This window comes from Enoplosus armatus, chromosome 5 (genome assembly GCF_043641665.1).
Source record: "Enoplosus armatus isolate fEnoArm2 chromosome 5, fEnoArm2.hap1, whole genome shotgun sequence".
Taxonomy (NCBI): Eukaryota; Metazoa; Chordata; class Actinopteri; order Centrarchiformes; family Enoplosidae; genus Enoplosus; species Enoplosus armatus.
Genome location: NC_092184.1, coordinates 4,194,646 through 4,250,917, shown reverse-complemented (window position 1 = coordinate 4,250,917; position 56,272 = coordinate 4,194,646). Strand labels below are relative to the sequence as shown.

Here is a 56,272-nt window from a genome sequence, read left to right as displayed (position 1 = left end):
CGCACAGGTCGAGATCTTTCTGTAAACTAAGTCACGTGCTTACATGTAAACGTGCAGGCTACCTGTGTGTCCCAGCTATAAGTATATAAAATACATTCATGCATTTCTTCCGTTCCCCCTGATAGTGCTCACGCTTCACAGGGTGAGATTGTCCCATCACAGGGTCCTCCTAGTGGTCCCCAGGTGGCCATCAAGGATATGGTTCTCCACACTCCTCAGCCTGTTGGACGGGGATCCTTGCTGGGGATCCTCCCAGTAAGGATGGATCTCCTGTCCCGGCTGGACGGGATTGGCCACTCCTAACTGGCCTTGAGCCTTCAATTTGTGAGACAGAATTCCACAAGGACGGTTGGGCTGTGTTTTTGTCACGGTGCAGGGACAGGGGGGTTAGACCCAGTCTCAAGGAAGAGGGACAGGCACTGTCTAAACACTGGCTCTCCCACCGGGTTGTTGAGACAATCAAACAGGTAGACCTGCCACCTCAGATGTAATCTGTCATTCTACCAGGGGGGTGGCCACATCCTGGGCGGCAACGAAGGGGGTGCCACTGTCGGAGATCTGTGCGGTTGTGTCTTGGACAGCACCTTCTCAAGGTTTTATCGCCTCAAAGTTGCTTCTGGATCCACGCTAGCGTCAGCCAGTCTACCACTGGCGGCTGCAGTTGACCAGTAGGTGAGTCCCTCTTAAATGAATCGGAGAGGCCGAGTGTAGGCTGCCACGTGATATTTATATCTGGGACACACAGGAAGCCTACACGTCACGCATGTGACCTTGTTTACATAAAGATGTCGACCTGCCACTGGCAGTCATCCACTTTATATTAAAGTGACAAGCTGTCAGAGGAGTCAAGTGCAGTACTTCCCTCTAAAAATGTAGTAGAGTAGAACTACTGTTGAATCAATACTCAAGTAAAGTACAAATACCTCAAAACTGTACTTAATGCAGTACTTTAGTAAATGTTACATTCCACCGCTGTTGATGGATTAAAACACGGGGACTCCAGGGCACAGACCCAGGGGCCCAAGGGGTCAGGAGGCCACTAAGCCAGAGCCTCTTTATGAAGGGACTATTAAACATTTCTCTCAGAAAAGTCAACGCACTCAGTCAGAAGTAGGGATGTTGAAATCTAGCATTCTTTCTACTATTTTCTGGTGAAGCTGGATTTACTTAACTTCTACAGGGTTTGACTTTCGAGAAGGAGCTGGATGACCTTTTGACAGTAATCTAGGCCAGGTTCTTTTTCTCTTTACCTTATTCATTGACCTCATTATCATGTTGCAATATTCTGTTTTATTGTTGCCTGTGCTTGTGCATTGAAATAGAAATATATTCTAAAAATGAGTAGTGATCACCGCATCATGTTTTTATCCTGATACCAGTCCTTTAATATTATATATCTTCTCACCCAACGTCTGACCAAACTGATCTGTCCAATCATCCAATATTTATTTCATCATATACATTTTTTTGGGTTTATTTTTTCCCAACATAACACAACCTATATTCAAATGAATAACAAAATGACGGACAGAGGGATAATTCATCTTTAAGAAATACAACCTGCATCCAATGTGTCCTATAAAACAGTCAAAAGGCATTTCTGCTTCCTATTTACGTGACATCAGACAGTAAATTAGCGTCAACGTGTCCCTTAATCCAGACTATTATACCCCAAAGTGTTATTAAGGCTATTAACTTTGAAACGTAGAATACAAAAGTTTCATTAGTTACACACACACAGCTGAACAGGAACGAAGAAATGAAGCACAAACTCACCAGTTTGTGTTTACTTTTCAAATTTATTTTTCAAATCTTTAGTATCTTATCTTTTAGTGTGTTGGCATAATTATACATTGGTGTGGTGCATACAGTAAGTCAGGACTGATAACAGGAGTGCATCTGTAAATCAATATAGAAACGTAGGATTTGGTTTGAATAAAGCTTATACACAAAGAGGGAGGAGACCTTCAGGTGCTGCAGGGAAACGTTTAGAAATGGCTCGACAACCGTCATCAGCCAAGAACCAGACTCTGTCAAGGAGGTATTTCTCTTAGAATTCCACACAAATCTGTCGTATTGCTATCCAACAAGGCACGTGAACAAGTTTGCGTCAACAAACAATACTAAAAGCTTTTTCTTCCCCAAATGTTTCACGACATCAAACCTCACTTGGCTTGAATCTCTCATTTATAACACAGAACACAAACTGTACATATAGATCTCCCTCCTTGAAAAAACAACTAGATAACATTCAGAACTGACATCATAATATCATAGAAATCATACAACACAGAATCACTATAAATCGACAGTCGGGTCTTTGGCTAGTATATTTTAAGTGCAGTCGCACAGTCCTGCCTCGGCATATTGCACCCGCCTCGCCACCCAGAGCCGTGCAGAGAAAAGGTTCTGTCATTGAGCGAGGTCTGCGGAAAAAAAACACACAAAAGCAATCTTGGAAACATTTTGGAGCTCCTCTCAAAAGTTTTCAATAACGCAACTTTTTCAGGATCAGTCTTTGGTCAGAGTTAGGGTGAGACAGAGATGTTGTTGTTTTTTTGGTCTATAGGAGGCACTTAACCTGAACTGGTGTAATATCTTGAAGGGTGTATAAATATTTTATTGGTGTCATGAGGTTAAGTTATGGTTTTTAGGGTCACACGACAAATTAGATAATTCTCTACCCTGAAAAGGGCCAAATTCTGGACAGAATTCTGGTTATAATTTGCTTATAGTTTCTGGCACTAAAGGAATAGTTCAACATTTTGGGAAACGCACTAATGTGCTTCTTTTTTTTGGCAGAGAGTTACATGAGAAGATTGATACGACTTTCACATCTGTGCGTTCAATATGAAGCTGAAGCCAGGAGATGGTTAGCTTAGCTTAGCTTAACATAAAGACTGGACAGAGGTGGAAAAGTATAGCCTGGCTCTGTGTAGGTGGATTTTTTTTTTTAACCTTTGGACAGAGCCAAGCTAGCTGTTTCCCCCTAAACTAAGCTAGCCGTCCGCTGGCTGTAGCTTCATATTCAGCATACAGACAAGAGACTGGTATCAATCTTGTCATGTAACTCTCAGTAAGAAAGTGATTACGCTTCCCAACATGTAAACATCTCCCACTTAAACATCTAGACAATACATGGCTTCAATCTCAAAACCGCCTGGCCTTCACGTGCATTTATCTAAGTGGAAGTACACCAAAAATGGAGATATACATTGAATTAAAAAAAAAAAAAAAAAGTATTGGTCAAACCCTGGTCAGGTGTAGCCATCAGACCACAGTCTGACAGAAGCTCCAGTTTACTATGACAGACGACGGGCAGGTCAGGGAGGAGGGCCGGAGAGGCAAAGCAGAGAGGAGAGGTGGAAGAATGGAGGAAATGTAGCCAGAGAGAGAGAGAGATGCTGGGGCCATCGACCGAGTCAGAGCATGTGATGTGCTTCTGAACAAGGGAAGACTGCTGTACAGGTCAGAGGACGGCGGGTTTCTATCTACACTTAACTCGACTCGTTCTTGTGCTGAGTGTCATGGTTTTCAGGTATCACTACACAGCTAAATTAGTCAAGGGGAAAGGCACAAGCGCCCGGGGGTCAAGACAAACGACTGCTGCCTTCTGTCGTCTTTCTGTTCACCTTTCTCTTGCCTTTTCTCACATACTTTGTTCCTTTCTGCAGCATTTACACACTGTATGCCGTTTATTTATTGGAGTGAATCCCTCATGACAAGCTTCCTTCTTATTCCGACACAGCACAAACAGATTTTAAAAAATATATATATATTCAGTAGTACATCCAACTATTTATTCTGTTTTAGTGAGCCACTCTGACACCAACCAGCCCTTTTTGTGCCAAAGCACCACCATTTGATCTAAAAGTGGTTCTTCCTCATCCCCGAACCTCTCAGCAGCTGTCCTACATACTTGTTCAACACACCTTCACGCTTCGATAACAAGCCATCCGCCCCAGTTAGAAAAGTCATGTCAGCGAGACCATCAGGCCGGTAAGTCAGGCAGAAAAAGTAAACAGGAAAGAAAGAGGCAACAGGCAACCCTGATTTTCAACAACAATCCCCTTCTTCTCATTGTTGTCTCTTACTCTGACTCTTCCCTCATTGTTTTCTTGTTCCCAAAATAAAGCACAATAAACACACATGGTACAAGAAAAATGCACCAAAATATTTGTTATTCCTTGGCCTCATATATAAAATCAGAATATTCAAACAGCAACAGTATTAATCCCAAAAATATAATATATAAACATAAATATATCAATTAGTTTTGCTGGATTTTTATTTATTTATTTATTTTAATTGGAAGCACATGTCACCCGTGTAGTGACAGCTGGCATCTGATTGGCTTAGGCAGAGCGGGGTCTGCGGTCGTGTGATTGGAGGATGGGAGAGGTGAGGAGGACGTAGGTCCGGGCGTGTCGTCAGAGAGGCCATCATCTGGAGTTCAGCCTGGGAGCCGTCTGGAAAACATCCAGAGGAGGAAAAACATCACGGCGGAGGTCGACACAGTGACTTCTATTCTTCGGACCGAAGCAGGAAGTAACCCCACAACAACAAGAACTTCAGTAAAAAAAGATGTGTGAAATATCACAACACTGATGTCTCGACTGATAAGGGCCTTTTATTAGAGCTAGTTAATAATTTGTATTGTTTTGTATCAGACGTCTGCCTCCACAAATAGTCCCAGTGTGGTGTAGGAGGATTTTACAGTCCTTGAAAACTGTAAAATAAAACAACTTGCTAAAAACACCTAACTCAGCTTAGGGTAGAATTCTTTAAGTAGTTTTGTTGACAAAATTGTCAAATTGAAAGATATTAAAGCTGCAGTCATATTTGTTTTAGTCACTTGGGGGCAGTGCTGTGACAAACTGTAATCACAACATTAAAAGGCCCTGAAAACGGATTTCCTCAATCAGCGGTGAAGTTTTCAGTGTGTTCAACGTCTAATAAATAATTACTAACAACGTTTTTTTACTTTCATCGTTGCACATTTACTAATGAATATTTAATATTATAGAATAATATTTGACTGTGTTTTAAGGGGCTTTAACATGTTGGCAAAAAAGCCATCAGCATTCATCTGGAGTCGTGTTTGTGCCCACCCAACAAAAGAAGCTGTTTTTGGTCTCAGCCAACTCCTGAGGGAAATATCTGGCTCTTTAGCTGCTAAATGCTCCACTGTGGTCAGCAGCTAGTTGCTAACTTTGTCGGTCTAAAGTGGGTTCATCAAAGCAATTTCCCTGAAAACAGCTGGCAGCAGCTGCTGGAAACAAGGCTGTGCAGAACTGAGGGGAACTGCAGCCGGGTGATAATCCTACGTAGATTTGTCACCATTAGCTCCGCGTTTCATCATTTCACGTTGTCATTTGACCCATCGTAAAAATATTGATTACTTTAAATAGTATTGCAATGTATCAACTATTGGATGCTACCTTAGAACATCCGCATTCATGTGTATAACTATGTAACTTGATGAAGGTCTGCATTAAACAGCATCCTGTGTGCTGTTCTGTCAGTTAGGTATTTGCTATTCCATTTGGAAGGACTTTGCCATCTGACTGAACGAGACTGAGGAAGATTGAGCAGACTCACCACAGACAGGTGTCCGTTCTTAGCCTTGGCGACCAGCAGTTCAGATCCGGGCGTGAAGTCTATGATCCCCTCTTTCCCCTGACCCACTGTAAACTTTATACTGGAGGAGGAACAGAGGGACAGTTAGACAGCTCTTCCTGCCTTTTACCACGTCCTACCTGCAGATGCTTGAGTGTGTAGGAGTCGAGATATATTTTGAACAAGTGTTATACTGCTGTTAGCATTATGTAAGTACAAACACACAGAATAACAGGATGAGGCTTTACTTAAAGTGCACAGTGTCACTGTAATAACTAACAAGCCAAGTGCACGTTCAAGGTGTTTCTGCTTCCCACCTGCCCTGGTTGATGTTGATGCTGTTTATTTTGTCGGCACAGATCCCAATCTTGGTCAAGGTCTCAATCACGTGGTCACTCTGCAGGACCACATCTCCCTGGGAAGAAGCCATCGAACAGATACTCAGATTTACAGTTATACAAAGCTACATGAGGTCTTTTCTTGTTCCCGTGTAATGATTCTTTTATAATCCGTCTTTGGTTTCACCTTCTGTTTGTTGTCATCACTGGGCACGTGCAGAACAAACAAGCCGTCACTGAGAGAGCTGACTGAGATACCTGCAGGGGAGGGGCAGTTTTAATAATGAACCAAATGCTGAAACAACCCCCTTTTTGCAAATGATGACCGGCAGTTGACCTCTGACCTTTCAGAGCTCCGTAGTCGATGCGCTGCTTGAGTTTGGCCTCCTCTACGATAAAGGCACTGTTGGCAGTGAGGAGCAGCTGGCGGGGCCGAGCCTTGTAGCCTTTTCTGTCGTACTTGGTGACTGGCACTGCGTACTGGGAACAGAGGGACGGCGGTCAGAACACCCGGTGAATACACTTACAGACAGCTTGTAACTTTTGTTTTTGCTCGACTTACCTTCATCTTCTCACTGCCCAGAGTCTGCAGCACCTTGGGGTTAATGTCCTCACCATCTGAACGAGAGGAGACATGCTGGTAAAATCTTTTTAGCCTGTCGAAGTTTCACAAATTTGTTGCGTAGTGGGAAAAGTGTCTTACTGAGTCTGGTGCTGACAAACAGCTTGGGCACGCTCTGTGGGTAGTTGTCCTTCTTGTCCTTGAAGATCTCACTGGCCATCATCTTCTGCTCCATCTACTCAAACAGATTAGATGACAGTGACGCAAACGAACAAGAAACCTGACAGTCGGATTACAAAGAGCGTGTCTTGTCTCGCTGTTCTTGGTGACGGGACAATATTCACCTGGTGTTTCCACTCTGGACTGATCTTCTTGCAGTAGCTCCACACCATGTTCTGCATGCACAGCTGACGCAAATGCTCCGATGCCTAAAGACAGACACAATACACATTAGCTCTGCTGGCAGTGGTGTCATATATATGTGGAGTTCAACTATGATAGTGAGTATCGGTACCAAATATCAGGTCTGATCCATAACGGTCTCAAAGGGTCTTAAGCTTCAACAACACATCCTCTATTTTTGACTGTCCTCACAGAAGAATGTGATGTGACCTATTACTGTTCCGACATTCAAGTCAAGTGCACTATGACGTTGACCTACGTGTGTGTGTGTGTGTGTGTGTGTGTGTGTGTGTGTGTGTGTGTGTGTGTGTGTGTGCGTGCTGTAACCCCACCTCAGTGAGAGCAGCTGGAGGTGTCGGCCAGCTCTTGTCCAGGACGTTCTTGGGCAGGTTCCTGCGCAGCGTCATGAGGAAGGAGTAGCGCACATAATCCAGGAAATACTCGTTCTCTGGACAGCGCTCCCTGTGGCGGTAGATGAACCCTTTGATGAACCTGAGGATGGGATAGAATTTTTTTAAAAAAAAGATGTAAAAAAGGGTTTTACAAAATCTGCACATATTATGCTCATTTGAAAATCCCACGTTAGCACACATTTTCTTTCTGAGGAAGGTTTATTTATCACACAGTGAGTGTGTTGTGCCATCTGCTGGTCTGGTCCTGTATGGTCTGTACCTGCGGATAGTATCAGCAGCCTGTCGCCTGCGCTGGGCCCTCCTCCTGGCCAGGATCCCTCTCCACCACGCCTGGATGGCAATAGCTGCAAGGTACATTACAAACATAATCACAAACAAATACATTTCAACGTACAAAGAAGTCGATGAGGCTGTGAAACAGACTCTAAAATTCTAAATGATCCCACTGAAGTTTCCTCACCTGAGGTTCTGAGTTTTTGGTACTTGGACTTCTGGCTGTAGCCTCTCCATCCTGCCTGCAGCTTGGTGGCTGTGGGGAAAAGAGAAAGGAGACAAATGGTTTGAGTCTGTGGAGATGCTGAAAATATTAGGCACAAACCATCAGCTGCTTCAGAGGCTCTCACCGAGACTGTGTTTCCTGGTCTCTAGAGCTTCCTCAGTGGCAAACAAGGTCTTTGGAAAACGGATGAAGATTTTGGACCTAAAGGGTTGAGTTTAAAGTAAAACATGCATTGAATCAAATACATTGCATACAACATTACATTACTTGTAGTGCTTTACAAAGATGGTTTACTGCAGTTCAGAGTCAAGAAAAAGTTACAAACATCATAAAAGGGCAAAGAAGGGAAAAATAAGTTTGAACATGTAAAAAAATGCATGTTTAAAAAGAACAACTTCTTAAGCTTGCACTTAGTGATCTGAGAAAACGATTTGACTGACTCATATGAAAGTGTACATTTTATCTGCGTTGCTGACCTGCCCAGTTTGTACTCCTCAGGCTTGTATCCCAGGTGTTTGACCAGTGTGGCCACTCCATCGGCCAGTTTCCCCTGCCAGTTAGGCCATGTGTCTGGACACAGGGATTTATACCTGAACAGACACAAAACACTGGTTCAGGTATGAAGCTTACAGGTTAGAAGCACATATTTAAGGCAAAAGACCTGGGTTTAAATCCCCACCACTTCTACAGCTCAGTGATCTGTACCGGCATCACACAAGGAAGGAATAGAAGGCCTCAGTGTTAGCGCCGAAACTATAATAATAATAATAATAATAATGATGATAATGAAATGATTGTTCTCTTTTCTTTTTGATTTACAGTTTAGGAATAAAGCTGACACTCTTATTCAGGGCAATGAATGTGTTAGTAGGGGATCAGTGTCTTGCTCAGGTCATTTTGACAGAACACATCCTGGGACTGATCCTGAACCCTTCCCATTGTATAAAGACAGGAAACCAAGACCTGCTGCACCTGGAGGAATAATACTACTGGTGCAATGTGTTAATATATGCCCAAATCAGTAGTTCTTTGAGAGCGCTTCAGCTACCTGTGAGTCAAATAAGTTACACCTGAACCCTTTACTCTGGATGTCTTCTCATGTGCCGCTTGGCTCTGTGTGTCTAATCTGGACCACTTGACTGAATTGAGAGAATCATATTGGTTGAGTACTAGAAGACAATAAAATGACACATATAATTGAATCTCTGATCACCTCTGTAGGAAGACCTCGTAGCGCCGTCTGTAAGCAAAACCGGCTCTCCTCACCCTCAGATTCTCCATCAGCCCCAGGTACTTGACCTGGTGACGGATCAGCACCTCGTCAAATCGAACTGGGAGAGGAGGAGAGGGGGGGAGAAAGTGGGAGAGGGAGACGGAGAGCAGGGTCAAATCAGTCTGAGCAAAATGTAAAGTCTGTTGGACAAAATGAACCAGAGAAAACCAGTAAATGCTAAACAACAGAAGTAGGAGTGACAAAGGACAGAGAAACAGTGTGAGACTAACAAAAGGCCAACTGTGGAGGGAAACAAAGGCCGGCCTCGATATACTGACGACCACACGGAGCGTAACACTGCGGCCACTCACGCAGCTGAGCACAAACTGTTTTGGTTGGAATTAGCGAAAGCACAGGATCAACGTGATGTTTTTGGGAAAATATTAGCTTGTTGACGCTGCTAAGCAGCTTCAACTGTGTTGACAAGAACTGTTACATAAAACTGGGCTTCAACCACTGAAAACCATTAGTGTGTGGAAGCAAATCATAGCCATAATAATTCGAATCAAATGAGTATGTCATTTCACCTTGTGCAATCTCAAAGACGTCAGTGAGAGAATGCTGAATATTGTTCAAAAAATGACAATCATTCAACGAAATTCAGGCACCAAATTCCCAGATCAGGGCTACGAAGGACGGCCTGATGGAATCACTGAGACCTCTGTGCTACTATGTTATGAGTCAGCTGTGTGTTGAATACAAGAGGAAGTAATGTATCTCTGGTAGCCTGGATGTTTGAATGTGGTGCTCTGAATCTCACCAATCCACTTTATGACTTGACCTGAATTTCTCTTAATCACGATTTGACTAATTGAATTAAGGCAACACGAATCGTTTTTTGAATGACACTTGAACTGGAAATCACCTTCTGGGAATTTCAAACAACATAAATGCAGCTTTTCAAAGTCAAACATTTTAATGCTATAAATTCAGTGATATTAAAATTTCAACTTTAAGTATTCGGCAGTGATTAGAATTCTTGTTAGCGCACACATTTTTCTTCATTGTGGAAACAACGATAACAAAAGCTACTGGCTTCAGAGGGTACTGAAGAGTACTGAGGAGACACTTTGATAATCCAGAATGGAATCACGAGGAACAATTTCATCTGGGATGTAATGCACACACTAGTTGTCAAATAACTGAATGGTTTTTGGTTTCTGAATTGAGGTGTTTTGTGGTCTGATTCAGCCTGATAGCTCGATATCTGAAAGGATACTCTAAGCATTTCTGCATTCCTACCGTGTACCATACTCAGCAAAAAACAAGACTTGACTTCATACCTGATTGCTTGGAGTCATTGGGCTTGATGCAGCGGACGTACGACGGCTCCTTCGACATGAGGATCTCCATGAGTTTCGCCAGACTTGCTTTGAACTGGGTGGCCGCCTGGAGGGGCAGACACAGACAGACAGACAGACGACGGACGAAAGCTGGTTAGGACGGGATGAAGAGGTGAGGGTGAGAGAGGAACCGAAGGAGAAGACTTAACAGAAGGGAGAAACCGAAGAGGAGAAGAGTGTGTGTGTGTACGCAAAATCGAAGCCCGCAGACAGAGACGGTGACCTAAGAAGAGCTACGCATGCAGAGGGTTGGCTGATGTGACTGGCAGTCCGGTACAGACTGAACACTGGGCCCAGTGTGGAGGACTGGGACTCCAGCTTGCCTGTGTGTGTGTGTGTGTGTGTGTGTGTGTGTGTGTGTGTGTGTGTGTGTGTGAGAAGGGCATACAAGTGTCAGGGCATTCCTCAGTGAGTGGGAGGCCGCAGAGAATCCCCATCAGACTGCCCACTCAACAACCGGAGAGAGGAAACACACCACTGTTTGTTTTGCTGTGGGAAAGTATGTTGGGATGTATGAGAGTATGATCTGTAAGAGTGTGGAAGAGAACACCTCAGGACACAAAGAGGGAATACATGCGCGCACACACACACACACACACACACACACACACACACACAAACAAACAAACAAGGTATCTCACCGTTTCTGGGCGCTTCTTGTCACTCAGCTCCTCCCTGTCGAAACACTGCGTCAGGATCTTGTTCTCTGACATACACATGACCTGCAAACATACACAAAAGACCTTTTTTAACCTTTGGATGGGGAAAACACTGTGCAACGTTCCACAAATGTATCACGTTATCAAAGTGAAATACAGTTTGCTGCTTTGTCTTGTAATCCAAATCTGCTGTTGATTTTAAACGCAGTCTCACCTCTTTTAAGTTCCTGAAGAGCAGGTCGTTGTTCTTGTCCAAAAACCCTGAATGAGACAAATGAGAATGAGAACTTGATTTTTGATACATTAAGCGCCCGGAGAGGAGTGTGCACTAAGTCCCTCCATTCTTACTTACTGTTGCTGCGCTTGCTGAGCTTTCTGTTCTCGCACAGCACTTTTACAGTTTACTACGATAAAAGCCGCAGATTTACCACCAAAAATTCGTGGTCATTTTTGAAACAATGTCACCTCGAGCCGGCCATTGTTGATTTTGTCTGCTGAAATGAAAGTTCCCGCTACCAGACTTTAGCAGCTGCGGCTAGATAGCTAATTAAGCTGACATGAGCTGGATGAGTTGGTTGAAAAGCGCCGCCTCGGGCTGACTTTTTAATGTTTCCAGTTGACATGTGAACTTGTAAAGTCTTAAATAAGCACTTGACGGCTACTGAAGATTGAGGCTAAAGCTAACATGTCCCAGGAAAAAAGTCAGCAGTGGATGATCCATGTAGATCATGTCCAGAGGACAGGGACACTCTGATATAGAAGCATCCAGGACAGGAAAATACTCCACACAGTGGATGTGCTAGTCTGAAACTCAGAGCAGCAGACGGGTGAGTATACCGTGACTACGTTGTTGTACTGATGAAATTAGAGCTAGAAAATGTAGTCCAGGTAACTCTCACCAGGTCTTTATTAGCAGCCAGCCTCTATTTGTTTGTCTACTTGTTGTTTGTCTCATTTACTTGAGAACTTACAGTAACTCCCTTCACATTGTGACAAAAGTTTAAAATCAGGTTGTTTTGGTTTGAAGACGTGTTATATTTAACAAATGGTATTGGTACCTCCATGCCCAATCCACCACAACACCTAACATCCAAGGACTTGAGGTCACACTGGCCTTGTTTACAGCAGTGCACACACACACACACACACACACACACACACACACACACACACACCGTTGACATTGTAGTTGACCTCTCCAGCGTAGTGCAGCAGTCTGAATTCGTCACGGGCCATTACCTTCCGGGTCTTTGCATCAGCCAGCTTGTGACTGCAGAGAAGACACACACACACACACACACACACACACACACACACACACACACACACACACACACACACACACACACACACACACACAGCATGGATATATCAGTACATGGACTGGACACATATTCAATAGTTCAGAGTCTGGTACCACAAGCCAGTCAATAGCCAGACTTTAAAGTATTGTAACACCAAACTGCTTTGGGTATATTTGTGGTGTTGCAGTAGTTGTAGAAGACAAAAACAGGAATCAAACTAACGTGACAAAGTGTGGGTGTCCTCCCACAGTGTCCTCCAGCTTCTCTAAGAAGGTGAAGTCACTGGCGTCTCCAGGTCTCAGACACTCCTCATCCTGTGATGGGAAGACAGAAAGAGCAGCAATCAGTCATTGCTAGTCTATGTCCCCATATCATTTACATTAACATTAGGAGTTTGCACGAATGGCTATTAGTACTACCATCAAATCAATTCATTCATTACCTATTATACAGATGATACCAGTTTTTGCTTCTGAGTGACTGATGATAAGCCTCCAGGATTATTTCCTAAAATGTTGACCTATTCCTTTAATGTGTCACCTTATCTTGCCACATATCTTTGGTTGTTTTCTTGTCAGGATGAATTTAATAAGTCAGCTTTCTTTTGAGATCAAATTCTTAGTTTCTTAAGCTATGAGACCTCTGTAGCAGAGACAGAGCGCAGCGTGTCTCCTCACCAGAATGGAGATGATGCCTTTGAACTTCTCCTCCACCAGGTCACAGATGATCTTGTTGTTGAAGTACTGCACTGGCTCCCACTGCAAAGACACAAGCACTGTTTCGGTTAGAGATCATGAGAAAATAAACCCTGTCATGGATATTAACTGGCCTTGCCTGGCATAAATGAACATAATTACATTGTTTTTTCAAGAGTGTTTCTCTCACTGTATGAACTTAAAAAATGTATAGCACATACATTTTTCTAGAATTTATCAGTCTAAACCTGATACAATTAAAACTATTCTGAACTATTTAATGACCGTAAAGTCAATCATCTGCAGAATCCCAGGAATCCTGGCACAGCGACACGCTGCTCACCCACTTGCATGTGGACACACACATGAACACAGAGCTCCACGGGGGCCGAGTGCAGCAGCGTTAGGTTATGCTAGCACTAACAGCCACATCATTTCCACAGAGATGACAGAGAGCGCGGCCCACGGCCCTGATGTCAGATGATAATGGGCTCTTTGAGAGGTGCGTCCAAGTTTCTCCCACAACCTGCTCTCTGACCAGTGCATTTAGATTAGACTGAACAGAAGAGGCCCTTGTTCCAAAGAAGCAAAACAATATAAATGCAAGGAATATAAATGGAGCAATGACAAAAGGGAGCAACTGAGGAGAATATTCAAGAGAGAGATCTGGAATTAGATATCATCTTCTAATGCAAACCTCTTTTGACATGTCATTTCCTTAAGAGGTATCATTTAAGATTTTAAATGTGAATAAATAAGATACATAACTAACAATAACAGGGTTAAAGGCGTCATTTCTAATGGGGCAGCTTCTTCTAAAAAACATGTGCACTTACTGTAAATCACTTCACAAGCCTGTTAGTGCAACCAAGTGAAACAGCAGAGGGATAAATTAAATTACCAATTTCACATTGAAAAACACAACTGCAACAGCGATCACATTAGGAGCTCTTTGCAAAGCCTAAGCCCCGGCTGAGGGAGGAGAAATGGGGCGATAATGGATGGTGAAAACAAAATGTCAAAACCGCATGATAGAGCGCTGGAGAAGGTGGGACCAAAGGAAAACAACACATATACCCATATACAGAGTCCAGGTGTAAATGCAGTTAAGGTGCATTAACATCTGGACTAAACAACGGACACTGAGGGAGAGAAGAAAGCGATGTCTGACCGTGATGCCTTCAGCCTCGTACTCCTCCTGCTCTGACTTGAGGGTGAGCTCAATGAAGAGCTGCTGCAGCTTCTCGTTACAGTAGTTGATGCAGAACTGCTCGAAGCTGCAACACACAGCGACAAACACAATGCACAGGGTCATAAGCATGTTGTTGGTGGGTGACTGAGGGGCTGGTGACGGATGTTTAACTAAAGCCTCATTTTAATCTTACCATAATTCATACCACATATAAACATGGGGTACATAAACACTGTGTAGGTTCAGCTTGGAGGCTACATATTGACCTTATAGAAATTCTTACTGGGAAACTCTCAGCTGCCTGTCAGCATATGGAGTTCACTCAGGTTGCTTGGTAACCAACTGAGCAAACTCCAGCAGCCGATGAAGACCACGAGATGCAGCTGAAAGCTCCCGGAAAATTCCAGGCACCTTGTGCAAAGATTATTTCTTTTTGATCAAACTGCCTGAGTTAGTTTTCAGTATTTTTTGTTTTGTTCCATTACTTGAAGTTAAATAAGAAACAGTACAGTTGAGTTGGATGTCTGTTCTAAACTGCAGTCCGCTTTTAAAGAGGTGAGGTTTAAATTCAGCACGAACAAAAAGCATTAATACTGTACCTGTTGTTCTGGAAGACCTCGAAACCATAGATGTCCAGGAGGCCAATGACAGAGTAATTCTTGTAGGAGTCATCCTGTTAGAGAAACAGAACAAAACTCATCTTGGTATCTATTTGAAAGGAAAAACACATTAAGCCTTAAAATAAACCTTCTACTAAATAATCATGGTCAAGAAAGTGTGTAATAACTAACACAGTCATGACACCCAAAACAAGAATAAGATATTATTGATGTTATAATAATAATAATGGGTAATGTCCACAAGGTGGCGCCGTGCTGTAATAGATTGAAGGGGAGACACCAACATGCTCTGCACTACAGTGTTGGATAATCTCTGGATTTAGCTTGTGAGTGATTTCATGACAGTAACATAAGATGAAGTCAAAATGTATCCAACATTTAAATTTAGTGAAAACTATGTAGTCATACCAAGGGGTCACTGCAGTGACTACGTGTGTGTGTGTGTGTGTGTGTGTGTATGTGTGTGTGTGTACCATGTATGCCAACGAAGCGTTGATCTTGTTGACCAGCCAGGTGAAGGTGCGTCCATAGACTGCTTTGGACAAAGCATCCCGAGCTGATGACGCTTGCTCTAGGTTCAGCGGGCTCATCAACTGATGAAACACACACACACACACACACACACACACACACACACACACACACACACACACACACACACACACACACACACACACACACAGGCAGGAAGGAGAGAGGCCGAGTAGAGGCAGGCAAAGACAGACAATAAGAGTTAGAAAGGGTTCAGCAGGGACAGTTAGACAAGTTACAATATAATTACATTGGACCAGACCAGACATTACACAGACAGGAAAGCTTTGTATACAAACGCTTATCACACACTCGCACTACAATGAGAGTGTGTATCCAAACCTACCTCCTCTCCCTTGGCAATTATCTTCTTGTGTGTGAGTGCCTCCGTCAGCACTGCCCCATTCACTCCTAACAACTGGAAAAGCACAACAACTTTAGCACGCATTACAGTCACTCCAATGACATAGAAATGATCCGCAGTCCTGTAAACAGACAGACGTCACGCTGCTCAGCAGCAGTGACATCCTGGGGATGGTATCTGTTGATTATGTCTAATGACGTATAATTGGAAAATTGGGGCAGGAAGCAATGGGGGATGTTTTCCAAAGTATGATCCACATTTCTAAAGCAGACTATTCAAATGGATCTTAGTCTTCCCCATCATTTGTAGGATATATGGATATATGAATTCGCTTATTCGTGGTCATAGAATTTCAAACTCAAGTCCAAGCCATGTATTTATCAAGCGTCTTAGAGTATGAAATCAGTCCTAACTTGCCAAAAGTGAAAGCTTCATAAATAACTTCCAGTGCTCTTCTTAAGAGGAATTCTGAGATACTTGATAAATGCAGGCCCAGGCTCCCCCTGGCCTGTTTGGAGTGTTTATGAAACTGCTTGGTGCAGCATCTTACCCTGGCCAGGTACTTTATCTGTGTGTCAGAAGTGATGCAGGCATTGCCTTCTTCCCCGCCGTACTGCACATTCCCCAGGTGGAGCACGCTGGCGATTATGTTCAACAACTCCTACACAGAGAAAACACATGGAGGGAGGGGAAGGAGAGATAAGGACAAGAAAGAACAATATGGGTAGAAAAATAAGGAGGTGGAGAGCGGGGACAGAGAAGGGCACTCAGGAGGAGGGAGAGAACAAAGGTAAAGACATGAGAGGCTGCGGCACGATAAGATTATACAGATCTGAAGTTACTGCCGAGGCTATCTTTATGGCAGATAAGGGTGGCTTTGATAAAATTGGGTTACGAATCGAACAGGATAGGAATGTAGCAACATGCTCACCAAGTATCCCAGAGCTGCACACGCTCACACCTGCTCTTCACTCTACGAGCAGTGTGAGATCTAAAAAAGCTCTGGCAGCAAGCCCAGACTCATGAACATCAACCAAGACTCCCACGCTGAGCACAAATAAGTTCTCACCATATAATAACAGCCACACACACACAACTCTGTCTAAGAAACACTTTCAAATACGAACATCCACAGTGCAAGTCTGAAACAGAAACAGCCTCAGCCCCCTCAGGCACATGGACCACTTCACTGTTCATCGTAAAACTGTATTAATACACATAGTGGGAGTCGTGATGTCTATCATGGGTTGTTTTTTTTTAAGAATTTAGTAGTTATCAAACTACTGAAAATGCAAAGTATTCCGTGCAACATGTATAAGCTTCATACAGTCCTTAGAAATGTGGAGTAAAGGGCTCATAGCTTCCACCTGCTCTGTTTACTTCAGGAAAATAGAGAGTTTCCTCCTGCTGCACTACTTTGGGTGACATAAACAAACATGTCAGTCATGATTTACACAGTTTGGACTTGGTCCTTACCTCCACCTCGTCCTCGTTGAAGCCAATCACAGTCAAGGCTTTCCTCACCACCTTCCAATCACTGCGATCGTTGATGGAGCTCACTTTGGGACAGTTACCCTATGGAAAACACACACACACACACACACAAAAAATTATGAACAGACTACATATTTAAAATCTACTTCAGCTTTTTATTTCCTCGTAAAGTTCGGAGCATGCCCAGTAAATAGGTGCATGTGAAGTAAACACCTATTTATACGTGATGTAAACACCTTTTTCAACAAACACACACGAGGTGTTTTTGCTCAGTAGCTGTTGGTGTGTGTGTGTTCATTGAGGGGAGGGTTCAGCTAGTGCCTTAAGCCAGATTTGCCCCCTGAGGAAAGCTCCTCTCGCTGCACTGAGAGTCCCTGACTGAGAGCCTATTAACCAGAACTCCCACTGGGACACACACACACACACACACACACACACACACACACACACACACACACACACACACACACACACACACACACACACACACACACACACACACACGGTACAGACCAATGACTTATGACAGGATAGAGAGAGAGCAAGAGCGAGTAGGAGAAAGACATACTCCAACTTCTCTGCAGATGGTTACAGATGGCTTATATTCATCTGAGGGTTTCGCTCCAGGGCCAAAGGCGTGGAGAATGACTCCATATTCTATGAAGTGGCATTGTTGCAGGTTTACCCATCAACATTTACTTCCCTGGGCAATTAAGATATTCTATCCAAAATTTAAACCAGGAATCGGAAAAGACAGAAACACAAAACCCTGCACTGATGCACTTCAGTACAGCCTCACAAAGCTGCTAGCATGACTCTTAGCATTGTTGCCAATTTTAGACTGCATTTCACGAGGGCAAAGTTCTTGTAGGGCTGCTGTTGTTTAGAGAACATTAGAAAAGTTTGGCTTACTTTGAGTGGTGTGCTTTTATCTATCTCAGCTTTCTTTGGCTGGATGTATCAAGTGGTGCTGCCAAAATACACACCTGCACATTTTCAGCAGCAGTGCAATCAATATATCAGCTGTGGCTGCTGCTGCTGCTGCTGCTGCTGCTGATGCTGATGCTGCTGATGCTGAGGGCTATTATCACATAAATGCAGCTAATAAATACTGACGCTGAATGCACTACATACTCACATTGACCAGGTGCTCTTATTACTTCACAGACACAGAAATTTCAAGAGTTGTGAAGTGGCACGAATGCATTAAATCCAACTAAATCTCAGAACTTGTTAAGATAACAATTGGTGGGACGACCTCATAGTCTCAAGCAATGAAAGTACAGTTTTGTTCCTTTTTCAGAAAAAATGTATTCCGTTTATGAAAGTACTAAATACTCACTTTGACCAGGAACTGGTACTGCTGAGGGTTCCTCTCCAGGCCCAGGCGTCTCAGCAGGTCCTCCTCCCCTCCTTCGATCAGCTGATAGAAAATGTGGAAGTTCCTCTCCCCGTGGTTCTGGTGGACCACGCGGGATTTCTCCAGCAGGTAGTTGATGATGTGGCCTCCCACCGGGGCACCCTGCCGACGGGATAAAGGCCAGGGGGGGAGGGGGGAGGAAGAGGAGGAGGAGGAGGAGAGGGTAAGGCTGGGGTACTGAGGTGTGATGGAGGGTTGATATAGCATGCAGGTGCACAGGGATTTTGTAGTCCATAACATATTTTGTGTACCCACATAAAAGGGATAAAGGAGGGAGGAGTGATGTGATTAATTACTCTAAAAAAAATCTATGCAAAAGCGAATTGCTGTTACAGAAAACAAAGTATATTTACACTGTTAATATTACCATGCAAAACAACAGAGCCTGGATTTTCCTGTTTGGTTTTCAATATGTTGCGGTAGAAGACTTGCTGAACAGTGTTTACTAAAGTAAAGTAGCTGCCAGTGTAAATCAGACCATCCTGCTCACCTTGAAGTCAAACTGAATGTCCATGTACTTGCCAAAGCGGCTCGAGTTGTCGTTACGCAACGTCTTGGCATTGCCAAAGGCCTGGAGAGAAGATAGAGTGGGATAAAGAGTGGAGAGGAGTGATGATTGACGGATTACGAGGCAGAGAGATGACAGGAAACAGAGAGAAAAAGGGTGATAAAGACAGGATAGCAGATGAGGAGGTAGCAGTGAAACAAAGAGAAAACCACAGGCAGTGTTTGCATAGGACAGTAGCACAGATTACAGGGCATGGTGTACACTCACACACATATACACATCTGGAGAGCATCTGGCAGAGACACGCCAGACATCACAACAAGCACTTCGGTAAACTCTAGTACCTCTCTATTGCCTTCATCACCAAAACACAGAAACAATCACCACTCTATTCTTTACAGTGTGGCAAAAACATTTCAAATATATATCAAAATATGCGTTTGCATGTCAGGTTTGTTCAACCAATGTAGGTTTTTGAAAGCACATGTGAATATGGAAATTCACTGTTGTTTCTGATGACTCTCAATGAATCCTCTGAGGAAGCATTTAAACTATGGGACATTCAAACACTCCAATAAAATCCAGGATAATCAAATGAACTGCATTATAACCATCACAGTGGAGGTGAATAATACTGGCTGCACGTTCCACAATTTCCCCTCACTGACTTCAAGATGTTAACAGACTTTATATTTGGCAGATAAATCAATAACTGTTGCTAAAAACGCTGGTTATTGACTGTATTTCTCTTATATTTGACCCCTGCAGGCCACTGTACACTTATTCTGACTGTCGGCAAGGCATAACAATGCCTCTTTATCAAACAGGTTATTGCCTGGCTGCTGTTTCTACTGCTCTAACAGAAGCGATAGTGCATAACAACATTAAGATGACAGATTTCTTCTCTAGTATGACATTTAGTAATTGTTTGGGCCTAAAAAAAATTGACTTATATAACAACATATTATACATGTGTCTTATTCTTTATCAGCTCTTCATGTCACTTCGGACAGGTTGAGATCTTATTATTATAAAAAGCAAATTCATCAACAATCCAACATACAGCATCTACTGTATTAGGCCACATTCATCAACACAGCATCAACCAGAAGCTCATCACTCAACAGCATAATAAGTTCAGCTGACTTGAATTTCAACAAATTCAAGATGCTGAAAAGCTCCCTGCTCAGTGTTGTCCAGGACAGGCGCTCTCCCAGATCAACGACGTGCCATCTCACCTCCAGCACAGGGTTGGACTGCAGCAGGCGGTCTTTGATGGTCTGCACCTGCTCGCTGGCCGGACAGGTGACGGCGTAGTACTGCAGGATCTTCTTGGACGCCTCTGTCTTCCCGGCGCCGCTCTCCCCAGAGATGAGGATGCACTGGTCCTTCCTCTCTGTCCTCAGGGACCGGTACGAGTTGTCTGCCACTGCATAGCTGGAGGAGTGGAAGGGGAGAGACGTGATCAGGCAGCTGTTCAGCAGGAGGTTCAGAAGAGTAAGAGAAAACTGAACGACAAACATGTGTTACACAAACAGGCCTCGGACTGCAATTGGGAAAACATTTGATGTCAAAATATTTCAGAAAAAAACATGAATTACACCAATACATGGATTTGGCCATTTGGTGATATAATTCAGATATGATAACATTTGTTGAAATCATACTACATACATAATTAAAAAAAAATGTCCTTGGCTATAGGAAGACCTTAACGATACCCTGGGCAGTTTCTGACCACTATAAGTGCCATGCAGCAAAGCTTTACATGTGGGTCGCCGGTTTCTTCATATCTGCCTCTTTAGCTGCTAAATAATCCACTATGTTCACCAGTTAGTCAGGTAGCAGGTAGTGTACAGTGTGTTTTCAGAGCTTTTTCGCTGGAAACAGCTGCCTGCTGCAGCTGGAATCAACACTGCTGAGAGCAAGAGCCTGAAGTTGTGGACAGTAAAACCAAAACAATGAGATGAAAGATGCTAAAAAGATCCACAGAATTGAGGGGAATAATGGGTTAACAATTCTGTGAGTTCACTACAAGTGACCCTTTTCCCATTACACACATTCATTTCATCTATTGTTAATATAAGTATATTGATTAGATCAGCTTTAAATATTGGCAAACTTATTTTGTATTGGCAGTTTAAATCCAAAATGACTGATAACAGTCAAAACAGTACACATTAAATATTCATTAAATATTAGTAACTTTGGTTTCTGCTCAACATTACTAAACTGAGCTGAAGTGATGGGTAAAATAGAAAAATGCATTTACATGATTCAGAATAACATGTGAGACAATTAATCATCAGTCATGGTGTTGATGATGTGTTGAAAACATTTAGCCTCTCTTGGAAAACTTGTGTCTGAATGTAACATACAGCCTCTCACTGTGTGTGAAGATGGAAAGACATTGGACTACCAGTATGAATCATAAAGTCCAGAGCGGAGCACAGTCTGTTTTAGTTACAGTATCATTTGTCAGCCCCGTTGCTGCTATCAGCACTGATATGTTGTTTCAGCCTCTTTGGACACATTTCTGACACCAGACTAATTGCTGGAAGATAAAACCACCAGCTTGGCCATATCTGCATCATACTGTATGTGGGGGGGTCAGGTTCAGGTCAGAGGAATTCCCTCTCAAGGGAGGAAACCTCTTGCCTGGTACCATCATTTGCTTACTTTTCTTTCCACCTCTCCCTCCCGTTTTCTCTCTGCAACTCTCCCCCTCTACTTGCCAAAGCACATCTTTCTTTCCACTCAGAGGGAGAGAAAACGTTTGGCCCTATGCTCGAGTGTTGAAGTAAAAAAAAAAGGGAAAAAAAAAAGAAACGAGCAGTGGTTATAGCAGAGAGAGAAAGAGCTAGTGAGAGATTCTGAAATGTTTTCGATGACGCCACTTCGAGTCTCCATAATGCACTTGATTGTTTTGTAGCCGACATATGGCGTCGGGGAGGATTTAATAAGGAATTCCCCGACCACTCCTGCGGTAACCTTTCAAACAAACATACTGCCTCATGCCATGACGTCTTGCAAAACAACTGATAGAGGACAGGACAGTCAGACCATGAGAGCATTACGTATTGAGAGTGGCGCTTATGGCAAATATTCCCATGTTCTCTGAACAAACACACTGTGGCAGCATTTAGAATACAGGTGCAACAAATGTTATGTCATATTAGGGTGAAAAGACTCCTTTTAGGGTGTTGGAACAAAAACAAGGCAATGGTAAACATCCACCCACAGTCACCTGTAAGAGCAGACGTGCAATGAATCATTCTTCCCAACTTTCACTCATGTATATAATGCTGCATTCATGGTCAGGCACAAAGTATGAATTCCATATGAGACTGGGAGGAACAAGATAGACTGTTTTTAATGATTGCATGTTCTGAAGGATTATTTGCTGAAACCTGCTTCCCTCCATTTGATTGCTGCGCATCTTTCGTACCTTTAAAGCCGGTCATTTTTTAAGACTGTAAGCGAGAGTTCTGAAAATGTTAAGCTAATGTGTAGCTGAGCTGTACACTGCCAAGGTGTGCAGAAGGTCGTATACTTACATGTGCGGCGAGACCTCGTAGAAGTTGACTCCACGGTATCGCTCCATGTGGTTCTTGGTGTAGATCTCCAGGTCTCTGTATGGGTTAACTGACACCAGCACTGAACCAATGTATGTCTGATGGAAAGGGAACATACAGTCACATTACGTGACTCCACCACTAATACATCATCAGTTTCAGAGACGGCTAGAAATGTCTGACTGTATCACATTTTTACCTGTCCACATTAGCTGGGACAGTGTGTGTGTGTGTGTGTGTGTGTGTGTGTGTGTGTGTGTGTGTGTGTATATATGTGTGTGTGTTTTCATATCAAGCATGATGTGAGTGATAAATTCAAACTTCTGTCATTTTTTAAGTAATTTTGCAGTGAGAACATTCAGGAAAGACCCAACAGCTGTCTGAACCAAATGTGCAAATACAATAAGCTGCATTTTTCACCGTGAATATCAGCCAGTACATAGTTATCAAATCTTTTATTCTCAAACATCACTGTTGACCTCAAAGATCCAGCAATGGCCGGGCTCTAATACATACACATTTAGTTAAACCCCCACCCTCCTCACTACACCCACTTACATAGATGAGGTTCTCTTTGAAGCGTTTGCGCAGGTTCTCTATGAAGGCGGCCTCGCTGGTGTAGTTCTCCAGCAGGACAAAGTCCTGCACGCCCACCCGGTCTCTGGCTGTCAGGGCCGACTCCATCATAGCCCGCACCCCGTCACTAGCCACCACCTAGAGGAGGACAAGCAGGGAGTAGGTGGGGTTAGTGACTGAACATAACAACATAACCTATGGAGTGTAACACTTCATCAATCAAACGCTGCTTGTCCCATGCAAGGACAAATTGGAGAAACATAGAAGGGAGGGAAAAGCTACTCATCACGCACACATAGTCTGTCCTTATTAGGGTTAGCCAGAAAGTCGAGGACTCAAAGAAACAATCATTGAGATCATAAACCAGTGCTGCACCATCTATTGCTAAGAACATGCTAATAAAAAGCAGTGGACGTAGTGTACCACCTTGTTTAACACCCCAACAACATCAGACAGTAAAAAGATGCAGTACAAGTATCAGGTGGGTGTGGAATTCAAACTGGGATGCAGGAACAATTTCTCACTAGATTTCAGAGTAGATGATGGCATAAATGAAAATATGGTTATAATAGATTGTAATCTTTTGCCTATCGTTAAAAATCAAACAGCCAAAAGCCAGATACTCTTGTCTAGAGCATGGCAAATAAATCGACTGGGCCCGTATATCCGCTCATATTAGCTTACTGCAGATGTATCCATGTTGTGGTTGGTAATATTTCAATGTCACTTTTGCACCAGTGTGCAATGACAAGTTTACTTTTCAGCTGTAAAATGTCCCACTCAGTGCTTACACTGGTCACAATTTAAAAAAAATGAGAAATGAAGTGATTTTGACAAAACAATCATAACTCAAGATCCACTTAGTAGCTTTTTCTGAACCTTTCAATCACATCTCAGGGCACTCATCAGTGATGGAGAAGACCATGAGATGCTGTTAAAAGCTCTGGAAAAGGGTAGCGAGTTGACCTTGAGTTTCACGGTCAAGAATGAAAAAGTGTTGCAATTGGCCTTACGAACAACCCCAATCAGTAACGTGCTGAAATCAATGTAAATAAATAATAATAATAATAAAGGTCCACTAAGTCCTTCCTGTCCCATTAGCTCTCAAAGCAACTTTTAGGAACCCCCACAGCTTTCAACCAACAACAGAGCACATTCAGACCAATGCCATGAACCATCCACAGACCTCCCATTAAGTCATACACATCCAACGAAGCTAAGTGGAGAGTTTATGTTTTTATGGCGTCCAGTTTTCTTTAACAGCCCATAAGTGATCTTAACACCTCTAAAAACTGAGATGAAGCCAAGCCCAAACGTGTCGGGGGGAAATGTATCACTTCAACCAAAGAGCACCAAGCCCCACCCAGGTTTGCACATATTTAAAAATATACAGCACAAATTGAGAACCTGAAGTGCGATCAGAACTTAAATTGCAACACTTACATGTTTAAGCTCATCGACGCGCATGCCCAGGAAGCCGTTTTCTAAAATAGAGGCCTGAGTTTTACGCATAAGATTGCGAATGTTACCCACATCCATGTTTAACATGTACTGAGTTGGACAGAACTAAAACCAAGTCGACTTGTGCTGGAGGGTAGAGGCAGGGACAGGGACAGACAACACACACACACACACACACACACACACACACACACACACACACACACACACACACACACACACACACACACACACACACACTCAAGTACAGCAGGTGTTGTTGTTGTGCTAAGCAGTGCAGTAGTCTTCATCCCTCAGGAGACCACAAAGAAGAGATGGAGAAAGAAAGAGGAGAGAAAGCTTGAGGGAGGAGAGGACATATTAATTAGCGCTGGGTGAGACAGGATGGAAAAAACACAGAGGACAGAGGGGTGAGAGGAAGAAGAGAAAAAAAAAGAGAGAAGAGGAGATGATGGATGCCAGGTTATGACTCCAGTCCTGTGCCATTGCTCCATTCAAACTGTACTGGAAAGTTAACAATACTCCCTGAAATTCCACACAGCAGCGACCCCAACAACACAACACCGAGCCCATTAAATCACTGCACAACAGACACGCACGTGCACGACATCTTGATCGGATTTCACACAAGTATGCATGAACACGTTTGATCCTGGATTTCAAAGGAAAATTGCAGTGTCCCATGGTGCGTCACACATGGGGAGAAGCCATGGGACACTGGTGTGGACCTTGGTCTATGTCTGTAGGTCCACAGAACAAGTTCAGGGAAACAGAACTGACACCACAGCAGGTCCCTATAAACCCTAATACCACTAGCTAGCACTGCCTCTTGTGTTTATGATCTTTAATTAACAGAACCACCCCTGCACTTTATCTTTACAGCCTTTCAAAGAAGCAAGTGGCCTGGCTGAGAGGGAGGCTGTCAGAGCTGACTCACCTCTCATCTTTATGATCTGATGGTAACTCAAGCTTTTAGTTCTTAATCCAGGCTGTAAAATCTGGGCGAGCATATGTGTTTGCGTGCACACGCCCTCACAAGGACACAACAATGGCGCAAATGTGGACAGTTTGATTTCATCCCTTTAGAAGAGAAGGCTTTTACTGTTAAATTTTACAAGACCCTACAATAACTCCCACATTAAGTGCCTTTAAATAGAATATGCAGGGAATATTAGCATTGTTTTTATTACACATTGGCTACATTCACTGCAGGCTTCTACAGCACCTGTGGAGGCTTTACAGATGCCTCTGTTTCAGGCTAAATGCTGCCTCAAAACAAACCACACATCAAGAGGAGTGGCAAGTGACAAGGACAGGAAGCTGACACACTGACAGAAGTGGTAGGTGTGGGTAACAATACACTCAAAGCTTAATGGGTGCATTTAAGGTTAAATTTATACTTAAGATTGTCATGAAATGACACTATTTATGGTCTTTGGTGACCAATAGCCATTCAGTGTGTTTACATTCAGTAATTACCTTCCTACCTCCATTCCCATACTGGGTTCAATTTGCCGTCACATGCACAAGGGATTCACAGGAAACAATGCATGCATGTAATCCAGGGTTACTGTTCACTCTCCTACACAGGAAACGCAATATAATTACATTGATCAAAATTCATCAACAAATCCTCAGCAAGTTGTATTTCTGACAAAGTAGCTGCTCAACTAGTGTTTTTACTTTAAAAGGGAAGGAAAAGAGCAAAAAGCATTGTGATTTGTAGCATCTGTGTGGTATTGATACCAGTACTAGTACTATTTAAAGCATTAATATGTAAGCATGTGTGAGTTCATATGTCCCACATCCCACCATCTTGTTTCTCTCACCCCTGGACGCCATGAGCTCTGGTGACCTATTGTTTCACACATTTCTACAAAAAGCAAAGAAAGTGCAGCTGTACGTGTGCGTGCGTGGGCGGACCTTGAGAGCTGAGTGTGTGGGACTCCAACATCCTTTGTGTTTACACCAAAACGTAAAGGAATTCGTCGTCTGGTAACACGTTAAATCACCATTAGGAGTAGCAAAACTGATGTACATGTACATAAAGATGTCACGGTTTATTACAAAACCCTCCAGATATTATGGCGCCTGCGAGGAAAGAAACCAGAGCCTTATTTCCTCACCTCTCCCCTCCTCCTCCTCCTCCTCCATACATACATTCAATCTCTCATTCACTTTCAGTCTCTCGTCCTCTCTCTCTCTCTCTCTCTCTCTCTCTCTCTCTCTCCATTACTTCATTGTTTCCCAATGCCGCTTTCACTGTTTGGCTTTCCTGCGTGTAGTGCCGCACACCGGACCTCCACCCGGTCTCAGGAAAAACGCCAAGTACATGCCTACCCGGCTCCTACATGTCGTCATGTTTTCCAAATCCTGTGCAGCAAACAAGGCAGCTTGGAGCCAGGTTAGCAGGAGGAGACCTGAAGAGGAACACCTCCCTACTAAGGCCTCTACTTCTACTACTGCTTGACTCGTATGAGTTTGTGAGGGGGGGTACCGATAAATATCTAAACAAACGAACTGAAGTGCAGAACGTTATTCATATCAGAGGTTAAGAAGAATGATTAGCTGGTTTGTCCAGAGGCAGGTGTCAGCCCAGTATATCAGTCTAAAACAATCCTCTACCACGCTGCCCCATCTCCCCTATCTACCTACCTCAAATACTTGAGTTTCGGTATAGATCAAATATTTTTTATATCCCTTATTTTGAGGAATATAACCATTCTTTCTTTCATTTAAGTTAAGTAAGCATTTAAGTTGGCTAATGCAAGAATTGACCTAAAGTATGATGTATTTAACTCATGGGACCTTGTACTTTTTCGTCACCTACTTTAATCACCATATCTTGAATCTCACTTCCTCTCTCCATGTTTTTTTGTACCAATTCTTCACATTTCGTGTTTCGTATTCCTGTGCTTTCTCCTCTTTTTAGTTCCTCCGTCCGCTTTCAAATGACAGATTGGAAAAGCGACCACATCTAAGGGAAGCAGAGAAAGGGGGGAGAAAGCAGAGGGATTTGATCATCCAGCCAGCCTGCGAACAATAGCAGCTTGACCTTTACATCGTCCTGGGTGCGTGCACGGAGCTCAGATGTCACACTGTTTATGTAAACCTCATCTAACCTGCTGCTTTCAGTGCGCCATACAGTGCTCATGATGGAAGCAAGGACGGATAATGATGAGAATTGACAAAACCGACCATCTAAACCTGCATAACCAGGCTTGAAATACAAAACGTTTGACAGCCTTTCCTCTTCACTGGCTTATTTGTGTTGGCTCGTTGCATTTGATTTTGGTAAGTGTCCATTGTGTAATCGATTTTTCGACATTTAAGAGCATAAACATGTATGTATTCACCACTAATTTGTGTAATAGAGTGTGTTGCAATGGCTACCATGATTAAAAAGATGGTTATGGATCCTGCAGGCGTGTTACTCAGCTCCACTTGTTTACACATATTTTTTAGTATGTTGAATTGTAGTATGTCTATAGTACTGGCAAATCTCATCTTTATATGTGCGTCTGTAAACAATCTTGCTTTATTTCTAACAATTTAGAGCCAATGTAATGTCTTAGACTGGACGGGATTCAAAGAGTTATTAAACCAAGAGTTAAAATAAAGTAGTTAAACATTTGTGCATGTAAAAGATCCAGATTAAATTGAGAATAGAGGAGTGTAGCATTCGGTCCTGCTGCTCTTCTGACTTCTGTTTCTCGTGATTTGTTAAACTTCTATAATGACAACCAAATGAGTGGGGCGTGTGGTGCTGATGAAGAAATGCTTTGCGACTCGCAGAATGTTTTGCCCTTTCTCTACGTTTTCCCCACTATGAATCAGTTGTCTGGCACTGATTTCTTCACCTCTCTCATCTGTTCTGCACTCACTGGTAGAAAGAAAGGGGCAAGTGAAGAAATACTGAACGTCTAGATCCATTTTTGAAACATGAATGTCGTCCTTGTGAAAATGTAGTGGGGCTATAATGATGCCAAGTGTGACATCAGGAGCCATGCAAGAGCTGACGGTGCTGGTTGGTTTTGACAAGGCCACAAGTCAACCACAGGCTTTCTTGAACAAGGAAGTGGCCAACAAATCACAATGCCAACATGGGTAGCTTCTTATCAGTCTTATAAGTCTGACTATCATTTGTAGATGATGAAGTAGAATACACACTTTCCCATTCCACACCTGTGCAGGATCCAAGCTTAACATTTTGATTATGATTACCATGGAAACGCCCCTCCAGGCTAAGCAGTGAGCATGTTCATTTCCATCCCAAGAGACTGTGGAGCAGTCAGACAGGTGGGACGAGCTAGCTGAGAGTCCTCCAGGCTGCAGAAATGAACCAGACTATCTGAGAACATGTGGGCCAAAACAACACAACAAGCAGCTGGGAGTCTGGGACTTACTCTATATAACATATTTGGTCACTACTTCACTAAGCACCCACCATATATACAAATATATCCTTGTGTCGGACTGAAATGTTGCTCTATGGTGTCACAAACGTCACCAACAGTAAAAAGTAGCCGCAATTGCTGCAATATACAAAATATAATATCCACACACTTCTCTTATTAGTAAAGCCACAAGGAAAAGCCACAACAAGAATAACAAGAGAGATTTCACTCATCTATATTAAACAGGCTGCTGAGTTTCACCTTGGTTTCACTGAGCCTTAGCAGCTTTTACAGCAGGCTGGTAAAGTGTAGTCTGCATAAGCTCAACTATAAACTGACATGACTCCTTTACTCTGTCAGAGGAACTAACTTTACTTTGAACCTTCAAATCACAAATTAATAATTTTCACGAGACATTTTACGAGTCAGTCAGACGCAAGAATTTAGTAACACTAACTTACCCGAGCCCAGCGATACTCCATGGAGAAACAGGTTTGAGGTTTTCAAGGCATTAGGTTTGTATTCCAGGTACAATAAGCTCGTTTACCAAGTCATTCAGAAGATTTTCACTTGTCAAACTTGATCGCAACTTAGCCTTGATGCAGAAAGTCTAGAGAGTGACTGGAGTGGATAGCCTGAAGAGAGCGAGGCGAGCCCAACATAAACTACCTATTGAAATGAAGTCAGATGCCCTACAGGCAGTAATGACAACTGTGTCAGGAATCTCTCAGTGCATTGTACTGTCTGTCAGTCCTCCATCTTCCACACACACACACACACACACACACACACACACAGTTATAGGAGCAGAGGAAGCTTGTAAAATGGATCAAATCCTTATGGATGCATAGAAAGGGAAAGTAGTTCTATACAAGTTTAACTGCTGAAGAACGAGTTCCAGCATATTCAGTAAGAGAAAATACTTTCACCACCAAAAAGGAGGTTTTAAGCCCCCCCACACACACATTCATATATCACTAATACATCAACACACACTTTTTTGATTAACATGCTGACTCTTACTCTCAGTCAATGCCAAAGAATGCTGCCCGGCCACACAACACCACCATGTGATTGCCTCGCCCCGGGCGGTGCAAACACACACACACACACACACACACACAGCGATGAGGACACGCCCTCTTGGATATCAAACAGATTCAAATTCAAATAGCTCTGACATCAACATGACAAATACAGAGTCAAGGTGGAGAAAGATGCTGAGATCAAGGAGGAGAGGGACTAAAAGCAGTCAAGTTAATGAGAAAAGAGATGCACGGTGAACAGCGCAGGCTGTAACAGCTCTGGCTTTCACCTGCCTCGCTCTCACCTGCGTCCTTCAAGTTCAAGAGCACACTGTCAAGGTTGTTACGCAATTCCAATGCCACTGTGGGTACTCTTTACAAATTAAGCAGCTCCTAAAAATTCTCTCTTCCACCGCAATAAACTCCATTCCCCACTTCAATAGCCTGACTAAAAGTAAACCCATCTCACACACAACTCCTTACCTTTCACACTCAGTAGAATAGCAATTCTTGACTAACATTAAACCATGAAAAAGGGTCCCAATTACCCCCTCCACGTTCTGACTGACTTTTTCTGCAGGACAGATGTGCGGCTGGGTGTCTTACCAAAGGTCTGTACTTCATGGCTCCTGTCTTGCTCTTGAGGGATTTTGGACGGGGTTTTTTTTTTAGGTTCCCACCGCGCCGATAGTCCAGCTATAAGAATGTGGCCTCCAGCGCCGCGTCCGACCACTATTTAGCCGAGAGTTTGTTTTTAGAAGCTCTCCCCTCCGTCCTGAGAGCCAGCTGCCATAGCTTCTCCTCTTACTGCTGCTCACACACACACCTCACTCTGTCTCTCTTGCTCGCCACTCGTTCACCCACTTTTCTTCTCCCTCCCTCCAGAGGAAATAGTCCCTGTGTTAGGTGACACACAACCCCCCTCCTTCCCTCTCTCTCGCTCTACTTTTTTTCCCCTGTCGCCCTCTCCTCAATCCACTTATGCTAAAAAACTTACCATAGTTCCTCTAATTTTTCCTCTTTTCTTGCTCTCTCTTTCTGCTCTTAAGAAAAGATAGTGTATAAAAGAGCAACCAGCTCTCCTATCATATGCACACACACACACACACACACACACACACATCTGGCCCCAACCACCCCTGGAGAGAAAAAAAGGATGAGAAAGGAAAAATGTGTCCTGATGCCAAAGGGGTAAGGAGTGTGTGTGTGTGTGTGTGTGTGTGTGTGCATCCAAGCGTGCTTGTGTGAAAAAGGGAAACTCTTAAGTAGTAGATGCAGCATGAGCCAATAAATAATCATCTGTTTGAGCCAAAAGAGTTTCCTTTCCTTCCCTCCTCCCTTCACTCCCTGCTCTCCCCACTCTGCGATTTACAAGCTGAAGCAGAAACCCGACAGGCAGCCAAGAGTCCCACTGCCATAAATGTGCCTCTTAGACCGAGCTCACACACATCATACACAGCCACACATACATGTATACTATGACGCACGCATGCACGCACAAGGACTTACCATCATTAGTCCGATATCATTACAGAGTGTAATTACTCCAGACCAGTGTTGCACGCACACACACACACACACACACACACACTCGCTGCACATCAAAGGCCTAAGCAGACTAATGCATCTGCTTGTTAACACTAATAACAACTGACATCGTACAGGCAATGGGCGTGTGTTGTCGAGAACAAAGAGGAAGACAAGTTTCCACTACAGTTGCGGGACTAATACACAGACATTAATGTGGGATAGTCTGAGGCCTGACCTGTTGTCTGAGTTTCAAAATCATCTATTTGTAAGCTTATAGCAAAGCTTTTCACTCAGTGTCAGCTGGATTTAGTTATTTATTGAGGTGACAATTCAATTTGAACTTGGGAAGCCCCAACTTCAAGGAATAGTTCAGCAATTTGGGAGATACGCTTATCGGCTTTCTTGCCAAGAGTTAGAAGAGAAGATCGATATCACTTTCATATCTGTCTGAAGCATATGGAGCTGAAGCAGGGGATGATTAGCTTATCTTAGCATAAAGACTGCTAGGGGGAACAGCTCGCCTGGCTCTGTCAAAGGTAAAAATATATGTATATATAATATATATTGAATTCGTACAAAAACAGAAGAGTATAAACGACAAGTTGCTGGAGTTATGGAGGGTTAAGTGCTGGACAATTTCCTGGCCAGGCTCAGTGACTTCTTGGAGTCAACAACTGGTTTCCAGTCTTCATGCTAAGCTAAGCTAACCGTCTCCAGGCTGTAGGTATATATTTAAAAGGACAGATGTGAGAATGATATCAATCTTTTCATCTCTGATGAGAAAATTGCCAATGAGCCTATTTCCCAAAATGTTGAACTATTCCTTTCATGTACCAAGATACATGAATCAGTTTTAAATCTGTTTTATTCATTTTTAAGAAAACTGCTGTGTAAGCAATGCCAAACATCGGACAACTAACAACAACAAAAAACACAAGGGATTATGAGTAGAAGAGATAGATGTCTATAGTAGCAAGTTCAATATCTCCTTTCATTCAAATATAAAGGTGGGAAAGAGATAGAAACACTATGAAATCAAGTTTACAGACAAAACCAAAGGACATATCCTTAATACGCTTCAGACATGAAAGAGACCTCAAGAGTTCCTGATCCTGGACAGAGTGGGGCATGCCAGTCTGTGGTGAAGAGGCAACAAGCTGAAGCTTCAAAGAGCGGAGCAACAGCAGGAAAGCCAGGTTTTATAGGCCTCATTAGGATGACCTGCTCCTTCCTGCTGATCCAAGAGAATAGGCCCATAAATCCAAAGACGTGGCGCATGCTGGTATATTCCACGCCTCTAGGTCCATCTTAGCAAACTTAATCTTCTGCCAACACACACCTGAGAAGACAGAACTGTGTGCCCAATAGGGTTTTTATTATGATAAGAGAAATAATGAAAAGGGGAAGAGAACTGGTGGAAAAGGAGAGAGAAGCTGGGAATGAAGGAGGAAAGAAAAGGCTAATGAGAGGTAAACCTCGAGACAGAGAAAGGGTTTAATTTCACTTGTTTCAGATATTTGAACTGCCGTCATCTTCCTCTTCATCTCCATTTCCCTCAGTCAGCTCAGAGGCTCACAGAGCGCAGGTAAAGACTCGGTCAAGGTCATTCTGTTCATGCTTCTATTCATGCTTCTTTGTGGCTCCTCCACTCAGAACAAAAAGCACAAATGTTCTTTACAAAACGGTAACTGGTAAATTGAGCAAAATAACCCACTTTTCATTAATTATTAGAGTTCTTCACAGCAGCACAAACCACCAAGCTATGAAGAATCATTAAACATGGGCTGTAATAGCAGCAAAAAGCTTCACTTTACTCCTTCACAGACAGGCAGGTGCAGTTTCCATCTCTTATCAAAGAGTAATACAGGGACAGCGTAGGGACTCACATACACTGTTTCTCTTCCACACTGCCCTCTACTGGTCACCCCCCATCTAAATGATACTCAATATGGGGCCATTAGGTTTTTGCTGAGGCAGACCTGAAAATAACTGAAAATAGGAGCATCAAAGAGAAATCACACACTTTGTACTGGGCTCAGCAGTATCTGCGTCAGAGATTAAACTTTGTACACCTCGTTTGATGCCACCCCCCTCACTCCTCTCTCTCTCTCTATTCATTGCCAGTATAATCAGAGCCCCTGCTGCAGGAATCTGAGTAATGTTAACCAGACGCTCTCTCTCTGTCTGCGTGTGTGTCTCTCTCTCTCACCACTGTGTGAGAATACACTGGACAGACAGCAGGAAACAGGCAAAGATACAGGAGAAGATAGAGGGCTGCAGTTGTTAAACACCCAACGCATCGACTAGATTCGTCCGTTTTAGCCATCTGTGCTACTGCCTCTGGCTAAAACTGACTTCTGGCAAGTAGGCGGATTGTAAAGGTGTGTGTCTGAGTGTGTGTTTCTGCAGGCTCATGCTGAGGCAGCATATTTGTGCTGAGTTGGAGGAAGGAGGGGCTGTATCTGACCACCAGTATCTCGCTCAGCTGTCAGACTCTTTCTTATCCACTTCTCTTATCCCACTTCCGCCCATTCGAACTTAACTCTTTGAGGTAAAGTGTACGTTACATAGAATGGAACAGAATTCATAAACACCAAAAGAATGATGCAAAAAAAGAAAAATAACAAATTATTATCAGCTTAATGATCCACTGGTACCAGAAAAAGAATCTGTCCTCTCCGCCCACATACCGCCCTGACAGCCCTTCTTGCCAACACACACTAGCTGAGGCTACAATACAGCATATTCAATGTGTCTTTTATAGCGCTGAGGCTTTAAATCATGAGACATAAAAGCACTATGAGGGGCATAAAGCCATGGAAACAATACAAACATTGTCTTATATCTGCCATTTGGCCAGCGGAGGAGTCAAGCTCTCTGACGCCATATGCAACCTTTTGACCAGCAGTGCCAAAGCAGGTGCATCAGATGTGTTACTTCATTTACTTAGAAGGAAAGTGTGGTTATATAGTCCCGGTCCACATCACTGAAGGGTTACTGACTGCAGGGTTTACTAAATATGTGTGTTTAGATGTGTGTTAGGTCATTAAAAGAAGCCAAAAAAAGTGTGAACCAGCTCAATAGCAAAGCATAGTCCATGTTGATTTGCCTCTCTATACACCACTTAGGGGGAAAACACCAAATTAATGTTGTTTGGATTGAGGGAAGAAAAAAAAGCTTAAATCCCACTGACCACTTTCAGGAAAACGCATGAGATCTTGACTCCGTGGGAAATCAGAAATGGGAACTTGACTTTCCCCTCCTGCTCCCTCTCACTCTCTCTCTTTCTCTCTCTCCTCTCTTCCCCTCCCCTTAAATACTTCTTTCCTCTCTCTCACTTCCTCTCCAGCAAAGTTTGTTCAGAGTTATCTTGGATATATATAGCAATTTTCCACTCTCCCTCCATTGCCCACACAGTCCAGAAATAAGGCTTGGGAACGTGTCGTCATGTAACATCATGCCAAACTAATCTGCTATATTTATTAGAAGCTAATAGCAAACTGCACTGTACATGCTCGGCCTGTAGAAAGATCATCTGCAGTATTGTCTTCTCTTGCTTGCAGCTTTAGCCAGTACAGCTAAAGATTGTGTCATCTTTCCTTTCTAAATCCACACCAATTTGTATTTGGATCATTCATTCATTCATTCATTCATTATTTGGGAGGCAACTAACTACAATGCAACTACAGTAAAGCGTAACGTAACGTGACGTCCACAGCATCTGCTCTATATAAACAAAAGACAACTGCTGCCACACATGGCGGGTTGCCCTCTGGAGCACCCACAATGCATCGTGCCACAAGATCAATTTCCAGGACATGTTCAAATCAATCAGGTCAAACTCTGTGCTCATAATAATGACTCACATGCACCAAATATTGCTCAATAAAGTTGTGTCATGAGAGGATTTCCCCATTTAAACATTGCACATGCTAAGTACTCCATTTAACAAACCATGTTCCTAACAATATCGATAAATACTACAGGAGGCATGACCACTCACTTACTAGTAAAAGAGGGGAATTATTGATTTCATAAAGTTATCGTTTTCTATACTAGTATTAGGCCGTGGCACTGTTTGCTCTTATACCAGGCAGACATTGGCCTTTCAATAAATATTAGGGGTGCACTGACCCGATACGCCGGATCTGTAGCCGCACAGATACTGACCTTACTAAGCAGATCCGGGCTATCGGTTATGTCACGACCGATACACATCACAGTTTACAGTTTTTGTATTTGAATGTCATTATCAAATTCAATATTACCTCTATTTGTTACACCTGTTGAGTCACAGTGGGACGCTGACTGAACGGACGCTGAATGAACACGGCAACATCTGGCCTCATATCACTTGTGATTCCAATGAGTTACACACAGTGAGCACTGGGACGTCAAGGATACACAAAGTGCATTCAAAGCAAGAGCTGCCTCATTATCGTTATAATAATACAATTGTATTTTGGGGGGTAGAGGGAATTTTTGTCTATAAAAATAATACTGAATATGCAATATCCGCTATAAGTAACTTCACGCAAAAATCTGCAGTATCATATTCTAAGCGTTTGGGATTAGTTCTTTCAGTGCTGCACTGTTGCATCATACTGAGCACATCCTTGATCGAAAGGTTGCATGGGTTCATTTTCAGCCTATGCTGTAAAGGTTTCATCAGACTGACTAATCCCAGGCGTTAGGGATGCTGATATATACTGGGCTATGACATCAGTCATACAACATGGGACCAGTCCTTGTTACTAAATAGCACCATAAACCCAAATTGTCTTTAATGCCAGGAAGATTAGCCTGAGATGGAACGATACTGGCAAAGTAGCACATCAAAATATGTTAGCGCACCTACAGTTGAGACGAGATGAGAAAATAAAAAAATTGATCTTTACATTTGGTTTCATTGGTTGAAATTGATAAAACAAAAACACCCCTACAGTAATGTCCCCTATAGGAACATTGACAGTACAGTCCATATGATGACTCCACCCGTCTCTATTACAACATCCTCAAGAATCGTTTTACATGTCATCTAAAACCTCAGTCCCAGTGGGCAGAATTACGTTATAGCTGGCTGTCAACCAAAAGCAATATGTCTGCTCCTCTGAGCTGTTATGTTAAAGGAACACACCTAGTTTTGGGGAATTTTGGCTTATTGGTCAATTTGGCTGTTGATGTGAAGAGAGATTGTCCAATAACCTACCAAGGACACCCTGTCCCTCGTAAATCATCGGCTTGGAGGTCTTGATGCCAACACTTAACCTGACTCTTTCATTCTTTCAATCTTTCTCTGGCTGTTTCTGTGTATTGTTACTCTCCAGCAGGCCTGGCTTTCTTCCTGACACTCCACAGGTTCTTCCACAATAACAAAGCCAGTCTTGTAATTGGTACTAATACAAGTCATTAAAATAGCTTTGACAATAAATATTGCATGAACTTTTGGCCTTTCTTTGCTGTGGGAATAGAACGATCTACGTGAACTGCGAGAGAAAAGCCAGAGATGGGTCGAACCTTAACCCACCGTCTACAAATCAAACAATAAAGAAAACACAAAGTGTCTCAATGTGCCCCTTTGAACCATTAAATGCCTGTTTAAGTAGCTGTAAATCTCTCAAAACACACTCATGCAAACAAGATTCTGACATTACCCAGACTGTCATTCCATCACCATCTCCTGCCTTCACCTCTCACTTTCTCTCTCTCTCTCCCACACGATTGCCCTCACTCTCCTTTCCCATTTTCCACTCTTTCAATCTTTTGCACTCACACATTGTTGCAAGGTGTCACACAATCACTTGCTTTAGTCCCGCATTGGCCTTTAAAATCACCCAACCTAGAGAGTTCCTTGCCAATATTCAAAGAAATGAAATGTCAAGAGGGAAGGGAAGGAGGGTACAAGGGGAGTTAGGCAAAAAAACAAAAACAAAATGAAGAGAAAAAATAAATGGCAGTGCGGGGCAGCTGTGATGTCAGAGTGAAAGAATGCAAGCCATGTGGGCGGCAAACAAGAGTCGGGAAACAGAGAAGAGAGGGCAGAAGAGAGAGAGAGAGAGAGAGAAATTCGATGAAATCAAGAAAGAGGATGAGAGGCAGGAAGTTGGTGACAGATGGTGAAAGTGTCACAGTAAGGAGGACTTCAATAGTAAATGAGCGTGAATGTGAGTGTGTGGGTTTTCTGACACAACTAGTGGCCTGTCAGCGTGGTCCAGCCTGATATTGACACAAGGGGGTTCCCAGGAGCCAGACACTCAAACTGTTCCTTTTTCTCTCTGCAACCTACTTAGTGTTCCTCTCTCATGCTGCCCTCACTTCTCTGGGTTAAATGAATCACCACAACTTGTGTCTGTGTGTGTGTGTGTGTGTGTGTGTGTGTGTGTCCATGTGTACCAGACCATAGCAGAGCAATATGTTTCCATTGTGAACAGATGTGAGACCAAGACACAAAAGACTAAAAGCAGCAGGATTGAAATTAAGTTAATAAGGGAAACTGGGCTATACTTTTTTCAATTCACACACACACACCAAACATGGAGCCACTCCCTGTCCTTTACACACATACACACCCACTTTTCCACTGTGGCAGCACTTTGGTCATGCAGGCATTTCCTAAAGTGTCTAGCGTCTTCCATAAAGGCGTAATCCTAGGCTGAATCTTCCAGAGGAGATTTCTGTGTGGATGAATGGAAGCCGGTGCCGGCTCTTCTACAGAATTTCCAGACTGATTATAACCTCTGATATGAGGCTCCAACCACAAAACATGCTCTAAATTAACACCCTATTTTAAACTTGGGGTTTTTACAGCTGGTGTTGTCATCAACGTGATACAGGCACTATACAAGAACTGTGAAGTGTGACACTTCATGGCGAGTTTGTACATACACCGAAGTGAAAGAAATAATACAAAAGGATAAATAAATGTAAGTATGCAGTGTAGTTGTTAAGACATACTTTGAACAATGTCTGCCTGGAGAATATAATGTGCTCCTAAAGGAATAAACCAGCCTTTTGCATAACTTCAGTTCAAACTGACCAGTATTTAATAAATACAATATCATCCATGTATCTGGTAGATCATTGGCTCTAGCACTCCTTGCCAAACCTTAATAAGTACACTGCAATGAATTATTGTAGGGTTCCAGCTAACGATTATTTTCACTATCGATTAATCTGCAGATTATTTACCCGATGAGCCGTTAACTCGTTTAGTCTATAAAATAGTGAAAAATGTCCACCCGTTTCTTTTTTTAATGCATTTTTGCTTGAAAAATGACTTGTGCGATTAATCTATTATCAAAATAATTGCTTTTTTATGACGATCGACTAATCCATTAATCGACTAATCACTACAAAAATCACAGTTACATAATCATAATGTTTTAAATGAAAGATTACAAAATAAGTATAGCAGTTGTGTAATGTTTCACCTGTCTGCACACAACTGCCACACTCAGCTGCATAGCATTTCTGCTTATTTACCATTTAGATCTTTATTCATTTTGTGGTGAGAATCGGTACGCTCCATATGATTTTAGCCCATTTATCTCAGTGTCCAAGGGTCGGAAGCAAGTCCTTTTTGATACTACCACTGGATGGCACCAAAGTCAGACATTTTCAAATCATGTCACATAGGGGCTTTAAATTATTATTTACATTATTAGAACAGATTCTACAATAGTGCAAGAGTGAAGAATGATTTACTGGTAAGTACAATGTGTATAATGTGCAAGTAGTAGACTACAAAATTTCAGTGATTCAAGGGGAATGGTGGAATAACTGTGCGCGGACACACATGAACCTTAATGTATAAGTAACTGCTTGACAGTGTCTTTATTTTCTAATGGAAATGGCTGGCCCTTACACAGACATAGAGGTAAAAGAAAACACAGACACACACTCTACTCTCCCACAGTCGACAGGCCCTTCCAGTCAACAGGGCAGGTGGTGACTTGCTGAGAAAGAACTCAAAACATTGGGAACATTCTACCTCTCCAACCCCCATTCCCACCCTCCTCTACCTACAGTGCATATCTATCCTGCTACTCCTCTACTATCCCTTCTCCATCTCGCCCTCATTCCTTCCCCTCTTTTTCCCTTTCTTCCACATCTCTCCCCAGTCTTCTCCTCCCCTATGGACAGAGGGCCTCTTGGTTGTATTTATACCCAGCAGGCCTTATATGGAGAAGAGCTTTAGCTGTATGTTAAAACAATGCTGTCCTGCCCGCACCCTGCAGCCCAGCCCGTGATACAGATCAGCACAACAGACTCTGGGACTGATTCAGGCTTAATATACCACTGCTGATTACTACTCTTTAGACGTTAAGTGGCAGATACTTGAGCTAATAATCAGTGCCTTTAAATTCAACTTAGCAAAATAGCACTTACACGTTTGGCCCTTAACTGAAAACTGGATATTGTCCTGTAAGTCAGTGTGTTCGGTCAGTCATTGTGATTTTACTTAACAGTGATACTTGGGATGAAATCTGCCTCAATTGTGGAAGTTATATGGCTCTTAATGCAATTGTATTGCCTCATGAGGGTCTAAAGGCTACTTTAGAAGAATGTAACACTGATAAAAAAAACAAAAAGTAGAAACTGGGATATTACCTTAAAGAAACCATTCAACACCCCCCCCCCCCCCACACACACACACCTCTTCCTGTTCCTACTCTCTTCCATCCCTTTAGTCACTACCTTGTACGCCAGCTGGTTGAACCACCAAACAAAAATTGCAGCCAATAATGTTTGAATTGCACAAAGTAAATAAGGAAGGATTTCATCAGATTTGAGTGACTGTGAGAAATGTGGGCCTATCAACATGTATCCAGTCCACAGTTATTGTTTGGCATTATAACAGCTTGAACTAAGTGGCTACATTTCCAAACATTGAATTTCCTGTTTACTCCGGGAACTTCCTCTTTGCTGATTGGACATTAATAACAGCTGAGCCATTCATCTTGGGGCCATTCTTACTTCTATCTGTGCCTCTATTTTTTACTTTTACACACACACACATACACATATATATATATATATATATATATATATATATATATACACAGTAGAGTCATTTAAGTGCTCAGCTGTCTTTACACATAGGGACTGACTGAAGCATATGGCGGAGCGAGAGGGGCGGGAGGACTATTAGCTGGGAAGATTAAAAAATATTAAAGAGAAAGATTTTAAAGGAAGTGTGACAGTTTGGAGAGCTGGCTCCTCGGAGGCCATCGGTTTCTCGTTAAAGTGCTGTTGACATGTCAGCATCCACCTACATTAAACCTGACAAATGGATTGGAATTTATGTGTGAACTGCTTGAACTCAGAGGAATCTCTGGAGAAAGTAACTTAACACAGACCCTCTCCCAACACGAGAGGACAGCTCAGCAATTTGGGGCGCACACAGTTCATTACAACATCTCTGGAATCTTCTCCTTAGAGATTTATTACCAAGGGTTGGGCTGCTGGGATAGAAGATAGAAGACACACACACACACACACACACACAGACAACTGCTCTATAGGCACAAACACACACATGTTCACTGCACTATGCTTAGAGGATCTTCCATTCACTACAGTCATTTCACACACACACACACACACACACACACACACACACACACACACACACACACACACACACACACACTATTGTTGTTCAGGATGCCGCAGGTCATTTGGTTACAGCAGCGACCAGACAACCCACAATCACACACACCAGCCATCCCCATGGTGATGACATGTTAGGGACCATGTGTGGATGTAAACAAGGAGCAGCCTCTGTCACACACCTGTGGTATTGGTGGTAAGAGTTTTCCATCTATCCAGTAGCATACAGATTTATGGGAAATGTAGTGCAGAGGCCAGTAGAAGTTGTTGTCCTTGACTGTACAATAATTACACCGACTCAATATTCCTGTAGCTAATGTTTATTGTTATTAAAATGCTACAGATGGCACCTTGAATTCTTGCCACTGACAACAAAAAAAACTGATATTCACTTGTGAACTTGTGCACAAATAGTCTGATTAACGATATTACGACCTAATGCAAAACTGGGGGGGGCGCCGTCATGAAACCAAAAGATATGAAATATACATTTCTCGCTTTAGGCTTCTGATATTTTCTCAATGGAGAACACGTGGCGTACGGAGCAGATATGTATGATGTAGCAGACAATAAACAGCTACAAAATGTCCTCTGTGAAGTTCTCCTCAATGTCACACCCACAATCATTTTATCCCCCTGGGGACCAATCTACAAGAACAGTTGTTCCAACTCTCCCTTTAAAACAGCAGATGATTCCCTCACACACACACACACACACTACTCCATCGAACCACTTGTCATAGTTAGGCTGGGCAGGGCTTCAGTGGTATGTTAGTGAACATTGATTATTTGTGTTTTTTTAGGAGGCATGCGGCTCACAGTTGTGTTGAGGACAAAAATACATTAATTAGGAAACAACTGTGAAATCCCGGTGGCATAAGAGGTTAACATGCTGACCATGGGATGACATCCTACACCCAGTTTGAGTTTGGCCGACTGACACAGCTTCTCTGAGAAAGCAATTCTGCAGGTTGTGAAGAGGTCGTTGTGAAAAGTCAGAGGATCATCAAAATGATCACAATTAATCCTGAGGGAGACAAATCCATCAAATAACTGTTAAGAAATGTCACTCAAAACCAAAAATACGAACCTTATCGTGGCACCAGATGTATAGTCAGGGAATCACAAAAGTCAATAGCATTCATCCTCTGGGGACCAAGCAATGATTGTACCAAATTTGGTGCCAATCCATCTAGTAGACAAGGAGATATTTCACAGGATAAGTGAAAACTTTGACATGCTGGTGGCGCTAGAGAAAAAGTAGGGCATCACCAAAAGCATTGGGAATTAGCCTCTGGGTGAACCATAGACACAAGAGCAAGAGCAAACTAGTAGACACACTTCCCACTAAAGCAGTGCACCATGGCACTGCAAAATCAAGGCCTTAAACACTGAATTTATGACTTAAACTCCTTAACTGTATCGAATCTTCGGTTAGGAGAATTAGACACGTTAAGACTTTCAAAACCTGAGGAAACCTTATACAATCGCTGACACTGTCAGGCTTCTGCAGCCCAAATTGGACGCTGCAGCAATGGAAAATATTGCAAAACAGGTGACCATTAACCTCCTAACCCAAGATGGTTTCCACAGGTTAATGTGAAAAGGGAGAATGGTCTGATAAGGATTTCACAAGGCTGCATGAACTGTCCTTTACAGGGTGTTACCTGGCTTTAGATTCAATCCATGCTGGGATACACGTCAGCATACTCTCACCTCCAATAGCAAAGAGGAGGAATGAACGAATATTGCTCAGGTATCAGTATCAGCCATCGGAAACCCGTATCAGTGAAAGCCTAGTTTGTACCAGCTATCTTAAATCTCATTCGTCAACTGTGTTTGCATTCCTTCAGGCTCCATAGGCTGCTTTCTTTTTGCTGGTATCTGAACACATGCAGTGTTCCTTCTCTCATCCTCACAACACAGATCAAGTTATTTATACACCACTTTTTCTGCTATTTCCCACACTCCACCTCCTACTCCACCACCTCATACTCTTCCTTCATGTCACTCCTCGTTCTTCTCAATCCCCCTCTCTCTCCCTCTCTCTCTCTCCCCGGGTCCAAGGCCACACCTGCTAATACTGTACTGGCATTATCAAAGCTCCATGGAAAGACTCAGTTAAAGGTTAACAAAAAGGTACTGAGTGAGAGAGGAAGCCTTCATGGTCTTAACCAAGGATGTTTGCTCTATTGTCACTGTAGTCAAGGCTATGGAAAACACACGGTTTCTTTCCACTACGTTACACTGCCCATTCAGAGTACTCCTATTGTCCTGCAGGAGGATTTGTTTTTCAATAACTGAGCCCCATTTCAGAATACCCCATTTGTTGATCTTTTGGTAATAAGCACAATTTGAGTAATTCTGAAAATACATAGTAGTGTTAAGCCTGACAACAAATGCGTTGCCCATAGACTAAAGGCCCAGTCACACCAGCATTTAAAATGGCTATATTGTGTGGCAAAATCAGTGGAATCACTAGCAGAGAGAAAGTAAATCCCATGCAAATGTTTCATGTCGTGTTTTACGATGCACAGATTTGCACTATTGACCAATAGCAAGCCACCTTGACAGTGCTGACCTTTGAAGGAATGAGAGCTAGAAAGTCCATAATGGAGGAAGCTATCACAGCTTATTAGCTGCGTTCCATCATGTTTTATTTAACCTCCGTGAGTAAAAACTGCTCCACAAAAGAGCACTCCCGCTTCAATAACTCTTTTGAATGAAATGATGGACATACCAGGGGGGAGTAAACGGCCCAGTAAAGAGGAAATAGAAAGAAGCCTGGAGAGCTGTTGGGACTGACTAGCCCTAGCATGTTCCCGGCTTGCCTGTATGTTAGCGGTTAGCTTGCCAGCTACAGTAGTTTACCAACTAGCCCTGCGAGTAGCCCCTAACTCACAGAGCCTCTAGCACTGCTTATTAGATATGTCAATTAATTTTCTAATTAATAATGAAATCTAACCATGTACAAAATGCATGTATGAACAAAGGGCAATTATAAAACGCTACACTGTAACAGACTGGCCTGATGAGTTCACAATATAAACGGTGCATTCAACATCCTAAAAGATGAAGTCTGAAACTGCTCCAGCAGGAACTTTCCTGATAAGGCAGCTATTAGTTACCCACAGGGCAAAGTAAATTGTGTTTGAATGGAATTTAAGTCAAGCCATCAAGCTCATTTTATGCTATTTATCGTAGTCCAACCTTTTCTCTCCAGCCACCAGATTCCAGTTTCTCCTGATACAAACACGGCTCATTCTCACTTTTTCGATTTGAACACATCTAACATGAACGAGAGAGAGAAATAGTAAAACTGGAGTTTATCTTAGTTTAAAAAGGGGTTTGGTGATTATTTCCGCCTGTTGAATTCTGCTTAAGTAGGAGCGGCCTGAAAACGTGCCAATGTGCTCCAGAGTCGCACATCAATCCAACACACACACAAACACTGACACACCATTTTCACCCATGTTTCAACAAACTCTGAGATTTGCCTTTGGTGTCGTTTCACAGCAAACACAGAGTGGGTGGGTGTGTCTCGACACCGGCAGTATAGTTGCAGTTGGAAAATCACAGGTACACAGCAGAGGAGCTGATTTCATAATTACAGGTATGATATGGTACAGGATCCAGAGGGCTTAGGTCAGGTTGTCATGATTACAGGGACGGATGGATGATCACACACACACTGAATATACAAAACATACAAGGTGCTCAACAGGTGAACGCAGACAATTCATGGAGGACATGTTAGCTTGAAGTCATAAACGGGTATAACTCTCTAACTGAAGGTGGTCCTAATATTTTGTAAGGTACATTTGCTGTGTCATAGTTCTATTTTGGGATGGTATACACAGTTTATGGGGGTAAGGAGAGTGTTTTTTATTCCTTAGGCCACCTACCCTCTCCATGTGCGGAGGGCTGGGCTGGAATACAATGACTCACAGTAATGGGTATTCAAATAAACATCATAGTCTATTATTGTACATGGGGTCAAGGGCTTAATGTGCAATAGGTTTCTGGAAAATTAAAGAGAATTACTCAGTGCTCTAATGTCCTGGTTAAATACCCAGAATTGTACAACAGGATTAAATGAACCTTTTCAACAGAACATCCCCAAAACAGAAATTAGGCCCACATGTTCCATCACACACAAACACTCACACAGAGCTCTTCTCCGTCTGGCCTGAAGATGTGCAAGAGCAGGTGAAATGGGATAACCAGTTGTCTTGTATTATCTGGTTAATCTGAGTGAAGGTGTGCAGGTGAGGGCGTGTGTGTGTGAGAGTGTAGAATGGAGCAGGATTAGGAAGTGAGCTAGTCAGCACTGTAAGAAGTAGACATGAATGAGCAGTCCTGTCCTCAGCTGACACCAACGTCATCCTGTCAGACTAGAATGAGGGACGAAGGCAGTCAAAGAAAGGGACTAAAACAGTCCTTCAAGTGTTCTTTCAACACATTACCAAATATACATGCAGTTTAGCAGTATACTCATGTCTTGATTATGTTGGTTAAATCCCTTGACTTCCAGTGTGTTGCACGTGTGATCCACTCCACTGATTTTTAATGCTCTGGATTAACAGATAAACAGATGAATGCCACATCCTAAACCGTTTCATCAAGTCAGAGATACTTGAACTGAAAGGAATTTAAAGCAGTGATAGCAAAATGAAAATGAAAACTGCAGTACTGTATTAACTGTTTTTGAAGCCTTTGTCATTAGCATTCATATTCAAGTCACTTGAGGATTTCCCAGCGCCTTCAGTCACGCTGCATGTACAAAAATGGCAGTGAAGCTGGCGTGGATGGATTTTGACTCATTTCCAGGCTGGTTTCCAGTCCCACAGCAGTCAAGGCTGTAATACTGAGGAGAAGCAGGACTCAGTCACTCATAACGTTTATTCCCAGCAGGGCGGGGCTCGCTCTACCGCTGGGCTAGCTTTGGGATGTGGGAAAGAATTGCATGGAAAAGCTAAAGCAGCTGCCCACAGCAGCGGGCTAAAACTAACCAGACACACACACATACTGTACATACACACACCCTCTAAGGCTGTGAGTCATCAACATACAGGTAACACATAGTCTGAATCACTGCCAGACACATACCCTCATTACTTCCATTCTACTAGACCCTCTTACTTTACAAAGTGTTTCTGCAGAATTTCCAACACACTTTGGATCTCTCAACCATCTGAGACACTTGGCAGAACCTTTACGTAAAAACATGCCTACATTGCTGCAACAGTAAAGAGAGTAATGATCACTTTCATTACATAATTGTAAAGGCACAATCCATATTTAAAACTTAAATGTAACTGACATGTAGCCCCAGTATGTAAATCTACTAACACTTCTAGCTTGTTTATCAGCTACACTTTGGCTGACATGTCAACTCCTTTCAGTGCTTCAACTTTAACTGAACTCCTTTTAACACTTCATTACACTTAAATTGACCCCTCAGCTTCATTCACTTTAAGGGAAGCTTTAATGTATTTCAACTCTTCCATTTTATCTGCTATTTTCTCTCTATTTATTTTTTTCTCTAATGCGAATGCTACCTCTCATCATATTTCTGCATCTCTGTGTCTCCTGCTGTCTGTCTGGCAAAGCCTAGATCAATAGCCAATTCTGCACAATGTCTCCAAAACATTCCCATCTCGATGTCTGACTCAACTTCCCACATACTCACAGTCTCTATCTGCGGTAGTCATCATCTAAACAGCCTCCCAAACATTCCACCAACATTACCAACTAAAGCTCATTTTATTCAATTTAATTATTACTTCACCTCACCACAGTGTTAGATCCATATATCAGTTTGTGGATGCTGGTCTTTTGTTAAATATCAGACATTAGCCTGTTTGTGTCATCTACCTCTGATGGAGATTTGCCATGACCACCGCTGGGGAAGAATTTTCAGTGATACAACAAATGGCTGAGAAACTGTTATAGTGTCAAATATTAAGTGTCCTTTTTCCAAGTCTAGAAAAAAGATGGAGAGGAAGACTGTCAAATTTGAACATTTTGAATATCCCCATAAAATCTAATTTAGACATAAAATCAGATTTTCCCCTCAATAACTCATGTCTGAAGAAATGGGTACAAAGGCCATGAATCCACTTCAAACTGCTGTTGCATTAGGACCTTATCAGTCCTATTCCTGGCTTAGTCTAGAGTGATAACTGTGCTTAATGTTATCAGAGCAACATGTCAAAAGCCCGGACCATATCTTAACGCTTGGGTTCATACTGTACTCACAGATGCCGGGTTTTAAACTGGGCATGTCTTGCTTAATGTGTATGACGAGGAACAGCTGTATAACCCATGACTGAACTTATACATGGAGTTGTGAAGTTAGCAGTTTGTTGGTCTGTATCACTTTAGGCTTTTCTCCTGTTCCTACCTGCTCTCCCATGTCTTCCATTAAAAAGTAATATACATAGCATCTTAAAAGGAATAATTCGACATTTTGGGAAACTCGCTTTCTGAGTTAGATAATAAAACTCTCATGTCTGTGTTATAATTGGCTATGTTTCGAGCTATCATGTATTCTGATTGTATGTATTCTGTATTTCTTCACTGAACTTAGGATCTTGTTTTGTACTTTTCTACTAAGCACAATGTATGTCCTTGAAGATAATATGACTGGTTAGAACTGGTTTTCATACCAGGAGATAGCTGAAACTCCTCTATTTTATCAGTTAGATTTACGCCGTACCACCAACATACACACATGATTTATTTCAGTAAGTCCAACCTCTGTACAGGGCAGGCCCAGCCCGAGAAGATAAATGTGAATCACTGAATCACTTCTGACTGAGATCCTGCGAGAGCTCTGTCACTCCGAGCCCAGCGCTGCATTTACTTTACCTGTGACCGAAATAAAGTTTACATCTGAGAACTGAACATTGCTCCAGTTTGTTCTTGGGCTTCCAACTAAAGAATCGGGCTAACATCTGTATGATAAATATGACGCTACAGCCAGCAGCTGGTTAGGTCAACTTAGCTTTGCATAAAAAAGCGTCTCTGATCAGCAATAACAAAATCAGCCTGCCTGCACCTCTTAAGCACACTATTATAAGCAAATAATATTTCCTAAAAAGGATGAACTATTCCATGAACATCTACAAATAATTTCCACATTATGTTTGCAACATAACTAAAACCAAGACTGTAACTAACCAGGAAGACTGGCAGCCTCTACTGGCAAAGCATTCAGTTCTGCCAAGCGCCATTGGTCTTCAGCCTGGCACTACAGGGCGAGGGTGCTGGTTTTCCAGTGCAAACTAAAGCAAAAGATTTCAGCATTTACAGCAATGGTGGTTGATGAAAGGATGGTAAAATTCATGATATTTGAAAAAGCTACATGTATGCCTAAATACAACACTGTGCTGGTGGCCCAATCAACCAGTAGGAGTCACTTGTGCAGTTACAAGGTCATGCATGATCCCTCACCGGCTTCCCAACCCTGCTAACTGTGCTGGTTGCCAATCTAGACACATCGCTTCTTGGAACTAAATCCTGGTTTCTGCTGTGGTGGCAGTGTTATTCCCATTTCTTTCATTTGTGTGTAGTGTAAACCTCCTTCTGCATGACAACTGTATATTTAGCAGCCATGCCATCTGTTGATGTCCACACATTTGATATGACAGGCTCACATTAAAAAGGTCACAAAAGTGGAAATAAATCCCCCGCTGAGCATTTACTATAACGCAGTTCAAGTACATGCCTCCGGGTGAGTGCATATGCATGCTTGAGAGCCTTTCCTGTTGTAGAGGTGAAGGTGGAGGTCTGGCTAACAGCCAAGCAGTCAGGTGTATCCTATGGGTTCCTCCCAGGATCCACACAACTTGTAGCTGAGGTATTACATGACCAGGAAAACCTTCACCCTGTCAACAGCAGTTCTTACATCCGCCAAAATAGAAAGCAGTGGTTCTCAAAGTAGGTCCATGGGAAGGTTCTTGGGATCCCCTAGCACATTCAGTTTCCCTATAATGTATTTTACTAGTTCACTACTTCAACAGATGCATACTCCTTAAACAACTGAATGGGAAAGATGAAGAATCTGCCATGAAAGATTTTACCATAACAATGGAGGCAAAGTCAGACTGGTATTTGATCAGATAAATAGTCAAACCAACCAAACTAAAACCTTAGAAGCTCCTCGAATAAAATGAAAAAGTGGGCAAAAGACATCCAGCCTTTGTTCTTGATCATTCCAACATTATCTTAATCATGTAAAATACATACAAACCCATTTCACAAGCCACGTGTCTTTGCTTACATAAGTATACAGAGCCAAAGGGAAAATGCCTAACCATGCAGAAGCAGGCTAACATTTGGGGTAAAAGCTCATTCTAACCCCACACTACCCAACACCACTCTCGCCACAACTCTGTCACAGCCACGAACCAGAAATATCACCAAAACCCAGCCCATCAAGATTAAAAAGAGCCTGAAGCAAAGCACTGAGGGAAAAATCTGCCTTAAAGCATCTGCGCCACATCAGTCCAATGGAAACTGCAGCTAAATAAATCTCACCAGGGACTAAACAACAGGGGGAACTGCTTTGGAAAAATGTATTGACAACAGCACATTGATGTGTGCTTTGTGCCAAGTTGGATAATGGTGCAGACTATGCATGCTGTATACTCTGCAATGTGCATTTTCTCCTAAGAGCCACCAGTGTTCTTAAATTAGACATATATTAGGTTGATTTGTGCAAGGCCAATTCTACAACACAGCTGTCTTTGCTACTCTGCAGCCCTGTTTCAGAGCCAATCATCTCCAATAACAAGCTGTCGTTTAAAGGAGCTTACATCAAACTTACGGCACAGTGACAGTCAACTTAAGTGGCAGCTGCAGGCAGCCAATGAATGCTGGGAGGTCCTGCCCTCCAGGTGACCTTGAAGCAACAGCTCTAAGCAGCTTGACCCCTGAGGAATATGCCGCCCATGCTTGCTCATTTCATCACACTTCTCCGTTCTAGTTTCAATCTCCATGTGGATCTTCCCAATGTACAGTACAGTGCTATTTTGCCTTTCCTTCCCCGCTGGGTGGGTAATCTCCCGCACTCTTTGTCAGGATGAAGATCAGCAGATTACAAGGCCAAAAGGGACACTTTCTCGAACAGCTGAAGACCAATGTAAACAGCGGTGAGAAAACCAGGATGAGAGACTAATTCAAGTCTGCATTGCTTTATATATATATATATATATATATATATATATATGTCAGTATTTTCAGTTACAGCATCCCACAAGGATTGTTTCATTAGATACGATTTCTTGTCCATTAATACCACATGTTCTTGTGTTTGGCCATGAACAGGTTGCATTGTATGCCAGGTGCTTCCCTTGTGTTCATGTACACACCACACACACATTAACAGGTGGACAGGAATGTTGACAAAGCTGACAGAGACACTTTCTCAGCCACAGTGAAATGTTTTTATAGGAGGAAAATACATAACGTAGAAACTGACCAATGTTGAATGTGAATTTGGTATTTTAGGGAAAACAGCAAACATGTTAGAAGTTGAAATCCTAATGATGGGAATGGTTGCCAACTGTTCACCACAACAACATTGATTATGGCTTGTGTTGCACTTAAAGAGGACACATGCTCCACTCCCTAATGACAGGGACACATTGAGTAACTTCACAGCAGCTTTGCTCTGACGGGTGTGATGGGCTGTGAGGTTAGCTATTTAATGAACTAACTTAATCTGTGTCTGTCTGGCATCTATAAAAAGACAGCCCCAACCTGAATGATTTCAAGTTGTAGGCTACAAGCCAAACCAGTACGTGGCTAAAAGTTCACAACACTGCCTTCAACGACCGTCATAGAGCCAGTTCACCGGCGCTAAAAGTCCTGATAACTGACACGTAAAAGACAGACATGACACCAAACTTCATTCAAAAATACACCTAATGTTTGATTTAATTCTCTCTGCTTAACTCTACTGACCAATGCCAGCCCAAACGGAACGCATAGCTATTCAGAAATCATAGCCAGCATTAATTATTTAAACCGGCACAAACAATACATATAACGCCGTATTTCAAGAAAACTTCTGCACTTAGCTAGGTTAGTTCATAATAACCTCTATCGCACCCTAATTCGACATCTTAGTGGTGGGGAAACTATGGAGTAACGGCAACATCAGACAGTGTAAACGCTTAACGTTAGCTATAAATTCCGTAAACGTAATACAAAATTGACATGTTGAACATATTGACACACGCAGAACTGAACAGTGGCTCTAACTGATTTGTTACAGGTCTTGACGTGTGTTTTACCGAGAGAATGAGTTGCCGGCAGGCTACACTGCATTAAATTGACACATTTTTGAACGGCATTTGGCATTGCGTTTTCTCCATATGGCACGCATCAAAGCTTTCCGCCCACTCGCTCAAGCATGCTGCAATGTCACAAATTACTCTGCAGAAACTTTCCAAATGTCACCACTGTAACTAATACAACACCCAGTAACACTAACGATAAGCTAGCGTAAATGAAAGTTAACAGTTAGCAGCAGTAACGCTAACGTTACAGTAACGCCTAAAGAATGCGCGGTAAGCGGACAGTTGCTAGGTGTTTGCACTGACGTTAGCTTTAACACAAAACATACCTTAAAAGAGCCGAGGTCAAAACCCGCGTACTGCTCTCTCTTCTTTGAATGAGTTCCTGTCGTCCAGATAGACCCGTGGAGAGATTTGGTTCAGTCCCTCCGCTGTGAGTGTGTCAGCCCAGTCGGTGAGTCAGACTGGTGTGCGCCTGTAGGTAACGTACAGTACTGTGTGCGAGTCCTGCCGGGTTTCTCCTGACCTTCCCACCACTCCCAGTCCAGACCAGCGCTCCCACTGTGGGCTCTGTTACAACTGTGGCTTCTCCCAGAATGCAGCCTCAGCAGAGGACTTCACCTCCTCTAGTGGTTCCTCGGTATAGCCATAGTACCAGACGCTGCCTTAATATGTCAGAGGTGAAATGACAGATAATGGTGTTAATACGAATATGGCAGTTTGCGGTCTGGTTGGGACTGAGTTCCCCTTAAACCCCCATGGGAGTGGTGTGGCAATTTCCCCCTTCCTTTTCTTTCACTTAAGGGCAGAACAGCCCTGTAATACCAGGAAGTTCACTGAGAACCCATCCCATAGCTCCTGCATGAGTGATATGGTTTATTTTAGCCGAGCCACGCACCGTCATTGTTTCCTCTACAAACACTTCAGGCAAATAACCAGGCAGCCTTGTTATCTTCTTGTCTAGTGGACAAAAAAAAATGCAGCTGTCCTCAGATCTCCCCTTTCTTCACACACATTGGGTAGTCTTGTGAAAATAATGTCCCGTGATAAGATAAAGCGAAGCGAAAAGCCCCATTCGCTCTGGATTTAAGTGGAACAACATACAGACACTTTTCGTGAGCGGGAGAGAATAATAACCTGGCCCCTGCATATCAAAGCCAAACTGCATTCAAAATATATTTGATACTAATCCGCAAACTGACACGCCTGCCTGAGCACAAGTTAAAACCCTGAACAAATCAGTAGAATCCAGAGGGGGAAACGGCACACTTTAACTTTTACACATGACAGCTACTTTACCCCTGACTGATGATCTACAGTGAGGGAGCGGTGTGCACACGTGTATAAAACACCGTTAAAATAACTCGATATTTGAACGGAGTTTGGCGCTGTCGCTACTTTGTGTGCAGGGTGTATCCAGCGTCATTCAGCTGCAATTTACGCACAGTGGCATTATAAAATGCCAGGGTCACATCAAACTGCTCACATAAGCAGCGCGATGAGTTTCAAAGAGTTCTCGTACCCTCTACCGTCACTAAAGCCGCCACTGCACCTTCACGCTGACTCTGCAGCCGGCGAGCTCCTCCCCGCAGCCGGAGGAAGTCCAGTCCCCTCCTTCGTGTCACACCAGTTATGAGTAATGTGGGCATGAGGCGATGGGTTGCAATTTTGAGCTGAAAAGTGTTCATCATTAACGTGTAATGTTCTTAAAATATCTAGAGCAGTAATGGAGTCTGGACATCTCCAGGGGGTCCTTGGATGATTTGGTAAGATGTCCCTAGTCCCAACCTAAGAAAAAGTTTCACTTTCACTCACTAGAATTCACCATGACTAAGAAGGTCTACTGAATTATTTATTTCATTTTTTATTTTTGTTGGCCCTTTAAAGAAGTCACATTTAAAAAAGAATGAGTCTAAAAATATCCACATTACCCTACATAATATCCACCATGTGTAAGTTTTAAATTGTAGGATGCTTACTTTTTGTTAAACCTTAAGCTAAAAATACTGAGGTCATGACGTCGTGTCCTCAGCAGAACCTGCAGCCCTGGTAGTGTGCATCTGTTTGGAGGTCTCTCACATAACAACGTTTGGGAGTGCAACTACCGTGTTCGCCAAGAAAGAAAGAAAGAAAATAAGCCCCAGCAGCCTCTCTATCATTTCAGGTATTATTGCAGAGTTATGCAACATGTGCCGTGTCCATGTGAAGGTGACCTTAACCAGCTGGTCAGCTGGCTGCCAATGCCAGATATGGACTGTAATATGGCTGCACTGCCAGAGGGGGGAGTGATCGATTCAGCCTCGAACAACCCACCATCAATGGCATTCACTGACACACACACACACACACACACGCGCACACACACAGAGGTTGTATCCTGTTGACAAGGCAATGTTAGACCGACAGACTACTGGACAAAAGGCCAGTCGTGACACTGACCCACCACCTCCACCCCCGAACCTTCACCCTCCCCACTCCACTTCTTTTGAAAACCAGGAAACTGCCAGAACTTAGCCACGCACACTTAATATTTTCATTTGTTTCAGTGCCAGTTAACTCCACAATATTTTCTTTGTTTAACTTACCAACAAAGCTTGTCATCTGTGGATTTGGGAACTGAATTGGCCACATGAACCCTATACGTCATTGTTCCGAGAAATCTAATCAGTATAGGAAGGTTGGATGCCAAATGATACGTAGGTTACAGGGTCTTGGTCATAGCTTAGTAAACAGTTGATGAACCCGACACACACACCTTTCACACACCTTCAGAGACGCAGGGTGATTTGACCTTGGAGGAATGTGGGAATGGGAAAAAAATGAAGCTGTGTCCTGGAATGTCTTTGTCGTTTCCTCCCGTCCAGGCTACAGTACATTCCACACCTCCCCGATCATCACTGACCGGCACACTGCATTAACTGCACCACATTCCTCTTGCTACACATCGCAGCCCTGTGTCAGCCCACGCTTTACCTTATACCATGGGAGGATTGATTTTAAAAAGCCCACTCCCTTCATCCCTTAGATACTACATATATAGATATTAGACATCAGCAGACTTTATTACTGCGCTCCTACGTAAGACAAATATGTAACACATCATGTTTTAGAGAAATGGATGTCTCTTGTTATCCCTGTATGGAAAAATCACTGAGACAAAACTGCAGAAGCTACATGCTAACTCAAGACGTCCATGATTAAAAATGAGTGTAACCCTACAGTATCTTTGAAGGGATACTCCAGCAATTTAGCACTTCCATAAAGCTGCGTGTGTGGCTGCATTAGATTCTGGTCTGTTGAGGTTACAGTTGATGCTGAAATCTGTATCTCTGCTTCTTCTAGAATGTATTTCTCAAAACATATTATATAATAATATATTGACCCAAAAAGACCCTATAAAGTATCTATAATTCATTCTGTGGGACACCAAACCTGACTTTTACAGCTAATTTCATCAATGTTCTGCTATCAATCTCAATTGTAGTTGCACTTGCTGTGACATGTCTGTGTTTGTGCAAATATCAGCAACTATTTAGAGCCTGCAATGCATTGTGCATCCAGGATAGACACCTTTAATGTGGAATTGATATTTCATGCACTGTGAACTTTAAACTCTTTAAAGAGGCTTCGTATCTGCTCTATTTAACAGCAGGATTCTTGGTACTGATGTAGCAAATGTAGTTATGTTTACATGGATTGCGACTCTGCATAAATCCCATCCTATTCATCTCAATAAAGTGTTCATATCACATTATGTGTTAGTCCACAGAGGCAGCCCATTTTTACATGTATAGTTAACTATGAGTGCTGCTTATTATGATTCTGAGAGCGCTGCTCAGAGCCAAATGGGATTTAAACGTACTTCCTGACCACAGCTGCTCTGATTTATCAATGCAATTCACACGACAGACAGTATACTCTGAAGCAATTTACAGTTCTTCAAATATGTAAATGTCTCTCAACCTCATCCCTGTGGGAGATGAACCCTATAACCTCAGCTGTGTCAGCATCCATTTCTACCCACTGAGCTGCACAAAAACCCATCGGAATGAAGGACGAGTGGAAAAATCTGACTCCAGATCTGGCCACAGTGTGCGAACCGACCTTGCAGTTGTGGCAGTAGTTTTCTCCGTTCTTCCCCGGAGGAAGAATGATTTCCCCTGTTGGGATCAGCTGGATCCTCAATTCCATCATCGTTGCCTTTTTCACGTTTTTTTTTTTGTTCTTCTCCCGTCCCTTTTCTTAAAGTGATCCCGTCTCGCTTGGTGCCTCTCACACTTTGACAGGAGTGTCAGAGGAAAGATATTGCACCTCTCCCCTCTGGTCCCTTTGGCAAATCCTTAGGTCAGGCAGAAAGAGAATGTGCCCAGAAGACTATCCAAAGAGATGCCTGAAAAGCAAAACACGCAACTGTCAGAGTCCTTCGCTCTCATCAGAAATACATGTGAGTAGGTCATGAATCTCTCTCCTACATGAGTATGAAGAGTATCTTTTACCTCTCTCTCTCTATCTCTTACCTGACAGAGAAACGTGACTTCCTGACATGAGAGATC

At 42.8% G+C, this 56,272-nt stretch overlaps 1 protein-coding gene across 1 annotated transcript; it reads right to left on the bottom strand.

Annotated features, from left to right (window-relative positions):
- Window positions 1-1,779: 1,779 nt before the first annotated feature.
- On the bottom strand, window positions 1,780-55,913 carry LOC139285864 (unconventional myosin-Ic-like). Its single transcript, XM_070906536.1, has 32 exons — window positions 55,824-55,913; window positions 23,370-23,525; window positions 22,794-22,909; window positions 20,475-20,673; window positions 19,219-19,299; window positions 18,651-18,830; window positions 17,291-17,389; window positions 16,365-16,475; window positions 15,797-15,868; window positions 15,393-15,512; window positions 14,899-14,972; window positions 14,279-14,384; window positions 13,090-13,170; window positions 12,635-12,726; window positions 12,284-12,378; window positions 11,323-11,369; window positions 11,091-11,171; window positions 10,390-10,495; window positions 9,047-9,164; window positions 8,310-8,423; window positions 7,958-8,034; window positions 7,795-7,863; window positions 7,594-7,678; window positions 7,254-7,413; window positions 6,864-6,947; window positions 6,661-6,754; window positions 6,520-6,575; window positions 6,302-6,437; window positions 6,145-6,215; window positions 5,937-6,034; window positions 5,602-5,701; window positions 1,780-4,469 (listed from the first exon to the last, which is right to left on the bottom strand). The coding sequence occupies exons 1-32, from the start codon at window positions 55,911-55,913 to the stop codon at window positions 4,443-4,445; spliced, it is 3,195 nt and encodes a 1,064-aa protein (XP_070762637.1). The 3' UTR covers window positions 1,780-4,442.
- Between the last annotated feature and the right edge of the window lie 359 nt (window positions 55,914-56,272).

What these genes read in the sequence shown, in the direction of transcription:
- LOC139285864 (XM_070906536.1), bottom strand. Translation starts at nt 55,913, where the DNA reads ATGATGGAATTGAGGATCCAGCTGATCCCAACAGGGGAAATCATTCTT. An exon ending in AGTCCAACCCTGTGCTGGAG is followed by an intron (nt 19,300 to 20,474) that starts GTGAGATGGCAC and finishes TCTTCTCTCCAG; the next exon opens with GCCTTTGGCAATGCCAAGAC. An exon ending in TGGGCAGTGAGAAGATGAAG is followed by an intron (nt 6,438 to 6,519) that starts GTAAGTCGAGCA and finishes CTCTGTTCCCAG; the next exon opens with TACGCAGTGCCAGTCACCAA.